Genomic DNA, 71,345 nt, shown 5'->3' on the forward strand with positions numbered 1-71,345 from the left:
CCATCAATTGAGAGATTGCATCTCCGATTTCTGTCTTAGGAAGCAAAAATAATGGAATTAAAATCGAAGAGATAAGAAAAATTTATGTTTTTCATCATTAAGACCTATATAAATTGCAATCGATTCGAATTCAGAAGTTGTGAAAACGTTGTTAAGAGCCATTTGGGAGAAAAAGTTTGTTTGATGGAAGTAAAGTAGATTGGTAATGATTTGTTTTTATACGGATGGTTTGATCATATATTTATACTGCTAACGCATATATTAACAAAAGTAGGGTTTATGCAAAGAATATTCGTCAAAGTAATTGCAATTTGCAACGACGAGATTTGAGAATTTTTTTATTAGAGAACACTTAAAAAAGGAAGTAATATCTCAACAAAATATATGATAAAGGTTTGATATATAATCCGATTTTATATTATAGAGAGTTTTTACGATTCTAATTCAAAATAAAGTAACTAAGATTGTTTGTGCGATAAATAAGGTATTTGTGCACAGAAGGGGTTATTAAGATCTCATCGCTGTTTTTTGCATAATCTTATTTCTAAATACGTTGGTATTTTGTTGATGGGAATTAAACTAAGATTTATACTTGGCCTAGAAGAATATACCAAGGGCGTCATTTAAGATTAAGAAGTTTGCCACATAAACCGATTAATAATATATACGCAATTATCATTTTTGTTAGGTAATTAATGCTCTTTTCGTAATTAATGCTTAATGGTCGTTATTTTCAGAGTTTAATGTTTTGTAATTATGTCTCAAAGATCCGAATAGTATCTTTCCGGGTCATTTTTTCAATTTTTTCAGTTATAACCCGACCCAAGTACATTTGTACTTCTCTTTTAATAGTATAGAGATGATTAAATATGTTTATTTGTGGTTTAATTGAAAAGAATTTTTTTTTTTTAAGTTATATTGCCAAGTGGACCAATAAGAAGAGAGTGAAACCTTACTTTTATATATACGATGTGTGGTTGACAAAAAAAAAATATTATTTCGTAAACCCAAAAAAGTCAAAAACTAAATTAGACACCGGCTAACCAAACAGAATTTATTGCACTGGTTTGGACCGGTTTACTAAGAATCTTCTCGGTGATCGATTCGATGGACATATCAAGCCTTTGGTGGTGGATCTGTGCGCGTGCCGGAGAATAACGCCGCATGACTCTGTGAAGCTTTGATTCGTCAATTATTTGATTTTACTGGTAATTGAATTCCTCTTAGTCCACAATTCGCGAGCAATTAAGTTATTGGAGAAACCTCTGTTTTTAGATTGTTGGTTCTTGCTCTCGTCTCGCATCGAAAGATCAAATCTTTTGCACAAGTTTGTGGTAGAAAGCTTTAGGGTTCTTAAATTGGTTATGCCCAGATTAAGATTAAACGTGAAACGGTGTATTCTCGTGATTACAGAGATTTGTGGGTTTTGGAGTAGCTTGTGTGGAGTTTAGGAGATGGATCTAGAAACTGAGAATCGAATAGCTTCAATTCTATTAAGAGAAGCAGCAGAATTGAGAAGAAAAGCTGAGAAAGAAGGTGTTAGAGCCTATCTTGACAAGTCTGATATTAGGCATAGACCTAATTCAAGATTTCTCAAAGCCACTGTTCTTGGTGTTCAGCAATGTATGCCCTTCTCTATTCTTTCTATTACATATGTGTTCGTTTTAGCGATTTCCATCGGTAAACTAGTTTCAAGTTATGTTCTTTTTTTCTTCAAATTCTACTCTATGTGATCACATTGGAAATTATAGATTGTTTGATATGTCTTTCCAATCTGCATCACTGTAGCTTTTGGAATTTTTCTTCTTTGAAGCAGTTTTGGAAGGGATTAGTTTCTTTGTTGGTTAATCTGATCCATCAATAAAAAAGGTTGGTAACATACTAACATGTTACAGTTTTGGTGGGGGTTTACGGTTTTTTTATACCTTCTTAACTTGTTCACTAGCATTTAGTTTGTTCGAAAAGAAAGATCTATCTGATAGCGCCATTTCTCGTTTGTATCTTATGACTATCTACTATTGAATGTTGATATGAGGTTAATTGTTTACTTTGACTCTAACATGTTCTGTTTCTTGACTACTGGTACAGCAAACAAAGCGGTAGAAACCAATGAGATGTGGAGGGTTCGGAAGAAAGAGATTGAGCTAGAAGATAAAAGACACAAAGGAAAAACACAAGAGGAAAGCAGTAGTAGCCAAATGAAGCAGAATGGTAGTTTCATGAAATGGAGTTTGGATAAGCGATGCAGCTCGGGTGATGAAAAAATGATTACGTGTGCATCATCATCAAACAAGAGATGGTATTCAGAAGATGACGAAGGCTTAGGAGATGATGACATTGAGACTTTTCTCCAATCACGGTATGTCCTTTCACACTCTACCTAGCAGCTTCCATTACCTTTATATTTGCTAGCTATCATCATTCTCCTTCATGTATTGCTTGGTTCTATATTTTATAGTAAAGTGTTTTTGCCAATGAAACCACTATATTCTCTGGTTAGGAAGTGTAAACGCAAACGAAAAAACTGTCGGTTAATACTACTAAATATGCAGCCTAATACTTATTGTAAATCTCTTGTAAATAATAGGAAGAAACGTGGCAGAGGCTCTATTGGTCCTATGATGGATGAAACTGGGCCTTATCTTCCTGCCGAGAATAGACCGTTTCAAAGTTGTGATACAAGAGAGCGGAAAGTAATCCTGGGCCCCGAGAGACCACCTTCATTGACACAAGGCTCAGATAACCAGGATGGTCCGAGGATAAGAAAGGACTATATGAAGAAACATCGTAAAAACGACAAGAAAACAGAAAAGAAGAGAAAACGGGACAGACACTAAAGATTCTCTCATGACAGTAACGTTGTCAAAGATGCAGAGTGATATCAACAGTTATGGTAGGGGAAACAATTTGTAGATTAAGGCGATAACTATATTTGAGAAGCACCGTTGTATATAAGACCTGATCTTTGTTCGTGAACTTTTCGCAGCAACCTTGAGCACCCTTCTATCTAGTAACTGTTATATACGATTGCTTATTTTCTTTAAACTATTTTACGGCTTTAATTGATCTGTATCTTGGGACTAAGTTTCTGGATTATATCACCATAGAAAAAGATCATCAATACGCTACATCCTGACCATGTTCACGTGTTTCTTGTTGATAGAGATAGAGAAACTCTGCTCTGGTCTGTGTTAGAGCTTAGGATTCTGAATAACTATACATACAAGTCTCTTTATTGATGATCTTTTTAGAACTAGACCGAGAATAACTATCCAACTCCATCATTTGACTCAAAAAGAATTCTCTATATTTTGGAACAAACAAAGCTCTTCCATGTGTTTACTGTTTAGTCTCCACTCCTATACGGACACGCTTTTCACCAAGAATCCTATCACAGGTGAACACAGAAGCTTTGTGTATGGTTAACACTTACACAACACGAGTCGTCTCTTTTAAGAACTGCTAATTCGACGCTTCCATATGTGACTAACCGCAGATTTGTGATGACATTCTTAATCATCAGGTTGAACTATTCCTGAGAGTTTGTCACGAGAACCTAACTGTCCTTGTCGGATACTGCAGCAAAGAAAAGCATATACTGATATACATAGCTAATGGGACCTTGGTTGGGAGGATAACATGTCTTGTTAGTCTTCTGAACTATATATAATTCTTATTAACTATTAACACAATGTAACTTAAAAGGAATTTGGATAAGCCATGTGTTCCGCTGATGAGAAAAAGATGGCTCATGCATCGTAAAACAAAAGATGGTATTCAAAAGTTTGATGAAGGCTTAAGAGATGATTATGTTGTTTTCTCCTTCATGTAATGGTTGTTTTCTACAACGGCTTTTCCCAAATAAAATCACTATTTTTAGTACTATAAGAAAAAAGGAAAAATAGTTTTTGTAAATTCTTCTTCTCCTGATTGGACAACCGATAAGTTATTTTTTAATAAATGTGTGGTTGACAAAAAAAAAAAAATAGAGAGAAAAAACCGTTGACTACTAAAACATTTAAGTGAAATCTGGTCTCCAAGATATTCAAAAGTGAAATCTCCAGAGAAATAAAGCGAATATTCTGCAAATTTCAAGAATAATAGAATGCATGAATGAAGTCGCGCTCTCAAGTAGCAGGAGGGACAGGGAGAAACCAACGAGCAACCTTGAGCTTCATATTGGAGAGACTAGGGAAGCGTTTAAGGGTCTTGGTTGCAATATTGAACACACATATGTCCATGATTAAAGTCTTCCGGAGACGGTAACAGGGAGAGTCATGAATGATGAAATAAATGGAGTTTGGTTCGATACCAGGCACGGTGATACGCAAGCCATGAAGTAGGGCCACACCAGCTAGAAAATTTACCTCAATGTAATATTGATTTGGGTATGGATTAGGATCCTTCTTGAAGACACGAAAGGTTTTAGATTGTTTTCCAATCGCTATCTTGTTAAGGATATTCTGGACTAAAGCTCTCCTGATGAGTTAACCGAAATAATGTTACAATTGGCTTGATGTTCACATGGAGTAGATGGCGCTAATGGTTTACTCCATGTGACATCCCGTGATCCAAACAAATCTATGAATCGAATGTAATCACGATTGCTTCAGATGTAAAGACTATGACCTCGGAGTACCACATCATATATGTTTTGTAACCACCAGGAGACTCCAGAAAGTAGCAGAATGTAAGTGTAGTGATCATCACCTTTCTTGCAAAAGCATACACAATTGGCAGGTGCGTCAAAGAACCAAACAACAATCTAGTCTTGTGTTTTCTCGTCTACCCACAAAAGACCCATGAGAACATCAGTGACCAGAGTGGTATACGTAGTCCCTTGATAAGTTATTGTCCTTATGAATTTCTTTTCTCCTAGTCGTTCTAGAGTAGTACAATTATCACTACATTGGAGCGATTCTAGAGGCAGTAGATCGATCAAATTCTTGCCGAACACATCTATGATATAGAGATTGGAACAAGAATCTATCACAAGGAACCAATTACCCGAGTTTGCAAGAAATCGAAACCCTTCAAAGTCTCTCTCCGGTTTGTTCATCATGTCTTCGTCTAGATTGTACCGCACGCAACCATCTTCTCCTTCAACTAAGAAACTATTTTCTTTGCTTTCATATAGTTCAAAATTAAAAACTTGAAGTATCTTGATCTTGGAGGAGAGGTATAGAGTTCTCCTACACGAAAACTTGAAGTCCAATATAGAGTTCTCCTAAATGGACAACCTAGAGGATTATAGTACCAGAGAGGGGACTACGACAAGGAGATCCGCTTTCCCCTTATTTATTTATCCTATGCACATAGGTGCTAATTGCGAATATTCGGAAAGCATAATGGAAAAATTAATTACGGGCATCAAAGTAGCAACAACAATCCCCTCGGTTTCACATATGTTATTTGCGGATGATAGTTTATTTTTTTGCAAGGCTAACAATGATCAATGTGGGGTAATTTTGGGAATTTTAAAGAAATATGAAGCGGTTTCGGGACAATAGATAATTTTTTTACAATCATCGATTCAGTTTGGTCATAAGGTAGATGATTCTATCAAGAAAGAAATTAAATCAACCTTGGGTATCACTAACATTGGTGGCATGGGTTCTTATCTCGTATTGCCGGAAAGTCTAGGTCGCTCTAAGACAAAAATCTTCTCTTTTGTTAGAGATAGATTACAAACTACAATAAATGGATGGTCGGCCGAATTTTTATCGAAATGTAGGAAAGAAGTGATGATTAAATCGGTAGCTGCGGTATTACCAACATATGTTATGTCTTGCTTCAGACTACCAAAAACAATCACTTCTAAACTTACTAGTGCGGTTGCTAATTTCTGGTGGAATTCAAATGTTGATTCCAGAGGTATGCACTAAATGGTTTGGAATAAATTGTGCAATAGTAAATCAGCAGGTGGATTAGGATTTCAGATTGTAGATGATTTTAATTTGGCCTTATTAGCAAAACAATTATGGCGGTTGATTACAGTTCCTGATTTTCTTTTCGCGAAGGTTTTTAAAGGGTGGTATTTTCGGAAATCCAATCCTTTGGAAAATATAAAATCATACTCTCCATCTTATGGATGACGGAGTATATGTTCAGCTAGATCTCTAGTTAATAAATGACTTATTAAAAGAGTCGGATTAGGGGCATCCTTCTCAGTTTGGGAGAATCCCTGGATTCCAGCTCAATTCCCGAGCCGAGACCAGCAAAAAGTAATAGTTTAGTTATTGACCCATCTTTAGAAGTAAACAATCTTATAGATAACCGTACGAATTTTTGGAATATCGATCTCTTACAAGAGATCTTTGATCCGAAAGATGTTCCGCAGATAAGTGCCCTGCCTATGGGTGCGCCAGCCATGAAGGATACTCTGGGTAGGCACTTTACAAAGTCTGGAAAAATATACAGTCAAATCTGGATATCATACCACACAGATAGAAAAATTGGAGACCAATTTGCCTTTTATTTGCCCAGAAATCAAAACACTAAAAGCACATTGTTGGCAAGTGTAGTGTCCACTTAAGGTACGTCACTTCTTGTGGAAAATTTTAGCGGGTTGTGTGCCGGTTACGGAAATTTTAAGGAAAAGAGGAATAAATTGTGACATAGGATGCGCCAGCTGTGGCGCATCGAAGGAAACAATCAATCATACACTCTCTCAATACCAACCAGCAAGATAAATTCGGGCGCTTTCGCTGATTCCTACGGCTATGGGGGTTTTCCCAACAGAATCTATTTATGCGAATTTGGATCACTTATTTTGGAGAATACCTTCAGAATTCGATACATCAGCTTTCTCATGGATTATTTGGTATATTTGGAAAGTAAGGAATGAAAAAATATTTGATAATGTAGAAAATGATCCTTTAGAGGTTTTACGTTTAGCAGAAAAAGAGGCATAATTGTGGCAGTCAGCCCAAGTCGACCTTCATAATGAAAATCTGGGGTGTGTGGAATTGATAGCTCGATCTCGAGTGAGGGATGTTTCACTTGATTCGAATTATTCTGGTTACCGTTTCTTGGTGGATGGATAATGGAAATAAAGTGATAGTTCTCCGGCACACGGTGGTTCTGTACATCATCAACTGGAGAGCCGCCAACCATGGGAGCTGCCAACCTCCGTAGAAGTCTATCTCCCCCTACATACAGAAGTCGAGCCCCTTCTATGGACGATGAAGTGTTTGATCGGCGTAGACAATCAAGATTTAGCTTTCTTTATAGACTGTTATAGCAGGGTGAAGATGGTGTCTTTGCCAACCGAATGGCCGGTATTTTCAGTGTATTTGGAGGAATTTCAGAGCGACAAGGATGAGTTTACAAACTTTTCTTTATCTTTAATTTCTCGTTGTGCAAATGTAAAAGCTGATAATCTAACACAAAAAGTTCGTACCGAACCGCTTCCGCTTCATATCACATATGTAAACAACATTCCGAGGAATGACTATTCTGAGCTCTAAGTACTTTCGGATGACAAAAAAAAAAATTGGTTCTTTTTTAACCGGATCAAACAGGAATCAAAACTGGTTATCACCACCACCAAAATTTGTTGTTGGCGTGTTAAAAAAATCCGATGAGCTTTCTCAATCCAACAAACCAGTTCGCAATCCCAGCTACAGAGCTTCCCTAACACCATGTTCACCCACTCCACCGACTCTTTCCTTTGCAAATCGTTCTCTAAGAACAAGGAGAAGCTGGTGGGAACATGTGGCTTAAACATGTGGGAATACCGGTTTTGATTCTGGTTTGATCCGGTTAAAAGACAACCAAAAACTCTTTGGATTAAAAATTAATAAAAAATTAAGATGATAAGGGTAAAATTAGAATTATGTATTTGTTTTGAAATCGTAAGTATGAAAATAACAATATTTAATTTTTTGAGTATTAATTTGCTCGCTTTAATTAGTTTGTGTATTTTTTTCCAACAATAAAAATGTGGGTATTATAAATGTCCAAATAAAAAATAGATAAAATTTTTTTTGGGTTTTTTCCTTTTTGAAAACACCAAAGATCAAATATCATTTTTCTTTTAGAAAACGACGTCGTTACTGTGGTTTAATGGGCAAGGGAACATCATGTGATTCCAAGAAATTTTCTTTCATCATCATCATTGTATGCGAATATAGATTTTTTGTTTTGGAGGCTACCAAAGAACCTTCCTTCCTTTTTATTTTCACTAGAAATAAGATTTAATTGATAGAATTCTCAGGTGGATTACAAGGGGTGGTTTACAAAGGCCGACAAGGGTAAACAACCCTTCCAGAAACTAAGCCGGCATGTAAACGAAAACTTCCGGAGACAAAGATGAAGAAACAAAGGGGAAAGACCCAGAACAAACAAATACATAAAATCTGATCCAACACTTCCCGAACTCATAACCCAAATATTCAAAAATAAACGGTGAGACCAAGACTCTCCTTACCACGAATGGCGGTGAGACAAATCCAACACCCCGAGACCCAAAGGAATCAAAGCCTCATGAAGAAAGGAAGGATATCGAGATCTTCGAAGGTGAGAAATCTGTATCTGAGGCAGCGAAAGATGGATTAGAGCCAGCTTCTGCCATGGTTGGAAGTTGGAATGGCCAGAACTGAAGCTGCAAATGAAAGAGGCATAACAAGCAGCGGAACCTAAAGATTTAGACTTTAAAGAGGCATAACAAGCAGCTGAAAATCTAGATCCAAAACTGTTGGAAAAAATAGAATGCAGATCTGCCGGAAAAGAAGAGCAAACGAAACTAAAACATGGAGAAAACAAAGACCCCGACTCTGATGCTTAAAAAGCCATCAGAACCGGTAACCCTAGGCGACGGCTTCAGCTTTTTTTTTTGTTTAGAGAGAAGGGAGAGCTTTTATTTTAACAGAGAGAGAGGGATGACTGAAAGAACCTTCCTTCCACCTTCATGTTTTCTATGGATAATATGGTAAGCACATCACAGTTGGTGGAGCACCCGATCAATTTAGTTAATAACATTAGTTTTATAAATCTTTTACTCGGTTGGCAGCTAAGCACCCGATCTCACATCTTTGGTCGGAAGTTAGATTCGTTGTTAATACTTGTTATTTTGCTTTTTTGTTGTCAATTTTATATTTGTTTGATACTCTTTTTTTTTGTAACTTTAGCGGATGCATTTTCCGTATTTTTCTTTTTTACCGGATGCATTTTCCTTAATTCCATTTTTTTCTTTTCTTTAACAAACCTATACGCTTTTAATTCTATTTTATTTTTCTATTTCTGGTTTATTTTTTAATAAATTTAATTCATATATTTATTGCAAAAAAAACATATATCTTAATTGAAAAAAATGTTAGTAAACTAGTATATTAGTAACATTAAAAAATGTTATCTCTTTTTGTAGTTAATTTATTATATTTAGAGATTAAATTTGTGTGATATGGTTAGATAAGTAAATTTAAATATATTATAAATATTTATATTTTACAGTGATTTGTAAGTTTAATTTGTAACTTTGTATTTTTCTAATTAATGAATTATATATATATATATATATATATATATATATATATATATATATATATATATATAACATATGTAGTTACGTGTAATTATAAACTAATAGAAAAAATACTTTCAAAAGTTTTGGCTCATTTTTTAATTTCAAATCTTAAAATATATTAAAAGTGCAATAATACTTTAACGTTATCAAAAATATATATCTATCTAATATTTTTATGATGTAAGTGTAATATTATTAAATACATATGATTTGTGCCGTAGACAAAATATTTTTCTGCATTCACCACTGCATGTGAGGTCCTAAATTTAGCAAATGATGAAGCTCATGCATGGGCTTTATAGCCCAAGTTAAGGTTTCAAGTGAGTGTAATACCACTGAGGTACTTAGTATGTCATGCACAAATAAAGTATTAAGTTCTCTAGAGTGGGCTGATTTTGCTCTATTTATAATGCTGAGGCGCCAACTATTGGGGTATGTAATCTTCGACGTATTCTATCCTCATTGCATACAGAAGTAGAAGCACTAGTATTGGCTATGAGATACTTAATTGTCGAACATAAGAAGAAAGTTACTTTCGTCACAAACTACTTAAAATTGGTGAAGATGGTATCTTTTCCAACAGAGTAACCAGCTTTTACAGCATAAGTTTAGCTTACACGTTGTGTTCATGTACAACCGCATATGTAACGTATGTAAATATTGTTCCTTCGCATATTGGCTCATTTGATCCAATTTTAACATATAGTTGTTGACCCAAAATTATTGTAAATTAGAAATTATTACCATTTAAAATCAACCACCTGCGTTATTGTAGACGGCATCAAAGTTTTATAAATATATTTACTTTTGTTATACTTCTTTGTAATCCAAAATTGAACCAAACTAAAATATTTTAAATCAAAGATCAGTTCATTCCCCCAGGTTGGCTTATATAAGCTATCCAATAAATAAAAAGCTGTTGAAAAAAGAAAAAAAATCAGTTTTATTTGAGACTTATTTTGAAAAGTTCGAAAACCCCAAAAAATCTGAACCAAACTAAACGTAAAAGTAAACTAGACGTTCATATTAAATTAAAACCAGTTAAAATAAATCCGTTTTATTTCTAAATAATTTGGATTTATATCTCTTGTTAATTAAAAATCATTATGATAAAATGTATATTAAAACAGAAAACACTTTTTATATAAAATTTCTCGGCCAAAACTGTCAAAATCGTTTATATGATATGCAAGTAAAACTAAGATTTTAGCATTCCTACTTTTCATATTTTTGTTTTACGATATCATACAATAACATAGGCATGACCACAGTTATGGTTATTACGGTTACATTGATTAACCACCGGCTACGGTTAGAAATTTTCTTTAACAGTAACCTTAACCACTAAATATACGGTTAAAATGGTTACGGTTAAATACGGTTATGGTTACAGCGGTTACGGTTAAATACGGTTACGATTATTTGATGATTACGATACGGTTAATATCAGAAGCAAAATCATACGAGTTACCTTATTTTTATAATACTTTTAATAAGATGAAAAATATGTTATCAACCAAATTTGTTCATTTCGAGCAATATAACATTACAATATATTTGTTTGAGAAAAAGATCATTTTTTCTAACGTAGATTTTTTAATATGCGGTATCATTTACTTTTTTGAAAACGTAGACTTTTTGATATGCGGTATCATTTACTTTTTTGAAAATCTTCATCTGAACATTCTATATTTTTTTTACACTATATACAGTTACAATTATATTTTTAAAATTTAACTATGCGGTTAATAGTACGGTTAACCGCACGGTTTTGATACGTTTACAGTTAATTAACGGTTACAGTTAGAATATTTTTTAACCGTAACTAATATATTTTTACGGTTAACGGTTACGGTTTTTAACCGTTTTATACGGTTACGGTCCGGTTACTGTCCGAAATCTGGTTACGGTTAGCTTTTGGTCATGCCTACAATAACAAAACATTTTATTAATCTATAAATTAATTTATCTCGTGTATTTGAATAGGTTATGATCTACTTTTAAATAAAATAGAACAATAGTAGTTGTTAGAAGTGTTTTAAAAAAAAAATCCCTCTATCATTCACTTACCTTTGGAAAAAATATCTTTAAAAGCCTCTAACTGTGGATTTTTAAAGCCTCAACTTACAAAATTTCGTTTAAATGTCAAAAGTTTTTGTTGATTAATGGTTACCTTATATTGATTATGCTATTTGAGCCACAATGTTACATCGAGAGGCGGAGTACGTTTAAGGGTTAATAAAGTTTATAAACCAACAAAAAAAGTCAATTTACCCAAAAAGGCTCCTTAATTTCGCAAACCCTCTTCGAGCAAATCTGAGAATCAAAAGCCCACATAAATGGTTCAATCAAAGAGCGAACCAATATACAAAAACAAGGAGAATCTGGTTGTTAGAGAGCGAGTTAGAGAAAAATTTTATTTGGGAATTTAGTGTTTTTAGGAGTGAAAGTCGAGAACGGCGTCATTTTGTTACAATGATTTACAAAAGACATGTGGGATACCCATAACCTTATAAGATAAATCTGAATAAGACTCCAATTGTTCGGGTACCCTGATTGTTTTAAACCCGTGTTTTTAACAATAAAAACATATCTCTAGGTTTATTATTTGACATGGGTTTCAAGTACCCATCGGGCTAAGGCCCCCCATTAACATCCATACCATTACCATTACAGAAAGAATTTTTCCTGTTATTTAAAGATGCCTAGTTAGCCGCTTATTTTGCTTATGCCAAGGACTAGCCTGACTTAGTTGCACTAGGTGTTGCCGCCAGGGGCGGATCTAGACATATATTTAGTATGGGGCACTCTTGTAACTAATAATTAATTTATAGGCACTTAAATAAATTTTGCTCTAATTACTTAAGAAAATTAAAAAATTAGAGTGGGGCACATACCACACCTTGTGCCTTCCTGCGTCCGCCCCTGGTTGCCGCGAGTCTACTTCGACCCCAAACTATAAACTTACTTTATACCAAAATACACTATAAACTTACCTTGAAGATCATATGCTAACTAAGCAACTCCGATTGGATATTTTGTATTTACCCAAGAAGCATACAAAATAACATAGATACTGTATTTTTTATAGGAGATTGGTTTCGATGGGAAGAGAGATCAGTTTTAGTTAATGCTGTTGATGCAACATATATGAAGTTTGTTTGGGATATGATGGTGACTATTTTGCTCTCATGATTATTTTCCTCCTCTCATGGAATGCATAAATCACTTTTGAAGGGAAAAATAAGAGATGGAGAGGTAAATAGGATATAGATGTGACGTGGGTTAGGCCTGGGCGTTCGGATATTCGGGTCGGGTTCGGGTCGGGTTTTTCGGGTTTGGGTTTAGAAAACTAAGACCCGTTCGGGTATTTTAAAACTTCGGGTTCGGGTCGAGTTCGGATCGGGTATTTCGGGTTCGGATTCGGGTTTACCCGAAGTATCCAAATATTAGAAATTTTGTATCCGATTCTATGCAAAGTATTAAAAAATACTCAAAAAATCTATAAAACTCAAGTATTTTATACCCGAATGTAACCCAAAGTAGTTAAAACATCCGGAAATATCTTAACATCCGAATAATTTAGGCACTTAGGTTATTACAAGTATAAATATTACTAATATATTATAACTATGTACTTATATTTGGGTATGTTCGGGTACTTGTTCGGGTTCGAGTTCGGGTCGGGTTCGGGTTCGGGTTTTTGGGTTGTGAAGTTTAGAACCCGTTCGGGTATTTTAAAACTTCGGGTTCGGATTCGGATCGGGTTTTTCGGGTCGGGTTCGGTTCGGTTCTTCGGGTTCGGATATTATGCCCAGGCATATGGGTTAGTGCCTTAGTGGTGATAATTTGACAATCATTTAAAAATTTATATAATAAATTTTGAATGATTTTTGGGTTCACACCTAGGGATGAATTTTTTTGTTCACCTCCTATTTTTAGAAGCTATATTCCCATATTTCAATTCTCCAGGATACTGGTGTATTTTTATAAGTTTTAAGGCAAATATAGGATGGTAATAGTAAAGCAAATCTTCATAATTGATTGCTAGAGTAATTATTCGATACACTTAACCGCAAAATAGTATATTCGAGGTTGATCCACAAGAACCAATGGTATACTAAAGATTTCCGAGACTCGTTCTTAGCTAAATCGGAAATGTTGTTTGGTTGGGTTTCAGCTAGTAAATCAAAATGCAATGAAAAATAAACGATTAAACTTATATGATAAAATGCATTGGACCATAGGGTATTTCAGAGATCAATGATAACATCCATTTCCATGTCTTCAGATACAACCCATATAGGTTTTCCCGTTCTTTGTACATAAACCCTTGTGATGGTTTTACGAAGTTTTAGTAATTCTTCCGCTTCCAAGATAGATTCTCCTGTTTGTGCCTCATAAAACGAACTAGCGGGTTGATGGATCATTACCCTGATGATATAATAGAAAAGGTATCGCAGAATGAGACGGGATAACCAAAAACAAAACAGATAAAATTGAATAACTGTACATGCTTTTTTGTGCATTGCATATGGCTCCACAATAAAATTGATTCAATGATAAAGGACCGTTTTCGAACATAGACATAAGATTAAACTAATTCTCTCTCAAGACGTTAGTAACTAAATTTTGACAACTCGATTACTAAACTCTTGTTTGTAATTTCCTAGTCAAATTTGCATTAGAATTAGGGTCCTTCGGTTCACAATGCATTCTAACATCAACTCTCGTTGACTAGAAATACATTGCTCAATTCACATTGATTCAAACATTCTATCGAACACTTTTGAAGCATAGAAAAACCTATTATCTAAAACAGGATGATCAATCATATTCTATCATTAAGAACAAGTGAATCAAAGAACCTAAGAGTTAAGAATCCCTAACAACAATCAAACCATCAAAATATTGAATCTCCAACTTAATTAGAACCCTAAAACACGATTAAAGGATTAGTCACACTCACACATAGCAACAGAAACAAGACAAATAGATGAAGAAGACGTAATTGAATTGCAATGAAAATAATAAATAAGTTTTAGAAATCTTCTCCAAATTGTCAAAGAGAATGAATCTCTAATCTCAAACTTGCTTACAGAGAAAAATCTCAAAAAGTTGCAGATTAAGGAGTGTAAGTTCACAATAGAAGAAAATAGGGTTTTATGAACATAGGAAGCAGATCCGGGTCAACCGGATCAACCGGGTTAAAGACGGATATTTGGCCTAGCAGAAGTTGACTCGCCCCCTCTTTGGTCGGGTGGATTGGACGAATCGGCAAATGTTTTGACTCGTCCTACCTCTGGTCAGATGAATAGGTCGGGTGGATTGGATGGCTCAGCAGATGTTTTGACTCGACATACCTTTGGTCGGGTGAATAGGCCGGGTAGATTGATCTAAACGTATTTTCATACTCTTAAAGTGCTTTTCAATGCTTTTTTTGCTCTAAACTTCATATATCTTCACTGCAACACCTAAAATGACTAAAAACGACTCTACAAACATCTAAAAGATGCTTAGACTCGACAAAAAACTTCAAATATGAAGACTCAAAAGTGCCAAAAACACAACCCATCAATAATGCTCAATCAAATTTTATATGTCAATATATATATATATATATATATATATATATATGGCTTGGCCTTCTTAATTTCCTAATAACCATATACGTAAATATACTCAAGCGATATACAAAATGTAACCAGGACGGACATAGCATTCCCAAAGCATTTATCATATATTTATGAATGTAATTCAAATAGGAGTAAATAGCGTTGCATGAGAAGTTTTTAAACATTCCACACTTTTTTTTTTTTTGAACAACCTATACGTTATGAATGTAATTCAAATAGGAGTAAATAGTACTTTTTTTTTTAAACATTCCACACTTTAATACAACCTATACGTACGTATCTTTCAAACACAAATATATAGATGAAAAGATTAACGAGCTGAAGGAATATCACTGATGAAAGTTACGCTATGTCCCGTGGACTTACTTGAATTTTCATCCTGGCTCCTTCCTTTACTAAGGTTATATATTTCCAAACACTCATTTAGCTCATGAGCGACCCGAGTCATGTTTGGTCTCTGCGTGGAAGAAGGGTTGATGCATAACATCGCTAATTCAAGAGCTTTCCAAGACGAACTTGTGTCGTAATCTTGATGGAGATTTGGATCCATAATACTTTGAATATCACCATTTGCAAGCATAGACTTGGCCCATTCTACTATGTAAGACTTATCACGCGATTGTTCAATCACAGGTTGGCCAGTGATAATTTCAAGTAACACAATCCCAAAGCTATAAAGATCACTCTTCTCTGTTAACCAATTCTTTTGATAATATCTGCAAGAAAAGTAATTGATGATATTTGCTTTTTGTTTACTAAACATACAAGAAAGCATATCCTGAATACTATAATGTGATATGAACTAGAACTTACTCGGGATCAAGATATCCAAGAGTTCCAGCAACATTTGTTGATACATGAGTTTGACTTCCCACTAGAAAAGATCTTGAAAGTCCGAAATCGGCGAGTTTGGCTTCAAAACGTAGACCTAACAGTATATTGGTACTTTTCACATCTCTATGAACCATTGGGGGATTACATCCAATATGCAAGTACTCAATTCCTAGTACATAGAAAAACCTTCATATGTCAACTATTTATCATAAATATGAAGTGTAAAAGGAAGAAGGATATATCGACTTGAGAAAAAGTAACATAATGATAGGAATTAAAAAAAAATCTACAAACCTAGTGCAGACTCAATAGCTATTTTAAGTCTACTCGACCAATTCAAGACAGAGCCACCGCGTTTTCCTGCCAAATTCACAATATGGATAGAAATCATTAGAAAATTTTAAAGCCTTTGGCATGTAACTCAAAAATCTTTGTATCATGCTCTAATGATTTACCCGAGAGATGTTCCTTTAAGTTTCCATTTTCCATGAACTCGTAGATGAGAGCCAAGTCATTTCCTTCATCACAGTATCCGACGAGGCTTACTAAATTCACATGGTGAACTCTTAGAAGTAGTTCGACCTAACAATATGGTTTAATTAATTCATGAGATCATTATTGTCCAAAAAAAAAAAAAAGTGGAGGATTGTAGTGTAGTTAAGTACTTCTGTTTTGAATTCCTTGTAGCCTTGAGTTGATGATTGAGAGAGAACTTTGACGGCTACTTGTTCATTATTGAGAAAACCATGATAAACAACACCAAAGCCTCCTTTACCGAGAACAACTTGAAAGTTATTCGTCATTTCTTTGACCTCTGAATACTTAAATCTTCTATTTTTCATTTCCAATGATGGACGTATAACTACAGAAAATAAATTTTGTAGATCCATGAGATTTCATACATTTAATATGGATCATATATTTACTTTAACTTACCTTTGCGTGTTGATGACTTTCTCCTTTTGAAAATGAAGATGAGAACCAACACGATTATAGTAACGGCCACACAAGATATAGATGCAACAATCGCCACCAGCCGAGATTTTGGTTGGTGTTGCCCATGCCGCTTTATATTTGGATCAACACTAAAAAAAATGAAAACGTTATTGATGACATTAATTATAAAACAAGAGTGGATGATAATCAAAATAATAAGATCATCGCAAAACAGACTCTTACAATAGCTTTAAACCATCATTTCTTTCTCTATCCTGAAATGCTTGAGGAACAGAACCTCTAAGATTGTTTCCTCTTAAGTGTCTGTAGATGTGGAGAAGTTATTAGAAACTAATGAAGACCACACAATAATATTTAGATAACTTACATGACCAACAACGATTTGATCTTGGCTAGAAATTCAGGCACTTCTCCAGTCAAGTTGTTATTTGATAAATCCCTATAAGTTTTCGAGAGATAAATGTTATTTCAATCAAAAGAAATTCATGCACTTCTCCAGTTGTTATACGTACAATTCTCGTAGCAGAGTTAGATTTTGTATGCTAGGCGGTATAACTCCAGTTAATCCACTTGAAGACAAATCTCTGTTTGCATGACCGGAGACAAATAAGGATACATTTGTCATTTAATTTGATAACAATGTAAAATATGAAATTTCTTACAATGCGATGATTCTTGGTGGTGTGGAGAAATCTATCACGTTGCAGCTCACACCAATCCATGAAAACTGTTTAGGGACACATGGATCGCCCTGCCAGCTGATTCTACTCAATTGATAAGTAGATTGAATGTTCTTGATAGCGATGACTGCCAAGAGATACAAAAGAATCAAGGATAAAATATGCCTTATTTTGAATAACTAAGATGGTTCTAGGCCTAAGCCGTACATCCTCTCAAGCCGGGGAACAAAGCATTTAATATGGTTGTCTCCCAAGTGCCAACTTAATACGTTTTAAATATGCATAAAAGTACGGCTACATACCATCATCTATATTTGTCTCTGATTGTGGAAATTGTATGACGCTAAAAATCTCTATAGCATTCATTAGGGGTGGTAGATTCGACTTCGGTGTTTTTAACAGCTGCACACGACATACCCCTCCCTCGCATTTTAGTGGTGCAGGGTTGGGTAAGGTTTTTGCTTCAAACTTGAATGGAATATAAGAAATGTATTCAACACCATTCGCCAAAATTTCGAATTCCCTAGTTTCATTGACCTTTAATTGTTGGATCTCAGCAAAGTAAAGGTAAGCATACGATTCGTCATCAGAGGATTCCAAAATCCAGGAAAAGGTCAATGGCTCGCTGACATTAGTGGGTACAGAGGCGGTCTTAATTACACCTTGTGGCGGGTTGTAGCCATCAGAAAAGCCACTTACATTCCGCGTTGTATTTATTTGAGTCCATTCTGGTTGTGAATATGGAATCCAAACACGATCATATACATCTTCGGGATAACTGCAACACTCAAGTATCAATTTTGATGTCAATGAGGCAAGAAAAAAACACATGGTTCTAAAAGAAAACTAGTCTTAATTCTGTTATGTTGTTGACATACCGTATTGCCTCGTCTGAATTGGTGAAGTAAAGGTGCGCAATAAGCTTTAATGAACCGGTTCGAGCAGTATAAGTATCATATCGCAAAGGTCTTAATTCTATGGCTGATATCATTGGTGTACTCGTCCCTGTTTTTACGAGACATATGTCCATGATGTTAGACCTTGCGACATGAATGATCTCCTCGACAACTCCATCACCTACACCCGCTTTTAGCACATCTACGCTTGTCCAAATATTTGGACCGAGAAAGAGGTCAAATCTTGGAGAAATATTAAGACCGTCATAGTTTCCATAGGAAAAAACTGTTCTGATTAGATACTTTGTGCCTTGCTTCACACTCAAACTGTAGCAGTTTCTAATTCCATCCGGGAAGTATCTCAAAACCTTTAATGGCTTAAAGATAAAGTTTGTCCGTGAGTTATTTTGGATATTACCAGTTTTTCCTCCTCGGATGAAATTGACATCTGATATGAATGTTAAATTGGTCGATGGTTCGATATAAGATTGGTTAGATGGTAATCCGCAATGCAAACTGATGAATCCTGGTCAAACAATAGGTAAGAATCGGAACAAGATTTCTTTTGTTTGAGATAATTCATATATCAAAAATATTAGAGAAAAGGAAAAAGTGTAAGACAGTAAAAATACCTTGTTGATTTTGAGACTTAACAAGAGACATAATGGAGAAAGTGGCACAAGCGAGTAAAAGAAGCTTGTTACGAGTCTTCATTCTTGATTCTGGACTACTTCTCAGTTCTCAACCAAACAAAAACTTAAGGACACCAAAAAGTCTTAATCCCTCTTATACGGTTTAGAAAATAAGATATTTTATATTAAATAATGATTTATCAAATTTCATTTTATATTTTATAATAAGACTTTATACGTTTTCAGTTTATTTTTTAAAATGTAAAAATATATATTCTACTAAGTATAAGAATTTATAGGTTTTCAGTTTACTTTCTTCAAATGTAAAAATCTATTCTCTACCAAAGTAGAAGACCGCGCGTTATCCAACCCTGCTTATGTATATTTGCTGCTTAAAAAAGCAACTTGAATTTGTCATGTACAAGATATTTTGTTGAGAGTATTATAAAATTTCACACTAAATCGAATCTTTTTAAAATATCTACGAATAAACATTTACAACCATCGTTTTTATAAAATTATTACGTGACACTTACAGGATTTTATATTTCCACTTGAAAAAAGTCTTACCATATATAAGACCATCAAATTTATTTCGACTTTGCTCAGACGATTTGTACAACACTGGACGTGCCTTATGGTTATTGGTTATGCATGTTAGACATTTCTGATTAGGATCCATCTCCACCAATAGAACTATATAAGTTAAATTTAGTCTTCTATTATTCATCTGTTTTCTATATATCTATAAGTTTGATTTGGTAAGCTTTATATTATAATGTACTTTGATAGTTTGTGCTGTTTTTCTTGGACAGATAGAAAAATGAAAATCCTCCCGTCGACATGTCATTATCATTTTCCCTTTTATTGTCTTACTAGGTTGATACCCGTGCTGACGCCCGGAGGCGAAATTGGAATATAATTTTTATTTGTTATTTAATTAATTATATTGTAAAATTGTGTTGGTGTTACTTTTAGTATATGTTAACCGAGTGTATAGATTATTTTAGCGTTGTTGTCATTTTCCTTCTTGTGGTAGGCATTACGGATTAGAACTTAGACAAATTCGAAGATTGTTATTAACTAATGTGGAGAGGCTTAAATATTACGGGGGATTTACTTCAAACTAGGTAAAGACCAGTACTATACAGCACGGGATTTTATATTTTATATGAATTAAATTGTTCATTTATTTGAATTATGTAAGAAATAATATAGTGTAATAGTATAGTATAAAATGGAATATATCATATTATTTTATGTCTATTACTATTTGGATATTATGTTGTGTATTATTTATTTGACGATAATTGTATATTTTGTTTGTAGAAGTAAATAATACTATATAATTAATTTTAGATCTATTTCCTTATCATATTTGGTTTATTTTATTATAAGAATTAAAAGTTGTTGAATCTTAATTTGGTTGAAAACATGACTTGGTAATAAATAAGGGGAGAATAATGTATTTTAGAATTTAATATATTTAGCTGCATTAGATTTGTATTTTTTTTTTATGAGATTCACAATTTATCCCCTTATTATTAAAAGGGAAGTACAAATTGAAAAATAAGTCTAATTTGGCCTCAATTTCAATTTCAATTTTGGAGTTTGTACATTGTTAATCAAAATCGTCAGGGGTAATTTGGTCAAAAAATCTCATTAAACATTAGAGGATCCGCGAGTTTCCTAAACGGGTGATTAGTGGTTCAAATACTAAAACGGATAAGTAATCGGGTTTGATCATCTACAAAAATATAACATGCAATCCTAACCATTCATCGTTTATGGTATCTTATAAAAGCATATTCGCACTAATTATAAGAAGACTAGATAAGGACCCGTGCATTGCACGGGTTGCCGGTCGAAATTATCATTCTTAACTTTTAATTTTATTTTTATAAGGATAACTAAAATTATATAAACATATATATTTTAAATAATGCACCATTTTAATTATATTTTCAATATAGATTTATAATGCATATTGCACAATATAAAACACTATTTGTAGTTATGTTATACTAATTATTAAATCATCTAATATAAATATTGGCCTATTTATAAAATTATATAATTTTCTGCTTAATATTAGTTATAAAGTCATAAATATTTATACGTTATATTACTAAATTTTAATAATTTATTTACATCTATCGGAAAAGTGTATTACACTTTATAATTTCAATATGGGCAAGATTGAAAAAAACGGTAACAATAAAAAAAGTTGAATTTATATAGTTACATACTTACGTGGCATAGTCAATTTTTGGCTCATATTACCCATTTCTTCGTTTTCTTTTTTATTCCTTCCGCTCGCCGGCGAGAAATTCTCAAATCTCTCTATTTCTCTCATTAGATTTTCTTTATTTTTGCTTGAACTCCTCTTTCTTTCTCCTTCTCGCCCTCCTTTTCCCCTATCTCTATTTCTTTCCTTCTTTAGATATCACCACCAAGGCTCACTACTCTAACTCACCACCACAAATGAATCTCACTACTATCACAATCACCACCACCATCAATACTGAATCTCACTACTATCACAATCACCACCACCATCAATACTGAATCTCGCTAATTCCGATAAAATAAATGATTCGATTAACCTGAATTTTTGTTTTGACTCAACAGTCTTTTGTTTTGGTGTACCAGTTTTTTAACTTTAACCTCCACCTTCATCAACATTTATCGCCACCACCACCACCAAACTTGAACCACCGTCATCAACACCAACACCACTGTTATCGCTTCTTCTCCTCTTTCTCCAAATTCTCTTATTACTCCACTTTCATCATCTTCTCCAACATCAGGGCAAGCCTTTCTGACAACAACTCTAGTTTATGCTCATCGCCGTTCATAATTCTTAATTTGCATCCATTGTCATATATTCTTTGGGTCTGAATATCACATACAATTTTTAGAAAATCATTGCTATTCACAGTGTTTGTTTTTATAATTGACATAATATATTTACACAAATGATAAATGCATGTAATTTTTACATGATCATATTATTTTTTTAAATCACTCAATCATCACCTCCATAAAAATCACATGCTACTCCTATTTCTTTCAGTATGACAAGCTATTTTACTAAATGACATTGTTGGATACCTCTATTTCGTCGTCAGAATTCTAATATTGATTTTTTTTTCTCAGTTTTTTTTCTTATTATTAGTATTTATTTCATGTTTTTTCACCAAATTAGAATACGAAGTTGTATGTTTGTCTTTTGCTTGATAGCCATTTTGATTTTTCACATATCTGAAAACGTTAGTTTCCGAAACTTTTTTAACTCATGGCTATTTTCTTAATTATTTTTGAGTCAAATGTTAGTTATTTTATAATTTATAATTTACATTTATAATTTTCTTATAATTATCTATTTATTTTTTTATTAAAAAGAAAATTTATTTGACACATGGTAAAATCTGTGATCGAAATATTTGACACATGTCACGATTTCGTGAGTTACTAACTTTGAAAACCATACTTTTTTTAACTCATGGCTATTTTCTTAATTATTTTTGAGTGTTTTTTACTTTATAATTTATAATTTACATTTATAATTTTCTTATAATTATCTTTTTACTTTTTTATTAAAAAGAAAAATTTATTTGACACATGGCAAAATTTGAGATCGAAATATTTGACACGTGTCACGATCTCGTGAGTTACTAACTTTGAAAACCATACTTTTTTAACTCATGGCTATTTTTTAATTATTTTTGAGTCAAATGTTAGTTACTTTATAATTTATTATAATTTTCTTATAATTATCTTTTTACTTTTTTATTAAAAAGGAAAATTTATTTGACACATGGCAAAATCTGAGATCAAAATATTTGACACGTGTCACGATCTCGTGAGTTACTAACTTTGAAAACCATACTTTTTTAACTCATAGCTATTTCCTTAATTATTTTTGAGTCAAGTGTTAGGGCTTGATTGGTTCTCCCGCTAGCACCCTCCTAGCGGTTGTTAGCGGTTGGTTGCGGTTGTTAGCGGTTGGTACCAATCATAGAAACCGTTCTGTACCGCTTCAAACCGCTCGAAATCGCTGAATTTCAGAAGCTCCTTCCCGCAAGCGTTTGCGGTTGCGGGCGGTAGCGGTTGAATTTAAAAAAAAAAAATCAAACGTTTACTTATAATTATTATAAAATATATTAATCATATATATATATATATATATATATATCTTTCATCTTTGTATCACGTTTTCATCAGAAACCCTAATCAATATTCTAAAACCTTATTTTCTTAAGGTCTTCCACCCAAACTGATGAAAATCAAGAATCAAACGTAAGTATCATATATCCTTTTATTCATTCATCACCTCATGTGTAACTCTTTGAATATTTTTCATGGCATCTTTTTTTCTTTTCATTATGTATTGTTTTGCTTTTTGATTGAATATATGTTTCGATTTGGTTTTTCAAATAGAAAATCACTTGTTTTTTGATTGAATTCAACGTTATTTACAGTTTGTCCCAATACTTGATGCAATTTTTGTTGTTAACCCAGCATAAAGTACTATCTTATTACAAAATTTCTTTATTTTTAAATAATTATATAGTACTTTATTTATGGTTTTAATTATTAAGCATGTTCAATTTTTCTAATATTATCATAATTATATTGGTGTTTTTTTTTTTGTAATATTTTTTACTTTTTTGTCATTTTTTAATTTAACTGCTACCGCACCTGCTGGTTTACCAGTCATAAAACTTCCGCAAACGCATCCATTTTCAAATGCTAAACCAGTCGTTCAAAACACTTGGTAACGCTTGAAACAGCAACCGCCCGCTTCCGCAAACTCCCGCAACCGTAACCGCAACCTCTGCGTTTAAACCAGTCAGGCCCTTAGTTACTTTATAATTTATAACTTACATTTATAATTTTCTTATAATTATTTTTTTACTTTTTTTATTAAAAAAGAAAATTTATTTGACACATGACGAAATCTGAGATCGAAATATTTGACACGTGTCACGATCTCGTGAGTTATTAACTTTGAAAACCATACTTTATATAATAAGATATCTATAAATCTCGCCTAATTGATAATCAAATATTTCCAAAATCTTCTCTCCTCTTAAATCCTAACTATAACCTACTACTCAATATCCTTATTTCCCTTAAATCCGTGTATCATTTATTTGGATACCTTCTCAAAAATATATTTTCGCTAATAATTAAGATATTTGAACTTTCTCTCCAAGATTTTCGAAGATACTCGAGCCAAAAACCCTACCCTCCTTCTATACTATATATTAACGTCATTCTCATATACCATTTTCATCCAGCAATTACCTCTATTCACAGCAAACGTCTCTTTCTTCTCCTTTTGACAATGTCTCATCTTTTGCTTTCCTTGATAATGTGAAGCCGTACAAAACGGGTTGGTAAGTGCAAGTCAGTGTCTTGCATACATGGAAAAAATTTACGACCAATCCAAGTGATAGTCTTTCGTACCTAGAAGACATACACCACAAAATTTGGTGAAACCTTCGACATGTAAGCTTTTTAAATAAATCCTTCAAAAGCAATTGTTTGTATAACATTGATTTGTATCATTTTTAAAATGAAAATATTTATTTTTGTAATTTGGCGGGGAACAAAAGAAACCATCAAAGGGATCTTTGAGATGATTGAGGTAAAGTTATTCCGATCCTAAACCAATGATAATATTGAATCAAACGTCATCAAAAAAATTAAATCTATTTTCTGTTTATTGGACTATTTCAAGTTATTTAACTAATTCAAGAATATGTATTAATTGAATTTCATATTAAAGCTACTATAACTTATTACTAACCTTTATATCTAAAAGAAAACAGATTTTACATGGAATCAAAGAGGAAAAAGGTTCTCAAAGAAGGCAAAGAACAATCAAGAGATTCACATTTGAAACTTCTCTTTCCTTTTCTAAAAGGTCCAACATGCGATGAAGATTTAAGGACTTACAAAGGTGTTGTCTACGAGACATACAAGGATGCATGTTTGCCGAGATGTTTATTAGACGAATGATAACATGAGAAAAGTTGTATTAAAATATAGCTTCGTCGACAACTAACCTTATTGTTCTTGGTCCAAAAGGCATTTGATGTATGAATATAAAGAGCGTACTATCTGCTTCATATCGAACCATACAGTTTTGTGAAGAACTCACCTTCAAGAAACAGAACATTAATCTGTTGTTTCTTTGGTTAAATATCTGCAAATTCTGATAAAAAAAATTTGTGAAAAGAACAAAAAAAGACCGTGACTTTGGTCTATATGTAAAAAACCACAAATCGAAGAACTGAGATAGGAAGATGCTATAACTAACCACAATAGTTAACATTTCGAAATTGTGACTAATTGATATCTAGCAACCAAATGAAGAAATAGAACATTACCAGGAATTTCTTGGCAGATACATGTTCCTTAGCATTTCGAGTACCAATCGAAAATTTCTATGCTTGCCTGAAAGAATAATCTTATTCACTAATAAGATACATGTGACTTTGGTCTTTGCCTGAAACTTGATGAAAAATAAGAAGAAAACGACATGAATTGATCGAAGGTAAAGATTTATCTCCCTAAGTAAAACGTGAAAATAGGATTCACCAACAATCTCGCCTACTTCACTAATTGCTCGATTATATTGACACACTGAATTTGAAGAAACTCTTGATTAGGGATTTGCTAGGTTGACGACAATATAACCTTGGCTTGAGTGAATTCATCATCATGGATTAGGGTTCTATCACCGGAAGCTACTGATGAGGAAGAACTCGTGGACTCATCAGCTCTTGCAATCCTCTGTTGTTACCCAAATTGATTAAAACTGATAAGCTAATGAAATTGATCTAATTCTGAAAGCGGAGGTGTGACAGGATTTCCGAAAGAGAGATAAAACCCAACCTAGAAACTCACCGAGAGTTCGAAAATTGGAAATCACAGTCTAGAAGGTAGCTACGAACGAGAAGAACCACCTTGAAGATCCTGAGATTTGATAATGATGAATGATGATGATGATGATGATGATGCTGATGATGATGAATGATAATCATGATGAATGACGATGAAGAGAGAAAGAGATAGAGAAGACGATGAAATCGATTTTGATAGATTTTTTTTTTTTTTTTTTTTTGCCAATCATCGATTTGGATTGATTAGGTTTCCTGAATTGGGCAAATGTACATGTACGATTGTGTCGTACCAACAGAGATAAAGACATATGTAATTTAACCAAGTGACTAAACCGAATAAACCGATTTAAGACTTATGTCACTAACTAAACGCAAATTATTTCTTATTTTGTTTACTTTGTCTTTATAATGTAATCTTATTATTTTATAATTTACAAAAAAAATCTTAAACAAGCAAAGCTACTTACAATATATTTTCTTAATTAAATTGTTATGATCTTATAGTAAATAACACTGTTGGTTATGATAATTGTTTTTTGAATTTAACACACTTTTACAATAATTACAATACCAAAAAAATACAACTTTCACTTTAATACAATATTTTGGTACAAAAAACACAAATAATACACATGTTTAACCACATAAATTTTTTATCTCATACTAAAACTTTAACAACCACCAAAAACATATAAACAATATTTTAAATAATAAATTACACATTATTCAATATATAATATGAAAACTTAATCAAAACCGATACCCGCGGGGTACAGCGGGTTGAATCCTAGTTTGGTTTAAGTAGGTATTTATAATTAGAGGATAAACAAAAAATTGTTGTATTGGGTTTAAGTTTTTTAATGGGCTGTATTTGGGTTTGGTTGGCCAAGTTTCATGGTTTAAAAAAAGAAAACAGCTCAGAAACAGGAAAAAATTCCGACAGTTCTTCAACGAAAACTGATGTCTGATTCTTCCAAAATTTCCTTCAATTTCGACATCAGACATGACAAAGATTGAAGATCTTGCCTTCAATCCGTTCATATCTTCCGAGTAATTGAACTTGCAGTGTGGTGATCACAGGTAAATTTCAAACCGATAGTTTTTGTTTATAAGTTAGACAAATTGATTAATTAAGTTAATGAATTGATTGATGATTGAATCGATTTAAGAAACAATGAGCAATGTAAGAGATGATTGCAGAACTGAATGAAATTCTCGAAAATGAGGTTGTCGATGAAAATGGGTTGTGGAAGAAGAAGATCACTGAGCAATCCCTGAAGGTGTTTGATCGTCTACCTGAAGCAATTCAGGAACAGCTGATTGCAACATTAGACCAAAACAGAAATGTCCAGGTAATTGATCATGGCCAACTTTGTTTATTAGTTAGACAAATTGATTAAGTATGTTCATGAACTGATTGATGATTGAATCGTTTTAAAATTTTGTTAACAAATGAAACATTTGATTTTGAAACATGTAGATTAGAATATTGAATTCATAATAGAAATATAGAATTGATTTACTGAGTTAAACAGAGTGATGGCATCCATTTGTTTAGTATTAAAAAAGTTCTATAATCTAAAATTCGAGTCTGATAAATAAATGATAAAAAAACCAAAATAATGAAAAACTTTAAATCTAATGTTGTTGGTTCTTCAAGTGCAGATGAGTAGTTTTCAAACTCTTATTCCTTTAAACACGTCTTGACTATCCTTTATCCTTTCAATTCCTAATTTTGATGATCAAAACCTGTAGAAAACTAAAATAGAAAAATCACATAATGTCATCAGTTATAAAAATAACTTCTACTCTAGTCTATAAGAATGGAGAAAACCTTGATGATTAGTTAACATATCTACCTAGTCGAATTGGAACTCTTTTAGATTCTTTCCATGACTGTCTTAGTGAAGGTTTTGAAAGACTTCTTTAAAAACTACATTCATTGTTTTGCGCTGTGGTTTACCTTTCTTGTCTGTTATAAGAATCTTCAAACCTGATATAAGGGTAAGATTAATAATCCTATACATACGTACGGGATTTCATATATTTAAAAATATGTTTTAATAAAATTTAATTCAATATAGATTCTTTTGTTAGTTTGGTTAAATATGTAGATTCGGATCCGCACGTACGTGCGGATTAATGGTTGTAGATATTTATTTGGTATACTATTCATAATTTGAATTCATATTAGTTTGGTATTTTGTTTGGTTTCATTTCGGTGTAAATGATTTGATTTGTTTTTGTTATCAGACAATTACGTAGAAAAGACAATGAGGAAAAGTAGTCTCGTCCCGTCCCGTTGCCTATCTTGAAATTTTCCGTCACATAATTATTCTCTATCTGAGAATGTTTAATCTAGTTCAACAGATAAGAGAACGGGTAAGAGATTCAGATATAATTCCCATATTTCCCGTACTTTCTCTTTCGAGATTTGATTTTTACAAAATGAATAGAACCTATTAAAATATTTTATTTTTAAACATTCTCTAATTGTTTGAAACGTTGGTTCGGGATTATATTTGAACACATATTTATTTGGTATAATATTCATAATTTGAATTTATACCAAGTGCAGTTTGATTCGGTTTCAGACTAAAGTATAAAATAGTGTAAAGTGAATTTTTTTTATGACTTGAGAGTTGAAAAAAAAAAAAAAAAACAGAATATCTATTTTCATACATTAAGTGTCGAATTTTAAAATACTCTGCAAAAATAAATTTCAATTTGGTGATTTAGAAAAAGGGGAAAAAAGGTTAAATAAATACAAACTAAAAAAATAGTTGTGGGCATTCAGAAAATATCAGAAAATAAACCATTCACTCGTTAGTCTGTTGGTCAAATTCTGATGAGTCAATCCAAAGTTCTCCATAACTTTCCAATATCCTTGAGTTACAAATTTCTCTAAACGGTTGGCATGTTCTTTTCACTAAATATGGACCTTTTCACCCTATAAAACAATCCAACGAAAAATACAAAAAAATTAGATTATATCATAAAATCAAATATAGAATAAAAATTTTGCTAGCTATAAACTCGATCTCATTTTTGGTAGAAGCTAAGATCTGAGTATTTGTTTAAAAGTTCGATAAAAAAAACTCACTGTTCATCTTCTCAAATCGTTTGCACTCTCTCCAATATATGACTTCTACAAATGAAGAATCTTGAATCGAATGCACAAGCCGGTTTTGAAAATCTTCAGTCTTTAAGGAAAGTTGTAAGACAAAATTGTCAACAAAGAGAAATAGTAAATCCTTTAAAATAGTAAGGAGATTTGACATAATTTTTAAAGGATTTTTAGAAAACTGAATTACAGATTATATCCATTCGTGATTAAGCTAAACAAAATTTTAAATTCTAAGAAACAGAATATAACAAACGAAATCAATAATTGATGATAAAATATTTTAAGGAAGCTGAAAATATTATCTAAAAGATTACGAACTGAAGCAATACACCAATTCGAATAATATATTTTGTTTAGATATAATAATTCGAATAATACCTTTTGCTTAACTTTATACGTGAATAATAATATTTTCTTTATAAATTCGAATTATATAATAGTTTTTCAATTATATATCATTTTCAATTTTCAATAACATTTTCGATAACATTTTCGAATAATGGATTAGTATATAACATTTTCAATAACATTTTTGAACTATATGATTACTATAATTCAAAATAACATTTTCTTTATAAATTCGAATTATATAAAAAAATTTCAATGATATATCATTTTCAATAACATTTTTCGAATAATGGATTAGTATATAAGTTCTTCAAATAATTTATTAATAACTTAGAACGTTAATATATGATTACTATAATTCAAAATAACATTTTCTTTATAAATTCGAATTATATAACAGTTTTTAATAAATTCGAATTATATATAAACAAAATCTCTTTAATATCTTTAAACCCATTTGACCCGTTGACCCGTTTATATATATTAGTGACATGGAATAAAATTTTATGATTAGAATTCTCTAATGGCATATATTGTAATTTCTTACAAAATCAACGTTATGATCTTTAGTATGTACTTCCCAAATATTAGTATAGGATGTGGAAAGGCTTAAATATAATGGGTAAATTTAGTTCGGGGCAAATTTTGACCCGACTAGAGTTTGTTTAAGGATCCACGCGTTTTTTATACGGGTCGGATATCGGATCAGCTTGGGTCGAATTCAAAGATTGCTTGGCGATTTTAACTTTTTTTTTATAAACGTAAAAACAAAAAGATAAGCCGTATGTTAGAAAAATAGCTCAAATGGCTTGTCAAAATGATGCCCCTCATTCTCTCTTAATATTATAGATGTAATAGGAATGGTCTTTTTTATTTTATAATATAATTCTATGTATTTTATATGATATGACTCCAAGCCATATCATTATATTTTTCCTTTTTATTGTCTTTTTCAGTTTTTTTTTTCTACTATTTTATTTTATGATGCAAACTAAGTTCATTATTTCCGGAAGGGTGCAATATTTGTGGTCTGGTCTTCTTAATCTTAAGATAAGCATCCACAACGTAACATTTATCATAAATTAATGAAAGTAATTCAAAAACAAACAGGAATAAATTCTGTTGGATATTATTCTTATGAAGTAGTTGAATATTCTAAAATTGTTATAATTTTAGGCATAAAAAACAAGATTACCTTTTTAAACAGCCCCTGAAATCTTATTATATAAAGTATGGTTTTCAAAGTTAATAACTCATAGGATCGTGCCAAGTGTCAATATTATCGATCTTAGATTTTGACACGTGTTAAAAAATTTTTTTTTAAAAAATTATAAGGAATTATACGCATATGTCAAATTATCAATCTTAGATTTTAACACGAATAACACAAAAAAAGAAAAATACTTACGGATTTAGATTTTACAATTGAAGGAGGTTAAATATCGGTTTGGGTTTAGAAGTACGATTAGGGTTTAGATTTTATGATTAAACGAGGTTAAATATCTGTTTGGGTTTATTAACGGATTTAGATTTTACAATTAAACGAAGTTAAACGTCGGTTTGGGTTTATAAAAAAGTGGTTAGGGATTAGATTTAATAATTAAATGAGTTTAATATTTTTTTTATTATATGGCGAATTCTGATTGGTTAAACTAAAAGGGGGTGAATAAAAGGATTCACCCCTAGGGTGAACCCAAGTATTGCTCCACAAAAAAACATCCATTTATTTATTAAAAAAAAAAATTATAAGAAAATTATACGTATATATCTTATCTAAAACAATTCTAAAATTTATAAGGAAATTATAAGTATATATCTCATCTAAAACAATTCTAAAAATCTTAAAAAAAAGAAATAATTATAAGGAAACTAGATGTATCTTATTAAATAAAAATACAAATTTAAGAATAAAAATTATAAGGTAACTATACATATATATCGTATATAAAACAATTTTAAAAAAGTAAAGAGATAACTGAAACTATATGTATCTTATTAAATAAAAATAAAAAAATCATTTACTAATTCTAATTTAAAGCTACTAATTCTAAAAGAAAAGGATGACTTATACCTTGAAAATTAAAGAAGGATTTAAGAAATTATACAATCTTATTATCTTATTAAATAAAGATTGATTTTCAAAGTTGGTAACTCATATGATTGTAACACGTGTCAAGTTTATCGATCAGATTTTGACACGTGTAAAAAATTATATAAATAAAATGAAATGTGTGATGATCTAATTTAACATTTATATTATTTATTTCAGTTTCCTTTCCAATTGGAAATATTTGAGTTTCTTTTTTTTTTGATTAGGAATATGTGAGATCAATATATGTTTTTTCTTTTTCGTAATATTTTTTACTTAATTTTGTATTTTATTTTTTGTGAATTATAAGAAATGAAAGAAATATGTAATGATTTAATTTAACATTTTTCTTATTTATTTCATGTTCGTTTCCACTTAAAAATATGTAAGGATTTAAATTAATTTAATTGAGTTTCTTTTTTCAGTTATAAACATGTGAGATCAACATATGTTTTTATATGAGACATATAGTTAGATTAATGCGTTCATATAGACATGTTGTAGGTGGACGTGGTAAAGAAAATACTTTCACGATAAAATATGATTGGATGTAAAAAACACATTTTCAATAATAAAATAGATAGTAGATTTTTAAATATATGTAAATAAGATGACGGTTTGACCGGTGGATTGCGTCTAAAACATTTTGTGAAAATCTTATTTTTGAGATTTGGCAATAATAAAATGATGAATATTTAGAAAATGTTTTGGTAATTGATTATAATTTAAACTATTGTAAAAAATGTTACAATAATTATAGTATATATATATATATATATATATATATATATATATTAGTTGTATTAAAGAATAAAAAACGAATATATAAATAACTTTTTTCTCTAAATAAAAACTTCTCTATTTATTTCTAAGATAGTTTCAGCTTACAACAAAATTTCAATATATCTTTTTTTTAAGTTTAATTTTATTTTTAAAAAATTGAAACCCGGACATCGGACGGGCCCTAATCTAGTATTAATAAAAGAACCCTAAAATATGATAAATATTTTTGCAAAACTCAGGTGGACTGCTTGTAATGTAGCAACAGGTCCATAACCTCTTTTGGAACCCATGAACAACTTAAATATTGTTATTTAAACAAGATGCAAAACTTAATCTCATGCATATAAATGATTGAGTATAAGAACTAGACTGTTGCAGTGAGTTTATCTTGATTACAACTTATAAACTTAATTACTATGAACATCAAACGATAACCAAGCAGGTCATGGTGAGTTGGATTTAAAGAGAATCAGTTCAGATAGTTTGTCTGTTAATGCAAACATATTAAGTTGTTTGGGCGGTGGTGGTAACTATTTTGCTCTCATGATACTTGCTTCTTATTTGCCTCCCTCCCAATGGATTTACTTATCATATTTGGGATACGACTTATTGGCTTCCTTCCAAAACATTACCATTTCCAAATTTCCAAATTGTTAACAAAAAGAAAAAATAACGTATATATTCGACTTTTGAAATAATTTGTAGTTTTACATATTTAATTTACACTCAATGCTATTGCTCCTTATCAAGCCTAATCTAAACTCTGTAACAAACTCGAGAGAGAGCTAAAAGAGAGAGAAAGTAAGATTAGGAAATTGATTATTATTCTCATTAATGTTTCGGTATACAAAGTTTTCCTTATATACAACATTCTACTAAATGCTAAGATTAACTTATCATAATATTTATAATACACCCCCGCAAACCTTTTAATCCGGACATAATAAAGGATTATTAAGGTTTGACAAAGACATCCTGCCAAGCAAAGAGTGAAATCGGCCATGATGAAGAGCTTTAGTTAAGATATCTGCCAGTTGATTTTCACTGTCTACATGAAGAGCTTTGAGATTTCAAACTTGATCTGATCTCGTGTAGTGTGACAATCAATGTCGATATGCTTAGCGCGCTCGTGGAAGACCGGATTAGTAGCTATGTATATCGCTGATTTGTTGTCACAGAAGAGCTTTGCTGTAGTAGTGACGTTGATTCGAAAATCTCTCAATAACTTCTGTACCCAAAGGATCTCCCGTGTACCATCAGCCATGCTCCTATACTCAGCCTCTGTGCTACTATTGCTTGCTACTGGTTGTTTCTTCGATTTCCAGGAGATAAGAGAGCTTCCCAGATAAAGACATACACCACAAACAGATCTTCTAGTGTCCAAACAGGTTCCCCAATCTGCATATGCAAATGTATTGATGCACAATTCTGTATCAACAGAGTAGAAGATACCATGGCTTGGACTTCCTTTCAAGTATTTCAAAATCCTGTTGGCAGCTTGTAAGTGAACATCGGTTGGAAACTGCAAGAACTGACTGAGCTTATGTACTGCAATTGTGATATCCGGGCGAGTTATTGTCAAATACAACAAGCGACCAATCAGTTCTCTGTATGGTGTTGCAGATTCCAGAGGCACACCAGTATCATTAGTAAGCTGAACATAAGGATCAATCGGGACTGAGCTTGGTTTGCAGGCTAGAAGTCCTGCATTTTCTAACATTGAGAGCACCCTTCCATTTCTCTGAATTCATGGCTTGTTTAATAGTTTTAGCCTCTGTTTCTAAGGAATATGAAAGGAGATAGGAACAGTATGTAGGGTTGAAGTATTTATAGGAAAGGACAAAAGAAAGAGGATATGGAGTGGTATGATTTGGTGGCAGTGGTGGAGAAATTTGAGTAAGGGCACAGTGGTAATCATAAAGGTAGGTAGGTGCTTTAGCTTGCCGTTTAGGTCTTTCAATGGGTAGAGAAATCTGAGTATTATCAGTAACCACAGCAGCATTTTTCCTATTATGGTTCTGTGATGATGATGCAACAATCCTAGATGATGCATTAGTAACAGGAACAATGCTTGTTTGTGGTTGTGATGCAGATTCTTCAGCGGATGCAGGTGATGATGCATTTATTTCAGGTGGTGATACAGGAATATGTGAATATGATGCAGATGAGGTAGAAGATGATGCAACATTAGGTAATGCATCATGTGGAATAAAAACAGGCAGTGGTAAAATCGTATGAGCAAAGAAATCAGGAATCAATTGTGAATCATCTTTAAAAGGAAAATCATTTTCATGGAAAATAACATTTCTAGTAATAGAAATCTGATTAGTAGCTAGTCAAGAACTTTGTAACCTTTAAAACCTGAAGGATAGCCCAAAAAAGCACAGGGTTTTGCACGAGGAGTGAATTTAGTTCTATCTTTCAACAAAGTACTTGCATAACAAAGACAACCAAATGATCTAAGCATTGAGTAATTTGGTAGTTTATTATACTACAAGAAAACAGCTCATTAACGACTACTTGATTAGTCGGCAATTAGTCTTTAAATGTAATTATACGACTAAATAACGACTATTAATAGTAGTCGGTAATCGAGTGTCGCTAAATACTGTAGTCGTAAAAATAGTCGCCAATTAGCGACTACTTTACGACTAATATTCATAGTCGTAAGCGTAGTCGTAGCGTAGTCGCCAAATCTAGTGACTAATTGACGACTATATTGCGACTATGATCGTATTTATACAGTATTTATGTTTTATACAATATTGTATTTCAATAATAATTATTTTAAATATATTTAAATTATGAATAATGTTTTATGGAATGAAATGATATTAAAAATAAAAATATTATATTTAATTATTATGAAACTATATTTATATATATATATATATATATATATATATATATATATAAACTGTATTACAAAATAAAACTAAAAACATAGTTAAAAATAAGAATACAACATCCTCCTAAAAACATAATTAAAACTAAGTAGATGACAATCATCAAGAAAGAACTTGGCTTAGTTAACTCTTTTGATTTAAACTCTTCTTCCTTGTCTTACTTTTTTTATGCTTTTCTTCTCCAAAAACTGCCTCCTTGTTATTGGTCTTGTCGAGATCCTCTACCTGAAAAAAGAAACACAACATGAGAAGGCAACGACATAACATCTTAAGAGAACACGCCAACTAGGTCTAACTATCCAACTCTAGAATACAAACACACATAAGACGAAAGCATCAAAGACTATATCAATATGAGCTGAAATTTAAAATGCAAAGAATTTGGTGAGATATGTCAAACAGCTCTTAACACACAAGCGTCATTTTGGCAACTTATTGACCCGTTGAAAGCATTAAAACTCCCACATTTATACCCAGTTTTATATGTGTATTTGTTTATGAAGCTCAAATAGCTCTCGCTCTCTCGCTCTCTCGCTCTCTCGCACTCTCGCTCTCTCGCTCTCTCGCTCTCTCGCACTCTCGCTCTCTCGCTCTCTCGCTCTCTCGCTCTCTCGCTCTCTCGCACTCTCGCTCTCTCGCTCTCTCGCTCTCTCGCTCTCTCGCTCTCTCGCTCGCTCTCTCTCTCGCGCTCTCTCGCTCGCTCTCTCTCTCGCGCTCTCCCGCGCTCTCCCGCTCTCTCCCGCGCTCTCCCGCGCTCTCCCGCTCTCTCCCGCTCTCCCGCTCTCCCGCTCTCTCCCGCTCTCCTGCTCTCTCCCGCTCTCCCGCTCTCGCCCGCTCGCCCGCTCTCCCGCTCGCCCGCTCTCCCGCTCGCCCGCTCTCCCGCTCGCCCGCTCTCCCGCTCCTGCTCTCCCGCTCCTGCTCTCCCGCTCGCTCTCGCTCTCCCTCTCCCTCTCGCTCTCCCTCTCGCTCTCCCTCTCCCTCTCCCTCTCGCTCTCGCTCGCGCTCTCTCTCGCTCGCGCGAGCGAGAGAGCGCGTCTCGCTCGCGCGTTCTCCCGCTCTCTCACGCTCTCTCGCGCTCTCTCCCGCTCTCTCCCGCTCTCTCCCGCTCTCTCCCGCTCTCTCCCGCTCTCTCCCGCTCTCGCGCTCTCTCGCTCTCCCGCTCTTGCTCTCGCTCTCTCCCGCTCTCTCGCTCTCTCGCTCTCTCGCTCTCGCTCTATATTATTGAAGGTATGCATGTCTCATTTGGTGTTTGAATTGATGTATTTTGCGGATTAACAAATTAGGGTTTCGGGATTTGGGGATAATCGGTTTCGTTGTTAAGTCTATTGTTTGCCTTATTAGAAGCATGTTTGAGTGTGTGTTTGATGTATTAAAATAGTTTTCAAATTAGGGTTCTTCAGATTTTTGAAATTAGGGTTTCGGGATTTGGGGAAAATAGGCTAATTGGAAGCATGATTGAGTTAGTGTTATTGTTGTTTAAGTAATTTCTAAGTAGTGTTCTTTGGATTTGTTTAATAAGGGTTTCTGGATTTTGAGAAATAGTGTTCTTTGTTGTTAAGTGTATGATGCTGTCTAATTAGAAGCATGATTAATCTATATTCTGTAATGTTTAAGTCATTGTCAATTGGAAGCATGTTCTCAAACTATAAAAGTTGATTGTATATGCTTAATATTGTAGGTTCTTCAACATGAATGTCGGTTTAAATAAGCAGTGGAGTTCATGGAAGCACTCGGTTTAAAGAAGCAGTGCAGTTGTGTCATGTTCTTCAACATGAATGTCAGGTAATACTCTGTTTTTGATGTGTGGATGATTGTTTGGATTAAGACTTTGTTGGATCATTTGTGATGATGATTAATATTCCGGAAACTATTGAGATAATTGAGCTTTTGTTAGCTGCTGCATATTGATTAGTCTTCATTAAGATTAGGTGAGACTTGAGTGTTGTTGGTTGTGTCAGTTTGTGATAAATGCTTTTAGAGTGTCTTTAATTGTTTGCTATTTGTCTACCTAAAATTGAATTAGAATGTCTACATCAGATAAATGCTTTGTGTAGTGATTATACTTCATAAATGCTTCGTGTAGTGATTAGTCTTCATTATATTTGTGATTTTTAATTCAAATGTTAATCTGTTTTGTTTCTTAATCTTGAATTTGATTTATTGTTTTCTTTTTATTGTGAGATATGGTGTTTATTGGACACAAAGATGAGAGAACGGAGAGGAGACTGTGAGGATCAGAAGCTGCGTTAAATGGCCAGACATTAAGGAAACAGAAGCTATCTTGAATTTGATTTAGAACATTGATTATTTTTGTAGTTAATATTAGGTGAGACTTGAGTGTTTTGGTTGTGTTAATTTAGTGATAAATGCCTCTTAAAAGAGTTTTTAATTGTTTGCTTTCTGTTAGTTTTGATGTTGAATTAGATTGTCTACATCAGTTTTTAATTGATCAATGCTTGTTTGGTTTCCATTAGGGTTTAGAAGTAAGTGTATCATTGATTGTTACCCACAACTGTAAACAAACACTAACATATAAAGTCTCTCTTTCTCTTTCATTCTCTGTCAATCTATTTAACACTCTCAGAAACTCCCATTCTCTTTCATTCTCTTTCATTCTCTCAGAATCATCTTTTATTCTCTCATTCTCTTTCATTCTCCCAGATTCTTCTTTTATTCTCCCATTCTCTTTCATTCTCTCATCTTTCATTTTCTTTAATTCCCTTTGTAAACTCCCTGAAACTCTTGGAGATGAATCCATATACTAACTCTGCTGGCTTCATGGAGATGTTAACAAGTCAACAAGAAAGAGGAAGCCTAAACCCCAATGCTTATGAGTCAGCATCACCAAGTATTAGACTTGGTGAATCTGATCTCCCTGCCTACAGCACCCAATGGACAGAAGTGACAGAAGCTACAACTCAAGGTGGAAGCGCCAAAGCTAAATCTACACCAAGAAAGAGGAAAAAGTGGACAAGTCAAGAAGATTTAGTCTTAATATCTGCGTGGCTTAATACAAGTAAAGATGCCATTGTTGGCAATGAGCAAAGAGGAGTAGCATTCTGGAAGAGGATTGCAGCATATTATGCTGCAAGTCCCAATATATCTGGTGAGAAAAAGAGAGAGCCAACCCACTTTAAACAAAGGTGGGCCAAGATAAATGAGCTTGTTTGTAAGTTTGTGGGTTTTTTCCAAGCTGCAGCAGGACATGTGTCAAGTGGTATGAATGATGACGATCTGATTAAGCTTGCGCATCAGATATTTGAGGCTGACTACGACAATAAGTTCAACTTGGAGCATGCATGGAGAGCGTTGAGGAATGAGCAGAAGTGGTGTCAAGAGCAGTCCACTAAATCCACTGACAAGAATAAAAGAAGAAAGGTAGATTCTGAAGCTTCCCAAGCCCACATTGAGTCTCAAGCATCTCAATCTCGTCATGCTGGTGTTAAGCAGCCATGGCAAAACTCAAAAAGAATGCCACAACTGTGCCACTTGTAGAAGAAGAAGGGCAGGCTGTAGAAAGGATTCAGGCTTTATGGGAGATAAGGCAAAAAGAGTTTGCTTTGAAGCAACAAGAACATGCCTTCAGAAAGGAACTTACCAACCCGAAGTTGCTTGAATCTCTTTTACCTTACACGTGCCTCTGGAAAACCAACGATTGTTTAAGAGGCTGTAGCTTCCCTAGATCTTTGGATATGGCATGAGTTTTTTGGACCGCCAGGTACTTTAAACGAAATCAATATTCTAGATCGCTCTCTGGTTTTTTGATGACATCTTAAAAGGGCGAGCACCAGCAGTGAATTATACAGTCAACGGGAACGAGTATAATTTGGGTTACTATCTCACGGATGGCATTTATCCTAAATGGGCTACCTTTATCCAATCTATTTCACTTCCACAAACTGATAAAGCATCTTTATTTGCAACCCATCAAGAAGCTTTCCGTAAAGATGTCGAGCGTGTTTTTGGAGTTTTGCAAGCTCGATTTGCCATTGTCAAAAATCCGGCTCTTCTTTGGGATAAGGTAAAAATAGGAAATATTATGCGAGCATGTATAATACTTCACAATATGATAGTAGAAGACGAACGAGATGGTTATACTCTGTTTGATACGACCGAATTCGAACAAGCGGAATCTGCAGGAAGTTCACGGGTGGATTTCACATATTCTACAGATATGCCTTCAAATTTCTTCGGAATGATGACTAATAGAGCCCGAGTTCGTGATCGAGGTATGCATCAACAATTGAAGAATGATTTGGTCGAGCATATATGGACAAAATATTCCAGAAATTAAGTTTAAAACATTTATGCTTTATGTTATTTATGTTATAAATTGTATCTCATGTATGTTTTAATTTTTTTAATTTGTAACAATTATTAAATTTTCTATAATTATAAAAAAAATTTTATATTAATTTTTTTTTTCTAAGAACCACATGTTAAGAGCCTACCATTAATCACACAAAAATCTTAACTCAAAAATACTATCTCTTAACAATCACTTTTACAAATAAATTACTTAAATATTGCTAAGAGCAAATTCTAAAAACCCACCTATAATCATGCTCTAAGTACGTTCAAAATATGAGAGCAAGTGAACTCGTACCTTAAACTCAAAGTGTTGGGACTTTTCTAAAACATCTCTTAGGCTGCGCTGGACAAAGACGACATGACTCCTCTGATATAAACAGTGGCGCAACGATGGTATAAATTCACTTCATTTGTGAACACGAAATAAAACCCATACACATAGAGAAATATGAATCGAAGTTAGCCCCTAAAACTGAGATGCTAGGATTTTTACAAACAAGTACTAATGTTTTATCTAGTTCAATTAGCTTAGATATTCACTAAGCGAAAAAACACAAGGAGTTCAAAAGGACAGACCTTTGCTTCGATAGAAACTCCAACGTACGTAGAACCAAATTGTACATGTACTCCACTTTCTTGGGAGTAAACCTGAACCGAACCATGAAGCAGAAAACAACCACAAATCCAGAGAAACACAAAATTCGAAACCCAATTCTCAATTACTCTAAAAAATGGAATAAGTTGAATCAAAAGAGAAACAAATTTCTGAAAATTGAAGCAAAATACCACAAACCTTCAGCGAATTCACAGGAATCTGCCCATCTTCTTCATTTCCAGTGATTTCTCCGGTAATAATTTTGAAGGTAGTCTTCTAGATTCTTCGACAAATCAACTTCCCAATTAGCCATAAATCCCTCTTCAGCTGTACCGTGTGGATCCTCTCGCCGCGGACTCCAAAAACTGGAGGCCATCATTCTTAAACACGAGCCAAGGAGATGTCTCGAGCCGCCACAAATTGAGATCTCAAATCACGAACTCTATACCTCCGACGACAACCGCTGACAACCACATATGAGGGATTAGATAACACCAATGACAAAAAAGGATCCCTCTCACGGCACCGACGAGAGGCACTGGACGCCGGAGAGGCAAAACGGCGTTAATATGTGGTGGAGGCGAGTTGTGGATGCGAGGGTATTAGGTTAGAGGAGATAAGGGAAAAACCGAGAAAGAAGACTTCAGCACAAAAATAAAAGAGTAAACGCTTTGAAGAATTTTAGACCCAAATTTCATTTCTCCCCGACCCAAATTTCATTTCCCCCCAATTAGTCTCAAATTTCATTTTCCCCTAATTTTAAATCCAGATTTTAAGTCTTCCAAAATTAATTTAATAAACTATGGGTTGAAATGCAACCAAATTGGAATTTAATTTTAATACAACAGTTCATAAATTTAATTTTAATACTAAATGATTAGATTTGTTGTAGATTTCAACGAATTTAGAATTATAAATCTGAAATTTTTTATTTTTTTAAGTGTATGATTTCAGTTTTGAAAATAAAATAATATATATATATATAATATAATTAAAGAATCAAATCAAACCCTTTTAAAAAAATGTTTTTATACATATATAATGGTTATATTTTGGTTGAATGCTTTATGATTTAATATATATATGCATAATGCATTACAAGACACTACAACAAATACGGTAGGATACGTCATTTTTTTAACGTCGTTTTCGGAACCGACTTAAAACGTAAAAATAAGCGGTCATTAGCGTCGTTTAATAAAACGACGTTAAAGTTTAGTAATTTATTATTTCGTTTATTAATTATCTCTAGATAATTTCGCAGATTAGTTTTAACGCATATTCATGTGAGATTACCCCCTTTTCTGAATTTCCCAGGTCAAAATTCTTCGTCTTCGTTCTCCATCTCCAATTCTTCGCCGTCGCTCTCCATCTCCGATTCTCCACGCTCTGCATCTCTGATTCTCTTCGCTCTGCATCTCTGATTCTCGTCGCTCTCCTTCTCCAATTCTCGTCGCTCTGCATCTCTGATTTCGACGAAATTGATCGTCGAGATTCATATCGAAACGTATAATCGTATTTCAACTTGATTTTGTGGTTTTCTTCAGCTCTCAATCTCTCTTTTTGTCTAATCGCTCAGAAAGGTTAGTATGATAGAAATTTCTTAGAAATGTGTTGTGTTTCGGATGAAATTGCTTGATTTTAACAAGGATTATGAATTTAGTTGAATTGGATTCTTACAAATGTTTCTCGGTAGGTTTTGGAGACGAATCTGAAATTGAGTTTATGGTATTTCTTATTTTCATATTTCAGTTTGTTTCGATCTCTCTCTATCTAAGTTTGACTCATCGCATTGATAGTTAGGTGAAAAATAATTTGGATCATTTACATACATTTCAGGAAGAGATGCATTTCCTGAGTTTTGATCAATGATAACACAAATGTGTGGAATTCAAATGTGTTGTGATGCTTTCCATGAAAGGTGAGTAGAGGACTTCTGTCTTCCGGAATTATGGCTTACTACATTGTTTTCATATGTTGGTCTGGGATTAGAAGGTATGAAGAAACAAAATTTGATTTTGTTTTAGTTGGTTTTATAAAACATTACTCTGTTTTACTTGAATTGCAATCGTCATACTCAAAACGACCCTTCCGGTTGGATTACCATACTTTTGACTCAACCAACTTTCTTGTCTTTTTTATTTGTTCAGACTTTCCTTTTAGCTATCAGCTTCATTGTGATGGCAACATTCTCAGCGTGAATGGATTAAAAATGTAACACAGAGGAGCATTGATATTGGGTGGACAAGCTCAAGGGTGAAGATAGTAATTGACTAGTTTACCACATCAATCTACTGTAAGTTAAAATAGAAAGTAAATGGTTACAGTTCTTGATCTTACTCTCTAAGTGAGAGATAAAGTTGCAACTTTGTAATCAAATCCTTTCTTATTTTGATTAACTAATGAAACTTTTGTGGAGAATGTGTGATATGTTCTATGGATAAAGAGAGTATCTTAGTGATTTCTCAGCCGTTTAACATGCTTTATATGTAAAATCTAATATATGTTGGTGAAATTATAGATATATAGAGACATGATATAGACACACATTGTATAGTAAGAAGAAGGGCAAAGACTTTGTTATTTGTTACTTTCTACTCTTTTTGTTTTGCTCTAGTGTTGTTAGTATTGACCTTCTTGATTAGTCAAGATATCGCCAAAATCATATACAGTGCTTGTCTCCAATCCGAATGCAGATGTAAGTTGGTCATTTCCCGATACTTTTGATAACTTTGGTTTTCTTACATTTTTTACAAGCTTACGAGAAGCAAATATTTCAGAGTATTGATGATGATAAACTATTTTGTTCCTTTTTTTTTTTGGTAGGCATAAACTATTTTGTTCTTGTAATATTTTTTTTTGGTAGGCATAAACTATATAAACATTTATGGAGACTAAGTAGTTACTAAAAGGCCACCAAAAAGCGACTACGTTTTGTAGTTACATATTAGTCACAAAATTAGCAACTATTTTGTTTTAATAACATTTTTTTACTTAAAAATTCTATAATCTGATTTTGTAATTTACATTTGATTTCAGGTAAATAACCTAAGACTTTCAGAGACGACAGTTTGAAACTTTGAAGAACAGATAATGGGCATATTGTGAATTGTTTTCAAGGATTTTCATATTTTTTAGGACAAAGTTCATGTAAAAAAAATAAATATTTATAAAAGAAATTCTCTATATGGGCCATTTGTCTTTCTTAATTTTAAGTATCTTCCGATTTTAATTTATATACTAATAAATAAATTTAATAAACTGGCAATAAAACCAAAGGCACATAGCGTCGGTTTATTTAGTGACATTAACTATTCCAATGGTGTCGGTTTATAACTGACGTTAATTATTAGAAAACTGACGTTAATTTTGTGTCGTTAAAGTTCATGTCGTTTCTGTAACCGAAGTTAATTATTTTAACGTCGGAGGATAACACGTCGCTTAAAAAACTGACGCCATAATAATTAAGTCAGTTAAATACCGACGTTAACCTTCAAAATGAATGACGTTAAAGAGCGCCTTTTTTGTAGTGAGAGTTTAAAATTTAAAGTTTAGGGTTTGAAGTATAGGGTTTGGAGATTAAGTTTAAGATAAAAATTTGGAGTTTAGAGATTTAAAGTTTTGTATTTAGGGTTTAGAAAAAATGGTGAAGTTTGATTATATAAACATTTATGGAGACTAAGTAGTTACTAAAAGGCCACCAAAAAGCGACTACGTTTTGTAGTTACATATTAGTCACAAAATTAGCGACTATTTTGTGACTACTGGTTGTTGTATGCAATGTAAGGCCTGATTGGTTACAGCTGTAGCTTTATGTTTTTAGCTGTAGAATTTATGCTGTATATTTTTCGGCTGTAGATTTAGGTTTTTGGCTGTAGATATTTTAGCTTTAGCTGTAACATTTTAAAATAAAAGTTTGATTGGTTCAGCTGTATGCTGTAGTTTATAGATTTATGTATTTTTGTGTTAACTATAAACTTATTATTTCATATAAATAAAAAGTGAATTAAAATAAATAAGAAGTTACATATATATTTAGATGGTATAATTTTTTAAAAATTAATATTTATTTTCGTTTTTTTAAAATAAAAAATAAAAAAAAATCTAAATGGTAGTTGTATACTTATATGCATATAACTAATATATAAAGTATATATGTATGTATATGTAGTTAAGATAAATCTAAGTCTGAACCTATATAATAAAAATAAAAAAAATCTCTTACGTAAAAGAAATATGTCAAAAGATAAAAATATTGAAGAGTGAAGAGAGAAAGCGTTAATTTTCCTTAAAGTTTTTCAAAGACAAAATTTTAGTGCTGTAGGTTTTGAGCTTTGTACAGCACAAAAAAAGGAAAACAAAAAAATGGCTAGATTTGAAATATATATATAAAGCATGATTGCTGTAGATTTAGTGCTTTAGGAAAAAATACGGCTGTGGACAGACTTCACAGCACCCAATTCCAATCACGCCCGTAATCATAATATAGTCGCCAAAATAGCGACTAACAGAAGTTGTCAGACAATAGTCGCTAAAATAGCGATTAATATACGACTAAGATATATATTCAACTTATTAGTCGGTAAATAGTCGTCATATAGCGACTACATTACTGACAACTGGTTTTTGTCGCTCTTTGGTGACTACGTTACGACTACTTTTCTATAGTCGTTTAATAGTCGTAAAAAAGAAGCAAGATAGTCGCTAAAATTGGCGACTACATGAATAGTTGGCTGCTGTAGTCGGTAATCGGCTGTTTTCTTGTAGTATATATATTTATCAACTTTTCATATGGTGTGACATTTTTAAGCAAAGGAGGAGGAATCCTATTGATTAGAAAAGTAGCAGTGAAAACACAATCACTCCAATATTTCAAAGGAATATTGGATTGGAAAAGAAGTGATCTAGCCACATTTAACAAGTGTTGATGCTTGCGCTCCACAACAGAATTTTGTTGTGGAGTATAAGCACATGAGAAAAAGTGAAACATGCCATGTTCTTTAATCAATTCAGTGAATGCAAGTTCTGGTGCATTATCACTCCTAATTGCTTCCACAACTTATATCATATGGATTTTGTTTCATTCTATTGATTGTAATCACATATAAACACTCATTTTAGTAGCATAAAGTACATATATAAGTCTTAGATAGGTAAAAAATTGCTTCCACAACTTATATCATAATTTGTTATAAATTCTCTATCATTCTCTTAAAAGAACATGTAACACTTCATATGGATTAGGTATTTTTGCATGTTTGGTTTTTAATCATTGAAATTCAAGAGGTTGGTTAAGTATTTATAACTAAATTCGATCATATCACACTAGTAACGTATGATGGAACATATAAACAAACCCCAAATTAGAAATTTGGATTGTTCAATATCGAGAGTTGGTAATATGTAGCAAAGTAGTCGCTAGGTTTCAGGTGTTAGACGCAAAATGGTGGCAGAAATGTGACCGTCTTGCGACTGTTTTGAAAAATGGTGATATATTCTCATTTTTAGTCGCTAAGTCTCAGGTGTTAGATGCAAAAGGGTGGAAAACGTGTGACTGTTTTGTGACCGTTTGGTAGATGTGATCGATTATCTTGTTTAGTCGCAGAATGGTGGCAACAGTGCGACTGTTTTGTGACTGTTAGTAAAATGATGGAAAACAAGAGCTCTACTTGACTCGAACCGAGAACCTGCTTTCAAGTATGGCAAGTATGTTACCAAATTGGCTGTTTAATTAATCGTTAAATGCTTACAAAAACTAGTAAATAAACATATCAAATTGGGTGTTTAATTCTATTTTCCAAAACACACATCATCAAGCCATTTAATTAAAATATATTACAAAACACACATTAAAATTTAGTCAATTATTTTACAAATGACTTATATTTATAATTATTCTTCATCTTCACCTTCTTCTTCATCTTCATCTTCGGATGTTGATGAATTACAATGAAATTCGTCTTCTCCTTCAGCATCTTCAATATCAAAATCGATAGGTTCATCTTGATGATTTCCGTCAACTAAGCTCTCAACTATAACTTCTTCAATCATGCTCGGAGGTGCCTCATCAACAGATTGTTGCAGTATAACCATATCATTTTCAGTAAACTTCCCTTGAACAACATTCCTTGGATTAACTTTGCAAATTGAAAGCCACGTTTTTCGAGGTTGTTTTGTGTTCAGGTATGAAAGATAACACACTTGATCAGCTTGAGACCCTGTACAAAGCCAAAAATTTGAAATAAAATAAGATCGTCTCTATAGCAAATACTTGAAAATAGGATGAAAAATTACCTAAAATAAATGGTTCGTAATTTTGGTATCTCTTTGATTGTAGCACGTCTACAACGCCTCCATCTGAAATACGAATTCCTTTGCCAACCTTTGGGTCAAACCATTCACAGTAGAAAAATGTGAGCTTTAAGTTAACCAGTCCTGGATACTCGAGCTCGATTATCTTTTCCACGGTCCCAAAAAAATCTTCTTCGTTAGATGCTTCAGAATAATTTTGTCCTCGAACACATACCCCATAATTCATTGTCTTTCTAGTGCGCCCATGATTCCGCGTGTGAAACATATATCCTCTAGTAAAATACATGGGCCATGACTTGACTTTGTTTTCAGGACCTTCCACTAGTTCATGAACCTATGGAGGAAAATTTTGATGACTTCTCGTTGCTTCCACCTAAAATGAAAATTATATAGATTAGTAAAGATATATATTCCAATCCATGAGTCGATTTAAAGTGAGATCGTTAGTATATACGACGTACGTATTGGCGAATCCATAAATGAAAATCTTCGTCTCTTTTAGAAGTGACCTCATCATCAGAGAGTTCTGGATATTCATCCCGAATTTGCGCGTCCAACATACTGTTTTTCGACATGTAAAAAGATATTCTCATTAGTCGATTAATAGAGAGAACGCTCTTAAAATTAATATTATTACTTGGTAAAAATGTATGTATACCTTTCAAACGGTCGAAAATAGTCACAATTACGCAAAACATATGCATGTGCGCATGTACAATCTTGCTCAGTTAACCAGAACTCACTACTTTTGCCACTTGGACGACCGACTTGTGTGAATATGTCTGGTACCGGGACAGGATATACAGGAACTTCACCTTCATCATACCGACTTGTCCTGCGAACATAAGTATATATATTAATTCATAAAAATATTTGCTTTTATTAAAATAATGGTATTCTCATTATAATATAGTATGAAATACCTTCTTCTAATAGTTGTACAAATGTGCGATGCAAAATAGTGTTCCGAGAAGTATGATATCTCATCATTCATGTACGATTGAACCCGCTGGATATCTTTTGTTCTTCGCCTTGCCTTTCAAACGTTTAAAAAACCTTTCGAAAGGATACATCCATCTATATTGAACTGGACCGCCAAGCTCTGCTTCGTATGATAGGTGTACAGGTAGGTGCTCCATCACATCAAAGAAAGAAGGTGGGAATATTTTTTCCAAGTTGCACAAAATCATGACAATATTCTCCTTCAAAAGTTGGACGCGACTTAGCTCCAATGATCGAGTACTTTAATCACGGAAAAATGCTCCAATGCCTACAATACAAATAAAATAAAATTAATAGTCATATTATTTTATATATAGAGCAAACATATATTTATAAATTAAATATATTTACCTGATAATGCAAGATGTACGTTTCGCGGCAAGAGTTCTGCAAACACAAACGGAAGCAATCGTTCCATAAATACATGGCAGTCGTGACTTTTCATTCCCGAAAACTTGCCGGCATTGATATCTGCAAAACTAGCTAAATCTGCTACATAGCCATCTAGAAATCTGACCTCTGATTTGACCCATTCAAGGAGACTTTTTTTGCTTTCGCACTCAATCTCCAAATAGGAAATGGAGCTCTCCCTCGATCATCAACATGCAATTCAGGCCGATCACAAAATCTGGAAACATCTATTCTTGACTTCACAATGTCTTTTGATTTGTCTTTCACATTCATCACAGTGTACATGACGTTATCGAGAATATTTTTCTCAATATGCATCACATCAAGATTGTGTCGTAGATTTAGATCGGTCCAGTAAGGTAGCTCCCACATTATGCTTTCTTTGTGCCAATTATGCCAATCTCCATACCCATCCACTTTATTTTCATGCCCATTTCCTCCGCAGTCAGATGTCTTTGGCGGCTTGGCAGTCTTTATACGCTCATATAAGACTTGTTCACCAGTCAACGATGCAGGTGGATACTCGTGCACTGCATTTTTACCTTTCACAAAGTGCTTTTTGTCCTTCCGTAACGGATGGTTTAGAGGAAGAAATCTTCTGTGGCAATCAAACCAACATGTCTTCCGACCACCTGGCAACCAAAATGATTTTGTATCCTCCATACAAATTGGGCACGATATTCTTCTATGTGTAGTCCATCCCGATAACATGCCATATGCTGGGAAATCGCTATTAGTCCACAAAAGGACGGCTTTAAATATGAAATTTTGATCACAAGACACATCGTATGCCTCAACTCCGTTATGCCATAACTCTTTCAACTCCTCGATCAGTGGTTGGAGGAAAACATCATGACTGGCTCGTGGATGATTTGGTCCCGAATTCAAAATTGTAAGAAACAAATACTCACTGTTCATGCACATATCAGGAGGCAAGTTGTATGGAGTCAAGATCACGGGCCACAACGAATAATTTTTGGAGTCAAGTTGTATGGAGTCAAGATCACGGGCCAAAAGGATTGAAACCGTCAGTACATAATCCAAGATAAACATTTCGCGGTTCTTCTGCAAATGAGGGATGGAATTGCTAGAAATTCTTCCACTCAGCCGCATCTGATGGATGACACATTAATCCCGCTTCCGATTCATGCTCAGCATGCCATCTTATCGAAGCTGCAGTCTTTTGAGATTGATACATTCTCTTCAATCTGTCCCCAATCGGTAAATACCACATCTTACTATATGGTATTCTTGTTCTTCCTTTACTCTCCTTTTATCTTGGTTTTCCGCAGAACTTGCAATTCCCCAACTTCTCATCATCTTTCCAAAACAACATACAATTATCTATAAATACATCATATGTATAGTACGTCAATCCTAGCTTTCGCATCAAAGTCTCTGTCTCGTAGTAGGAACCGGTCGCCTGATTACCTTTTGGTAAATATTCTGTAAACAATTATGCCCATCCGTCCATGCAAGTTTCTGACAAATTGTAGTCCACCTTATTGTTCATGAACCGAGCTGCCAACGATAATTGCGATTGACCTTCCCGACATCCATCGTAAAGTGGAATGTTTGCGGTAGCTAGCATGTCATAAAATCGTTTTGCTTCTTGGGTGGGTTCTTCATGAACATGATCGTTTCCACTTTGATCATGTTCATTATATTCGTTATATGGTACAGAACCATGAAATGCATCATTAACCATCCAGGCATATACATTCTCCCCATCATTAGCCATCCCAGCATATACATTCTCCCCATCAAATCCTATTGGTTCATGCGTACCACTAGTATAATCGGTATTATCAGCATATTCATGATGACTACTAGTTCCCTCCCCAACAACATTATAATCTTCACCATGTTCATACCATACATACTAATTCGCCATAAACCCCCTACTAAGCAAATGACTCGAAATTGTGGCAGCTTTCATGCGTTTAGAATTTTGACAGACTACACAAGGACAATATTAAAACCGACCTTTTCTGTCTTCAACGTGAGAGCTCGCAAAATCGATGAACTGTTCCACACCCGCCAAATACTCCCCCGAAACATAACTAGTGTATGGATCGTTTCGGTTGTACATCCATTCGCGTGATGGATTATTCCACATCGTTTTTTTTCTCTCTTTTATTTCTCTCTTTTTTTTTCTTTTTTTTTCTCTCCTTCGTTTTTTCTTTCTTTCTCCTTACGTTTTTTCTCTTAATTTGAAGTTGGATGGAATGAGAAATAAAATGACGAAGGCCTTGTATATATAGTGATGATTTTGTGACTCTTTTGTGACTGAATGTTGAGGAGTCACAAAGTTTGGTACACCTAACTCTATCGCAGTTTTCACATTGTGCCAACTTTTGTAACTCTTTTGCGACCGATTTCAAATAATTCACAAAATTCAGTACACCTAACTTTTTCGTATTTTTCACGTTTTTGTACCTACTTTTTGTGACTAATTTACTACTAAACCGTGATCGAAAGATGTAGTTGCAAAAACGTCGCTAAATTGGGACTGCTGTGCGACTGAGTTTTATGACTACATATTAGGTCGCTAAGTGGTCTCATAGTGCGACGTTTTTGCGACCAAATAAATAGAATGGCAAAACAGTCGGATATGAGTCGCTAAATTGAGACTGTTTTCCGACTAGGTGTTTCCGTCGCTAATTAGCGACTATTTTCCATCTGCTTGGATTGTAGTCGTTTAAAAGTCGCATATCAATTACAAAATAGTCGCTCTTTTTGCGACCACATAAATAGTCACAACAAGGAGTCCCAAATTGCAGGTTTTCTTGTATAGAGTCACAAAACATAGTTGCAAAAGACATGTTTTCCTGTAGTTTATATAATTGGGGTGAATAATACTTTTTCTTTTAATTTGGTGAAAGGTGAAACTACACACGATTGGTTAAAACTAAAGAGAAGGGTGATAGAGTTTTGTTACATAATTAGGTGATAGTTGGGGGTTATTACTCTTTGACAAAACAAAAGTGACTTATGTTCAGAAAGTGTGCTATCGAGTAATTGAATTATTGGGTTCACCGTAAGGGTGAACTCTTTATTCCCATATTTCAAATCCACGCGATAGTGGTATATTTTTATAAGTTTTTAAATCGTTTTAAGAAAAATATAGGATGGTAGTAGCAAAGCAAATCTTGATAATGCTCAATCAAATTTTATATGTCAATAAAATAAGATATTATATATTTCAGAGTATTAATTAAGAATTGAGGATTGAAATTTATAGTTTAAACCAAACAAAATTATGAGAATTTAGGCACAAAAGTATGGTACAGCTTATCCATAAGGACCATAACTATTGCAACGGTTCAAAATGTGGCCTGGTCTTCTTAATTTCCTAATAACTATATACGTAAATATACTCAAGCGATATACAAAATGTAACCTGGACGGATATAGCATCCCCAAAACATCTCTACAATAATTAATTGAGAAGTAGAAACGCACCATATTGAAAGTTAGGGCATTGGAGGCCTGTGGTTAAAAGTTAGAATGATTTGTCCTAAACACCCTTAATGAATTGTTCTTCTCGAAATTTCTCCTTCTTCGTAATTAGGGGTATATAAGTCTTATCGTGTGTTGATCTCTATAATAATGTCCTAAACACCCTCAATTTCGAAATTTTTTGTTCTTAATTGCTAGGGGTATATAAGGCTAATCGTGTTTTGAGATGATTAGTCTTAATCACCCTTAATTTTTTTTTTATATAGTGTAATCGTTGGGGATACGAATGTCATAATGTCTCGACTTTAAGGATTATGGAATCTTAGCTTTAATTTATTTGTTTATTTTTTGGATAAATTCTATATCTTAGTAGTTAATATTCGTTTTTGTTAGTTTTCTGATTTAGTTTCTAATTAAAAAGTTAAATTTCTTAAGATAATGATTGATGTTTGCCCTAATCTTAAAGCTATATATATTGTTGATCGGTGAGAATTAGGTATTATTTTTTCTGTGCCCATTAGATAGTTTTCACCGTTATGATTTTTTTATACAGCTACGATTCTGATGAATCAAATTGTTTGTCATGCAAATACTGTTTTCATTTACCTTTAGACGTCGTGTGCATATTGTTTGTTGTTTGTTTTATTTTTTGCATTAATTCGTTGATTTATTGTTTTGCTGATTTGATTCTTTTGATATGTGTTTCAGTTTTGTAGAACGTGGGAGGTTCCATCGACAAAGCTTTCGGACGAAGATGGTTTTGACGAGAACAGAACGAGGTTTGGAAAGGTATTTCTATAGATTTGGTTTGTATATTTTACATATATTTACCTATTGTAATGTTTGTGTTTCTTTTTGTTATATTATATATTTTTATATGCGATTTTATTGCGTATTAGTTGTCCCTGCATTCATAATTTTTTTCAGCATATATTTTGGATTTTTTAACCTCTCAGGTTACAATGAGATGTGGGCATACGATCATCAAAGCGTGTTTGTTTCATCGTACAAAAAGTCAGTCTCTAATCTAAACTATATTTTGTATTTATCATGAATTTACATGCTTTTCTTTTTGATTGCTAGAAACCCTAACGTATATTTACTTTCTAAAACACATAAATCTGTTTTGAAGCTCACGAAAAAACAGAGGTTGCTCGCTCTAATGTCATTATCGTGCAAGTTATCGTCTCCGGTGGCTCTCTAAATCGAGATCGATGTCGAGATTGCAAAGGTATGTCTATTGTGATAAAATTGTAAAATAGAGAGTTTCTTGTGACTGTTCGTGCTAATTCTCTTAGTATTGAGTTTTCGAAAGCTTGCCATGGATGGAAGATGAGCTTTCGGGAGTGTGTTGAAGTATAGGTACAATTCGTTTTTGATTGCATGGACTGCTTTTGAATTTGAGTAAAATTTCGTGAGTTTTAGAGGTCATATATCAATATTTCAGTCTTCTCCTTACTTGAATTGTAGTTTATATGTGAAAATTACACATCGAATAGTTTTATGATACAAATTTTCTTTTTCTCATTGGTCTATAAGTAGTGTGTCTTTTGTAAGATTTGAAAATAAGAGTATTTTTGTGATGCTTTAAGTGGCACAATCTCAGTGGAGACGTTTTATAATATTTAAGTGTTGTGGTGTTTGCAGAAGAAAAGCTTCAAACTTGCAAGTGATGGCTTCAGGAAAGACACCTGGACTGACTCAGGAAGCTAATGGGGTTGCAATTAATAGACAAAATGACAATGATGTATTTGACGACATGAAACAGCGGTTCCTCGCCTTCAAGTAGCATAAGTACTTTTGCTTTTGCTTTTTCAATGGTTTATAAATTACTTCAAGAAGCGTAAGTAGCAGAACCAATTTCTTCAGTCTTTTGCTTTTTCAATGGTTTATAAATTACTTTTTGCCTTTCTGTTTCTCCCCACCTTATGATATACTCTTGAGCAGGGATAACTTAGAACACTACAAAAATTTGGCAGATGCTCAAGCTCCGAAGGTACCTTTACAATTTACAAATGCTTATTATTGTTCACGGAAGGCTTGAGTTATCTTCTGTGGTTTAAATTTTGTCTGGAGAAAGGAATTGTTGCTAACAGTGTAAGCAACAGTTTCTGGTGATCGCTTGTGCAGACTCTAGGGTTTGTCCTTCTACTGTCCTGGGATTCCAACCGGGTGATGCATTCACTGTTCGCAACATTGCAAATTTAGTACCTTCATATGAGGTATAACATTTAGTGCATACTACCATTTTGGTTTTATGGCATGGTTCACATTTTGACATTTTTGAATTTGCCTGTTGCGTGAAGTCGGGACCTACTGAAACCAAAGCTGCTCTAGAGTTCTCTGTGAATACTCTTATTGTAAGTATTTGTTTTTTTTTTTAATTTTGTTGTTACTTGCAGCGTGAAAGAAAGAATCCTCATGACCTAAATGGTGTCTATATATTTAATGTTCAAGAAAGAAAGTGTATTGACCGTCCAATAGCAAGAAATTCAATATCATAGAAGGTATGCATATATATAAAATATGTTTAGCTCGATATTTGAGGCTTATACATTGGCATGATCAAAATAGAAATTTGGTTTCAATAGTTTATTTTTGTTTTTAATTTAAAATTTATTGTATATATCTCTCATGAATGTGGCCAAACAAATATTGGTTTCAATAGTTAACTGTGCTTTTTCTTTCTAGCCAGATTAAGATAAATGCTTCGACTCTTGGTAAGAGTTATATCGTGTTTGTGTTTTACAATATGCTTAAAAATAAATTCCATATACAATGTTAGGCCATATTGATTCAGTTTCGGTTCATTATGCAGGAAGTATGCAAACACTTGATGTTGGATGCAGGACTACGTTTTATGTTTTCTACACATATATGGCAGAATATATTGGGTTCAAGTTTTCAAACATAGAACCGAGAAATCAGAAAAGCAAAACTTTTATATTTTAAAGCCGAATTTCATATTCATCGTCCTCTACTACATGAGCAGTGTTGGTAATGTTTAGATTTCATGTTGTACTTATGAATTGGTGCAGGATTTGGATGAACTGAATAGTGGTAGAGAGATGGTTTACGAGAGAATCCAAACTCACTTAACTTGATCGAAGTCATATCAAGATACTGAATGTGGTGCTGTTAATGCTTCTAATGGCCCCATTAATACACATGTCTATGGTACGTACCAAACAATAAGCCATTTAATTCAAATAATATATATCCTTCATATATGAATATAAATTTAATGTTTTACATATAATGACAAGACTGTTCTATAAATTACAACAACGTAGGTGGAGGATGGGCAAACTTGGATTATAATCATCACTACTCATTTGCGCCTTGCAACTTCTTGCATAGACCAAAGCCTATGTTTGGTCTGGAAGGTCGTCAAGAAGAAGAAGAATGTGGTGTCAATGCTTATCTGGAACATCGACGTAGGCTTCCTCTCTTCCCTATGCACGGTGAAGACCACCTCAACGGTGATAGCGGTGCTATCTGGAAGTATGGCCAATCGAACGATCGTGATTGTTTTAGTAGAGACTCTTGTGCTTCTCTTGAGCTACGTATGAACTAGACACCGTTATACACATACAAAGACTTATTTGGAGAAGACATCTTCGCTAATACGTGTACGAATATGAACTTTGGTTGGTATTCAAGTAAGGCATCTCTTTTTTTGGTATGGAGTAAAGCAACTCTTTTAGTTGTGTGCATTGTTTTACTTTTTTTTTAAGAGTTGTGCGATATTTTAATAAATAGTTTATTGTCCATTATAAAACGGAGTCCGTATAACTTTTTGTGATATTTAGTTTGTAAATAAATATGTTTATATATAATATATATAATGTTATTATTGATCATATTAATTATTAATGATAATGGAATCAATAGTTTATTGAGGAATTAAACCAACTTTTTGTTAATATATATATTTTAATCATGATGACTTAACCTTCCTTTATTATAAGTTTCACTTTTTTTGTGTTCTATAATTTTCTTTTGTGGAGATGATAAGAAACTCAGTGGCATATTATTTCTCGGATTATTGAACAGAGTTTTTAATGTTTAAATTATTTAATTATCAAATGTATGTTTCTATTGTTAATAAAAATTAAAAATATAAATTGTGTGTAATAGAAATTCAGATGGGTTAAATAATATTTTTCTCAACTTAGTTCTATAATATAGGAAATAAAAATAGCAAAATCATAAAATCATGTTTAAGTAGTAAAAATTAAAACATTTTAAGCTATATTAATTTTTATAAGGATTGTGATAGTGCCAAATATAAAGGTTAATATTTATTAAAAATTAGAACCATTTAAGGTTATTCTGAATTATTTACATTATAAAAATATCATTTAGAATTTAAAAGGAAAAAAAATTGGAAATTATTATTATTTTTGGGTTATTGTTTCGGGAAAAGAAATGTTTTAGTGTTACATATATACATATTTAAGATTATTTATTTTTGAAAACGATAATAGTTTGTCATTTGTCTCTATCATAAAATTTGGAAATATCTAAAACTTTTTCAGATTTCTTTTAGAAAAAAAAAATATATGATAGGTTTATTATTTTTTAAAAAGAATAAAATATCTAGATAGTTACTGTATTATTATAAATTTATAATATCAAAACACAAAAAATCTATCACTTTGATTGGCATGTAAAAACTTTATAATATCTTTAATTAAAGATAAATATTCTTGACTATGAATTTTATTTTCAACATGATAAGATTGTTTAGTTTTAGTTTATATATGAATTTTTTCTTTTTAAATTTGTAAAAGTTGTAGATAAAGTCTAAAATATTCATTGAATATCTTTATTTGGAGAATTGCCAATTTTTGAGAAAAAAACATAATTGTTACAGTTCAATCTATGTAATAAGTTATAAATATTTAGGTTCAACCAAACCATTCATATTTATTTCCTAAAGATCTGCTTCTTGATTCTTTGTACTTGACTTAAGCAATATCACACACCCATCTAATTGGTTAACGATTTGTACTATGTATCCTTTTACAATATAAGAATTTATATATAGAAGTCTGGTTGATATATCATGTTTTCATTGTAACTAAATAAATAGGAGCTTAAATTTGTAAGAAAATCCATAGCTTATTCCCCTTTTGAGCCATATCAATTAAATATTACTTTTCCTTCATTTTTACATTCTTTAAATTACTAGGAATTGACCCGCGGGGTGATTTTTTTCTAAAATTTATAATTTTTAAAAATTCTAAATTATGTATTATATATAAAAATTTGCAAATTGTATTATTTGTAAGACATTTATAATTTGTAGTTTATAATTATCATTAAGTAACAATATACTATGGAACATTTTTTGTTTTATACAATCTTAACTAAATTAGACTGATTCGATATGTCTAATATTACAGGTCTTTCAAAATAATAAAGTGAGGATTTAACCCATATTGAAGGAACGGGTTAATGATATTTTAAAATTTTATTAACTTTGATTCAAACCCGTCCCGCCAAATAACTCTGCCCCACCATATAATTTCGTCCCGTAATATAACCCATCATGTGTTAGTTTAAAATGTTGATATGTCCAAATGTTCATAATATCATAAAAAAAATTTATAGATATTGAATATATAAATTTATAGATATTGAATATATAAATTATAATATATGGTAAGTGATTTTGAATTGAAAATCTTAATTTAAATAGAGTATAAATGATCATTATCGAGATATTAGGAAAGATTGTCTCCAGATTTTTGGCAAACAAATTTGATTTACATATATCTAATTAAAGAAATAAATCTTAAGAATTAATATCAGTGGCATTACATTGTAAATAAGTGTCAACTCCATGATTTATTTCAAAAATGTCTCCAAAAATGTATATATAGATGATGTATATATATTTCGTTAATAGGAACTCTAAATTCTCTTATACGGATACACTTAGCATATCATTGAGTATATTTAATGTTATTGCCTAATTAAATTATCATAAGATATTCCAATATATTAGATAGATTAAAAGTGGCATTTTTGAGTTTTTATTTGGAAAACTTTCTTTCCTCATTTTAAATTAAAAAGGTATATAAGTTTAAAATATGGATCTACACATAAATACAAAGTACTGTATTTAAAGCAGCAAGTATATTTAGCGTTATCGTCTACTTAAATTACCATAAGCATAAATTATAATAAAGCATACCTTAATTTGGATCTATATCTTTGACAAAAATTAAGTATATTTTCTCTAAATTTCCGTAGATAAAGGTAAACAATATGGTTAAGTGAGCTATATTTTATACTTTGATACGTACATTGTGAATATATGATCCCGCATAAGGGGAGATTTTTTTTGTACTCTATATTTATACTCCGATGCGTACTTTGTAAGACAAAGTTGAAGCGTCTTATGTTCTTGCAAAAAAAAATTAAGAGACTTTTCTTGTGCCACAATTGTTACCGTATTATTATAAATTTATAACACCAAAACTCAAAGTTCAATCACTTTTGGTTTTGACTGATCCTTACGTAAACTAACATTATTTTTAAAATAAAATAAAATAGAATCATGGATGTATTCAGTTATTGTCAAGGTTTGAATATTTAAATAAATAAATCATGGATGGTTATATCAATCTCTCTATAAATTTTTAAAATTAAAAATATATTTGTGTTATATGAACTAAAACTAGAAAAATAAATCTTGAAGGAGTAGTCAAAAAAGTGAAAATCGAGATATTAATTAGAATATTAGATGGTAAGTTAGTGTGTAAATACTTTAAAATATCCTAAATATAAAATAAATATTCTTGATTTTGAAATTTATGGAAAAAGATAAAATTGTTGGGTGAATGAAATATATATACCTAGAAGATGAAGAAATTAAGAATCTATACATAAAGATATGTTATTTAGGTAAATATGAAAGAGAAATAAAATATAAACCAAAAATATCCTTTCGTTTTGAATTAATTACAAAAATGCCATTGATTAAAAATAATTGTAATATGCGGACGATAAATATATAACTATTTGTTTAACGTGCTAAAAAATATGATATCCTGATAAGTGTAAAAATTAATTGTTAGAAAAATGTTTATCGATTTAAAATTGTGAATCAGTATTTTTTATTTATGTATATATCAGCACAATAAAAAAGAATTAGACTTTTTCTTACATAATTAACATGATAACAATTATAACAACATGTTATATAGAATAATAACATGCTAACATATTAAATATCGGAATAATATTAGTATAAACACGGTAAGATACACGATATATGGATAATATTTATTTTAACGTGTAATTTATATATAATATTCACCAAAAATAATCAATAACGAGGTTAACGTGATAACGATGAAAATAACTAGCAACGAAAAATAACAAGTTTTGTTTTAGATCTGCTCACCGACGAGATATACGGAGAAAACGGCGGTGCTTATAAAACTCTTAAACCATCTCACCTTCACCGACGACATCACCATAAAATCATTTAGCTTGTCGCACCTCTCCGACGCCATCTCAATCCATGATTTCATTCACATCACCTTCTTTTTTCCAAACTCACCATCATCACTATCGTCGTAAATACTAAATACCATTTCTACTATCGTTAAGAACCCAAAAATTTAAATAAGAATGAGCACCACTTACAATTATGAGAGAAAATTGATCCACTTTTCTTCTCCTTCTTTTCGAATACTTTTCTCCAAATCATGAAACAAAACAATTGAAGAATCATAGCGTCAGAGTAGTGTTCTAGCGGTGGCACCACTGTAAAACTCTTCGCCGATATCATAGCCACCATCACTACAATTACATTCACTGACGAGAACTAAAAAAATTGCTTGTCACGACTCGACGAACCGGAATGAACACGGCGGCATTACGATGATGTTGCCGATGAGTGGATGTGCTATCTCGTGTAGATCGTCGTGATTAGAGAGCATCGACGAATCGTCACCGCCGCATCTCTATTTGCTCGATTTAATTTTTTGCAGGATTTCAATTCTTAGTTTAATATAAGTTAGGGGCATAATTGTCATAAAATTAAAACAGTAGAAGACAACAATGTTTTTTTTTGTCAGTTAATTATCAATTCTTCTGAGTATAGATTGTGCAATTTTAGGTTTAGATCTAGATAAAATCACTAACTCCTCGGTGAATATTTTTATTAGTTAATTTCCAAATATTTATTAAAAAGATAATTGTGACGTTTCACAAAGAAGTAAGCTTAAAATATTGTTCTCAACAACATAATTTTGATTCACTTCTAAAAAGCCAGATGAAAGAGTTTGATAAAAGTAGAAATCATTTGCTGATTGATGAGTTTGGCTATAACCATGATAACAAAAAATGAGCAAAATCGATGACTTTTTTGCAGTATGATGAAAGAGCTCTTGATAAACGTAGAAATCATTTATTCATTGATAAGTTTGACTAAAACAATAATAACAAAAAAAATGAGAAAAATTGACGGTTTTCTGAAGCCTGATAAAAAAGCTCTTGATAAACGTATAAATCATTTGTTGATTAATGAGTTTAGCTATAATCATGATAACAAAACAAAAGGTGTAGAATTGACGATTTTCTGTAGTCTGATTAAGGAGATCTTGATAAATATATCAACACATGCTGATTGATGAGTTTGGTAATAACCATGATAACAGAAAAAATGAGCAAAATAAAAAGTTTTTACCAGCCTCATAAAAAAACTCTTGATAAAAGTATAAATCATTTGCTCATTACGGGGTTTGGCTATAACCATGATAACAAAGAGGTAGCAGAATTGAAGGTTTTCTGCAATATGACGTAAGAGCTCTTGATAAACGTATAAATCATTAGCTTATTGATTAGTTTGGCTAAAACAATGATAACAAACAAAAAAGGAGAAAAATCTCTGGTTTTATGGACCCTGATGAAAGAGATTTTGATAAGCGTAGAAGTCATTTGCTGATTGATGAGTTTGACTATAACCATTAAAACAAAAAAAAAAGAGCAAACTTGACGGTTTTCTACAATACGATGAAGAGCTCTTGATAAACGTAGAAATCATTGAATGATTGATGAGTTTGGCTATAACTATGATAACATAAAAAAAGAAAAATTAAATTTTTTGCATCCTCATAAAAAAGCTCTTAATAAACGTAAAAATTATTTTTTTATAGAGGAGTTTGGCTATAACAATGAAAAAAAAATGAGCAAAATTGAAGATTTTTTGCAGAGTGATGAAAGAGCTCTTGATAAACGTAGAAATCATTTGTTAATGGATGAGTTTGGCTAAAACTATGAAGACGCAAAAAAGAGACAAAATTGACAGTTTTCTACAGACTCATAAAAGAGTTGTTGGTTGATGAGTTTGGCTATAACCATGATAACAAAACAAGATGAGCAAATTTGAAGGTTTTCTGTATTCTGATGAAAGTGCTCTTGATAAATGCAGAAATCATTTGCTGATTGAAGAGCTTGGCTATAACAATGATAAAGAAAAAAAAAATTTGACAGTTTTCTACAGCATGATCAAAGAGTTCTTGATAAACATAGAAATAATTTGTTGACTAATGAGTGTGTCTATATCCATGATAACAAAATAAGAGGTGCAAAATTGACGGTTTTTAACAGCCTCATAAAAAAAGCTCTTCACAAACGTAGTAATCATTTGCTAATTAGGTTTAACCACGATAAAAAGGAGAGTAAAACAGACGGTTTTCTTCAGTATGTAGAAGGGCTCTTCATAAACGTCAAATCATTTGTTGATTGATGAGTTTAGCTAAAACAATGATAACAAAAAAAAGGTGCAAAATTGACAGTTTTATGCAGCCTAATGAAAGAGTTTTTGACACACGTAGAAATTATTTGATGATTGATGAGTTTGGTTATAACAATGATAACGTAAAATGGAAAAAATGATGGTTTTCTGTTGCCTGATTAAAGAGCTCTTGATAAACATAGAAATTATTTTCTCATTGATATGTTTGGCTATAACCATGATAACAAAACAAGAGAACCAAAATTAACGGCTTTCTACAGTCTAATGAAAGAGATTTTGATAAACCTAGAAATCGTTTGCTGATTGATGAGTTTGGCTATAATAATGATAACAAAAAAGGAGCAAAATTGACGGTTTTCTGCAGGCTTACGAAAAAACTATTGACAAACGTAGAAATCATTTGCTGATGATGAGTTTGGCTATAACCATGATAACAAAAAAAGAGGAGAAGATTTGACTATTTTCTGTAGTCTCATGAAAGAGCTCTTGATAAACGTAGAAATCGTTTGCTGATTGAAAAGTTTTGCTATAACCATTATAACGGAAAATGAGTAAAACTGATAAGTTTATATAGCATGATGAAAGAGCTATTGATAAACATAGAAATCATTTGCTGCTTGATGAGATAGGTTATAACCATGATAACAAAAAAATGAGCGAAACTAACGATTTTTTTATAGCCTAATGAAACACCTGTTGATAAACGTAGAAATTATTTTCTAATTTATGATTTTATAACCATGATAAAAAAAACAAGAAGAGCAAAAATGATGGTTTTATGCAGCCTCATAAAAAAACTCTTAATAAACGTAGAAATCATTTGTTGATGGTGAGTTTGGCTATAACCAGGATAACAAAAAAAAGAGAGCAAAATTAACGATTTTCTCCTGTTTGATGAAAGAGCTCTTGATAAATGTATAAATCATTTGCTAATTGAAGAGTTTTGCAATAACCATTATAACAAAAAATGGGTAAAATTGACAGTTTTTTGCAACTTTGTAAAAATGTCCTTGATAACCGTAAATATCATTTGCTGATTGATGAGTTTGGTTATAACCATGATAAAAAAAAAAAGAAGTTGATGAGTTTCTGCAATGTAATGAAAGAGCCTTTGATAAACGTAAAAATTATTTGCTGATTGATGAGTGTGGCTATAACCATGATAACAAAACAAGAGAACCAGAATTGACGGCTCCGATGAGAGAGAACTTGATAAATAGAAATCGTTTGCAGGTTGACGAGTTTGGCTGTAACAATAAAAACAAAAAAAACAATGAACAAAATTGACGGTTTTCTGCAAGTTCATGAAAAAGAACTTGATAAATGTAAAAATTATTTGCTCATGCCGAGTTTGTGTAGTAAAAGTATGATTTAAATTAAATGAATACATATGATATAAAAGTACCCGGATTGGTATCTATCTCGATCGAAAGTATTCGGATTGATATGTGTCTCAATCGGATATTTTGAGATAAGTAAGTTTTTTTTGTTATGATTATTTACTCGTGTTTAATTGTATCTAAAATAATAAGATTAATATAAAAAAATTTATTGTTGAAAAGGAGATCGAATAATTTCAAAATTTCTAATTGTTTTTTATATGTATCCATCCATATTTGACCTCTTAAATCTTTTTGGTATGTGAGATTTATCTTTATTTGTAACAAAAAGAGTTTTGAGTTTTATATTTTATCGCAACTAAAGCCAATTCATATTTTTATAATGATTTTGGCAAAACAAAATTTAAGTAAGGAATCAAACAAAATGTTAAACTTTACCACTATGATCTTCATCAGCTCTTGAAGCTTATTACAGAGGATGGATCAACCTAAAAACTCATATAAAAGATGATAAAATATTTTTATCTAATAGTCTCATTTTAAATATGAACAGAAAAATGATGTTTTTATTTGTTATAGAAAATACAAAATTTGTTGGTTATCTTATTATAACATCGTCTAACATGAAGCATAACTTTTACATATCATATACTAGATTTTTTAAAACCATATCCTAAGTGTATATCTAAGTAAAAATTATATGTTAAATTGTTTTTAATGACTTCATCAACCATCTCACCAAAAAAAAAATGGCTTCACTAACCTAAACAAATTTTGGTATAAAAGAATAACATAGACGCATATAGTTCATACTTTTTTTTCTCGGTCATCGTTATCCATAATTTTTCAAGATTTTTAGTATAATTTAGTAGATATATATTTTACAAGTAAAAATGCATAATATTCAAAGTTGGGGCAAAGGAGGCAATAATTTGTCTTAATCACCCATAATAAATTACTCTTAAAATTCTAATTCGATTTTTGTATAGTGTAATCGTTAGGGATATATAAGTCAATATTGTGTCGATCTCTATATATTGTACAAGTAGAAACGCACCATATTCAAAGTTGGGGCAAAGGATATTGTGATTAAAAGTTGAGATAATTTGTCTTAATCACCCTTAATGCGATTTTGGAGATAGACTTTGAGTGGTAAACAAGGGCAAATGAAAAAAAAAACTTGGGGAATTTTATTTTGTGTTAGTGGTAGGGGCATCATTTCATATCATTATCTACCCTTTAGTAGTTTTAAGGGTTCCCTTTCATGCAAAGTATTGCATTTATATGTACGTAACTAAACATAATGTATGTATACGACTAAGTCAAGATTTATAATAAAACAAAAAACAAATTCTATGCGTAAGTAAGAATTATATGCAAATAGAAATGGTATTTTATATCTCTTACTCTTTATTTTCTTGGCTTTAGTTTCATCTCATCTTTGTTATTCGGTATCTCTATAACTAGCAAACTCTAACAAAACATTGGCATTGGTTCTCCTTCTCAAAGAACAGTATGGTTTCATCATGATTTGGTTTATACATATGTATACCTTAGTCATGTGTGTTTCATATCTCCATTTTTGCTTTGATCTATTTCATAGACTTAACAACTTTGCTCTATCGCTTTAGAGCTCTAGAGTTTCTCTTTCTCCTTCTCAAAATCATAAACCTTAACATCTAAATAAAATTGAAGTAAACTTTCTTTTATTTCTTATTTGATATTAATTAAATTTTTTAACTAATTTGATATTAAAATTAGGTTTTCATTTTTTCTCTTTTTGACATATGATAAAAAATGTGAGTATCCTAAATCTGGATCATGTTACGCTTTTTGTTTTTGTATTTGTCTCTTTATGTTCGTAAGGAGAGAACTAAGATTTCAAGTTTGATTAAACGAAAACATATTAAGAAATGGCAGATGGAAATCACATATATGGTAAAGCTAACTTATTATTTAATTCATCAGTTACCTTCTCATTAGTGACTAAAATCTCTCTTCTGGGTTCTACTCTTTGCATGGTATTGTGGAAAACAAGTACGTAACAAAACTAAGAGTCGCCAGAACTAAGAGTTATTTCGTATGGTTGTTGCTAGAACCAGTTCTTGGTTCATATAACTTTCTCCTTGCATTTAAATTGTTTCCGTTTTCTTAAATTTAGTGATCGCGTTTCCAGAACTAATAGTTGATTCATATTATTAACACTGCTCATGCCGCATATATGTAAATTAGATCACTTTTTAGCTTTGTTTTGAATTATTTTGGAATATGATTTCTATATAGATAAACGTGTGATTATTTTGCTAATGATGAGTTTGGCTATAACCAGGATAGAAAAAAGAGAGCAAAATTGACGGTTTTCTAAAGTCTGATGAAAGAGCTCTTGATAAAAAAAATAAATCGTTTGCCGATTGAACAGTTTTCCTATAACCATTATAACAAAAAATGGGCAAAATTGACAGTTTTCTACAGTTCGATGAAAGAGATCTTGATAAACGTAGAAATCATTTTCTGATTGATGAGTTTGGCTATAACCATGGTAACAAAACAAAAGGAGCAAAAGTGACTGTTTTCTACAGTGTAATGAAAGAGCTCTTGATAAACGTATAAATTATTTGCTCATTAATGAGTTTGGCTATAACAATAATAACTGAACAACATAGACAAAATTGTCGGTTTTTTGTAGTCCGATGAAAGAGATCTTGATTAACATAGAAATTATTTGCTGATTGATGAGTTGGGCTATAACAATGATAACGAAAAGAATGAGCAAGATTGATGGTTTTCTGTAGGCTCACGAAAAAGCTCTTGATAAACATAGAAATCTTTTGCTGATGATGAGTTTGGCTATAACCATGAGAAATACAAAGAAGGAGCAAAATTGACGGCTTTCTACAGTCTTATGAAAGAGATCTTGACAAACGTAAAAATCAGTAATTAGCTGATTGAAGAATTTTGCAATAACCATTATAACGGAAAATGAGCAAAATTGAAGGTTTTCTGAAGCCTGATGAAAGAGCTCTTAACTTAGAAATTATTTGCTGATTGATGAGTTTGGTTTTAGCCATGATAACAAAAAAATAGGAGCAAAATTGACAGTTTTCTACTGTCTAATGAAAGAGCTCTTGATAAACGTAGAAATCATTTGCTGATTGATGAGTTTGGCTATAATAGATAGCAAATAGACACTTTTCTACAGCCTGATGAAAGAGCTCTTGATAATTGTAGAAATCATTTGCCGATTGATGAGTTGGCTATAACCTTGATTACAAAAAAAGGAGCAAAATTGACTGTTTCTTTTAGCCTCAAGAAAGAAATATTGATAAACGTATAAATTATTTTCTGATTTATGTGTTTGGCTATAACCATGATTAAAAAAAACAAGAGGAGAAAAGTTGACTGTTTTCTGCAACTTCCTGAAAAAACTCTTGATAAATGTAGAAATCATTCGCTGATTGATGAGTTTGGCTATAACCATGATAAGACAACAAGAGAGACAAAATTGATGGCTTTCTGTAATTCGATGAAAGAGAGCTTGATAAACGTAGATATCATTTGCTGATTGATGAGTTTAGCTATAACAATGATAAAAAAAAGAGCAAAATCGGAAGTTTTCTAGAGGTTCATGAAAAATCTTCTGATAAACGTAGAAATTTTTTGCAGATGATCTAATACCATGATGATAAAAAAACGAACAAAATTGACGGTTTTTTACAGTCTGATGAAAAAGCTCTCGATAAACGTAAAAATCATTTGTTGATTGAAGAGTTTTGTTATAACCTTTATAACGGAAAAGTGCAAAATTGAAGATTTTCTGCAGCCTAATGAAAGAACTCTTTATTAATATAAAAATCATTTGATGATTGATGAGTTTGCCAATAGCCATGATAACAAAAAAAGAAGAGTAAAACTGACAGTTTTCTGCTGTGTAATGAAATAGCTCTTGATAAACGAATAAATCATTTGCTGATTGATGAGTTTGGTAAAAACATTGATAAAAAAAAAAGAGACCAAAATAGACAATTTTCTGCAGCCTGATGAAAGAGGTTTTGAGAAATGTAGAAGTCATTTGCTAATTGATGAGTTTGGTTATAAACAATGATAATAATAAAAGAGAGCAAAATCGACGGTTTTCTGCAGCCTGATGAAAGAGCTATTGATAAATGTAGAAATCATTTGCTTATTGATGAGTTTATCTATAACTATGATAACAAAAAAAGAGGAGAAGATTTGACGGTTTTCTATAGTCTCATGAAAGAGCTCTTGATAAACGTAGAAATCGTTTGCTGATTGAAAAGTTTTGCTATAACCATTATAACGGAAAATGAGCAAAATTGATAAGTTTTACAGAATGATGAAAGAGCTCTTGATAAACGTAGAAATCATTTGCTGCTTGATGAGATAGGCTATAACCATGATAATAAAAAAATGAGCGAAACTAACGGTTTTTTACAGCCTAATGAAACATCTATTGATAAACGTAGAAATTATTTGCTCATTGATGTGTTTGGCTATAACCATGATAACAAAACAAGAGAACCAGAATTGACGGCTTTCTATAGTCTAATGAAAGTGATCTTTATAAACCTAGAAATCGTTTGATGATTGATGAGTTTGGCAATAACAATGATAACGAAAAAGGAGCGAAATTGACGGTTTTCTACAGCCTCACGAAAAAACTATTGACAAACGTAGAAATCATTTACTGATGATGAGTTTGGCTATAACAATGATAACAAAAATAGAGGAGAAGATTTGACGGTTTTCTGTAGTCCCATGAAAGAGCTCTTGATAAACGTAGAAATCGTTTGCTGATTGAAAAGTTTTGCTATAACCATTATAAAGGAAAATTAGCAAAACTGATAAGTTTTTACAGAATGATGAAATAGCTCTTGATAAACGTAGAAATCATTTGCTGCTTGATGAGATAGGCTATAACCATGATAACAAAAAAATGAGCGAAACTAACGGTTTTTTCACAGCCTAATGAAGCACCTATGGATAAACGTAGAAATTATTTTCTAATTTATGAGTTTATAACCATGATAAAAAAAAACAAGAAGAGCAAAAATGAAGGTTTTATGCAGCATCATGAAAAAGCTTTTGATAAACGTAGAAATCATTTGTTGATGGTGAGTTTGGCTATAACCTGGATAACAAAAAACAAGAGAGCAAAATTGACGGTTTTCTCAAATTTGATGAAAGAACTCTTGATAAATGTATAAATTATTTGCTAAATAAAGAGTTTTGCTATAACCATTATAACGGAAAATGGGTAAAATTGACAGTTTTCTACAACTTTATAAAAATACCCTTGATAACCGTAAATATCATTTGCTGATTGATGAGTTTGGTTATAACCATGATAAAAAAAAATATGTTGATGGGTTTCTTTAACGTAATGAAGGAGCCCCTGATAAACGTAAATATTATTTGCTCACAGATGAGTGTGGCTATAACCATGATAACAAAACAAAAGAGACAAAATTGACGGCTTTCTGCAATCCGATGAAAGAGAACTTGATAAACATAGAAATCATTTGCAGATTGATGAGTTTGACTATAATTATAATAACGAAAACAATGAATAAAATTGACGGTTTTCTGCAAGTTCATAAAAAATAACTTGATAAAGGTATAAATTATTTGCTCATTGATGTGTTTGACTATAACCATGATAACAAAACAAGAGAACCAGAATTGACTGCTTTCTATTGTCTAATGAAAGAGATCTTGATAAACCTAGAAATCGTTTGCTGATTGATGAGTTTGGCTATAACAATGATAACGAAAAAGGAGCAAAATTGACAGTTTTCTGCTGGCTCACGAAAAAACTATTGACAAAAGTATAAATCATTTACTGATGATGAGTTTAGCTATAACCATGATAACAAAAAAAGAGGAGAAGATTTGACGGTTTTCTGTAGTCTCATGCAAGAGCTCTTGATAAACGTAGAAATCGTTTGCTGATTGAAAAGTTTTGCTATAACCATTATAACGGGAAATGAGCAAAATTGATAAGTTTTTACATAATGATGTAAGAGCTCTTGATAAACGTAGAAATCATTTGCTGTTTGATGAGATAGGCTATAACCATGATAACAAAAAAATGAGCAAAACTAATGGTTTTTTTACAACCTAATGAAACACCTATTGATAAACGTATAAATTATTTTATGATTTATGAGTTTGTAACCATGATAAAAAAACAAGAAGAGCAAAAATAAAGGTTTTATGCAGCCTCATGAAAAAGCTGTTGATAAACGTAGAAAACATTTTTTGATGGTGAGTTTGGCTATAACTAGCATAACAAAAAACAAGAAAGAAAAATTGACGGTTTTCTCCTATTTGATGAAAGAGCTCTTGATAAATGTATAAATCATTTGCTAATTGAAGAGTTTTGCTATAACAATTATAACGGAAAATGGGTAAAATTGACAGTTTTCTTCAACTTCATAAAAATGCCCTTGATAACCATAAATATCATTTGCTGATTGATGAGTTTGGCTATAACCATGATTAAAAAAAAAAGTTAATGGGTTTCTGCAACGTAATGAAAGAGCCCTTGATAAACGTAAAAATTATTTGCTCATTGATGAGTGTGGCTATAACCATAATAACAAAACAAGAGAGACAAAATTGACGGCTTTCTGTAATCCGATGAAAGAGAACTTGATAAATATAGAAATCATTTGCAGATTGATGAGTTTGACTATAGCTATAATAACGAAAAATATTGAATAAAATTGACTGTTTTCTGCAAGCTCATGAAAAGAACTTGATAAACGTAGAAATTATTTGCTCATTGATGTGTTTGGATATAACCATGATAACAAAACAAGAGAATCAGAATTGACGGCTTTCTATAGTCTAATGAAAGTGATCTTTATAAAAGTAGAAATCGTTTGATGATTGATGAGTTTGGCTATAACAATGACAACGAAAAAGGAGCAAAATTGACGGTTTTCTACAGGCTCACGAAAAAACTATTGACAAACGTAGAAATCATTTACTGATGATGAGTTTGGCTATAACCATGATAACAAAAAAAGAGGAGAAGATTTGACGGTTTGATGTAGTCTCATGAAAGAGCTCTTTATAAACGTAGAAATCGTTTGTTGATTGAAAAGTTTTGCTATAACCATTATAACGGAAAATGAGCAAAATTGATAAGTTTTTACAAGATAATGTAAGAGCTCTTGATAAACGTTGAAATCATTTGCTGCTTGATGAGATAAGCTATAACCATGATAAAAAAAAAATGAGCGAAACTAACGGTTTTTTTACAGCCTAATGAAGCACCTGTTGATAAACGCAGAAATTATTTTCTGATATATGAGTTTATAACCATGATAAAAAAATAAGAAGAGCAAAAATGAAGGTTTTATGCAGTCTCATGAAAAAGCTCTTGATAAACGTAGAAATCATTTGTTGATGGTGAGTTTGGCTATAACCTGGATAACAAAAAACAAAAGAGCAAAATTGACGGTTTTCTCCTATTTGATGAAAGAGCTCTTGATAAATGTATAAATTATTTGCTAATTGAAGAGTTTTGCTATAACCATTATAACGGAAATGGGTAAAATTGGCAGTTTTCTGCAACTTTATAAAAATGCCCTTGATAACCGAAAATATCATTTGCTGATTGATGAGTTTGGCTATAACCATCATATAAAAAAAAAATGTTGATGGGTTTCTTTAACGTAATGAAAGAGCCCTTGATAAACATAAATATTATTTGCTCACTGATGAGTGTGGCTATAACTATGATAACAAAACAAGAGAGGCAAAATTGACGGCTTTCTGTAATCCGATGAAGATTGACGGCTTTCTGTAATCCGATGAAAGAGAACTTGATAAACATAGAAATCATTTGCAGATTGATGAGTTTTACTATAACTATAATAACGAAAAACAATGACCAAAATTGACTGTTTTCTGCAAGCTCATGAAAAAGAACTTGATAAACGTAGAAATTATTTGCTCATTGATGTGTTTGGCTATAACCATGATAACAAAACAAGAGAACCAAGAATTGACGGCTTTCTATAGTCTAATGAAAGAGATCTTGATTAACCTAGAAATCGTTTGCTGATTGATGAGTTTGGCTATAACAACTATAACGAAAAAGGAGCAAAATTGACGGTTTTCTGCAGGATCACGAAAAAACTATTGACAAACGTATAAATCATTTACTGATCATGAGTTTCGCTATAACCATAGTAACAAAAAACTGAGCGAAACTAACGATTTTTTTACAGCATAATGAAACACCTATTGTTAAACGTATAAATTATTTTCTGATTTAGGAGTTTATAACCATGATAAAAAAACAAGAAGAGCAAAAATGATGGTTTTATGCAGCCTCATGAAAAAGCTCTTGATAAACGTAGAAATTGTTTGTTGATGATGAGTTTGACTATAACCAGGATACCAAAAAAAAAGAGAGCAAAATTGACGGTTTTCTCCTATTTGATGAAAGAACTCTTGATAAATGTATAAATCATTTGCTAATTGAAGAGTTTTGCTATAACAATTATAACGGAAAATGGGTAAAATTGACAGTTTTCTGCAATTTTATAAAAATGCCCTTGATAACCATAAATATCATTTGCTGATTGATGAGTTTGGCTATAACCATGATTAAAAAAAAAGTTGATGGGTTTCTGCACTGTAATGAAAGAGCCCTTGATAAACGTAAATATTATTTGCTCATTGATAAGTGTGGCTATAACCATGATAACAAAACAAGAGAGACAAAATTGACGGCTTTCTACAATCCGATGAAAGAGAAGTTGAT

General features: G+C 32.2%; 6 protein-coding genes and 3 long non-coding RNA genes across 20 annotated transcripts; 4 read left to right on the forward strand and 5 right to left on the reverse strand.

The window, feature by feature from the left end:
• The first annotated feature begins 1,039 nt into the window (after positions 1-1,039).
• Positions 1,040-3,128, forward strand: LOC9321979. The gene is made up of 4 exons (XM_002883786.2): positions 1,040-1,208; positions 1,414-1,623; positions 2,089-2,359; positions 2,588-3,128. Exons 2-4 carry the CDS (start codon positions 1,455-1,457, stop codon positions 2,835-2,837), a joined length of 690 nt encoding a protein of 229 aa, XP_002883832.1. The 5' UTR covers positions 1,040-1,208; positions 1,414-1,454; the 3' UTR covers positions 2,838-3,128.
• A 12,243-nt stretch (positions 3,129-15,371) lies between these two features.
• On the reverse strand, positions 15,372-19,261 carry LOC110229750 (leucine-rich repeat receptor-like serine/threonine-protein kinase At2g14510). The gene is made up of 13 exons (XM_021030557.1): positions 19,162-19,261; positions 18,512-19,055; positions 17,936-18,411; positions 17,616-17,760; positions 17,466-17,537; positions 17,321-17,392; positions 17,176-17,256; positions 16,933-17,081; positions 16,662-16,858; positions 16,452-16,578; positions 16,291-16,356; positions 15,976-16,165; positions 15,372-15,878 (listed from the first exon to the last, which is right to left on the reverse strand). The coding sequence occupies exons 1-13, from the start codon at positions 19,241-19,243 to the stop codon at positions 15,473-15,475; spliced, it is 2,607 nt and encodes an 868-aa protein (XP_020886216.1). The 5' UTR covers positions 19,244-19,261; the 3' UTR covers positions 15,372-15,472.
• A 6,233-nt stretch (positions 19,262-25,494) lies between these two features.
• On the reverse strand, positions 25,495-26,224 carry LOC110229691. Its single transcript, XR_002333078.1, has 3 exons — positions 26,083-26,224; positions 25,873-25,968; positions 25,495-25,629 (listed from the first exon to the last, which is right to left on the reverse strand). It is a non-coding gene; the product is annotated as an uncharacterized LOC110229691 (long non-coding RNA).
• Positions 26,225-27,019: 795 nt separating this feature from the next.
• Positions 27,020-27,521, forward strand: LOC9321981 (pyrophosphate--fructose 6-phosphate 1-phosphotransferase subunit beta 1). The gene has a single exon (XM_021030929.1). It carries the CDS (start codon positions 27,269-27,271, stop codon positions 27,476-27,478), a length of 210 nt encoding a protein of 69 aa, XP_020886588.1. The 5' UTR covers positions 27,020-27,268; the 3' UTR covers positions 27,479-27,521.
• Positions 27,522-35,347: 7,826 nt separating this feature from the next.
• LOC110230399 lies at positions 35,348-40,981 on the reverse strand. Of its 4 annotated transcripts, XM_021033195.1 has the most exons (5): positions 40,502-40,981; positions 40,436-40,467; positions 40,219-40,290; positions 39,938-40,009; positions 35,348-35,556 (listed from the first exon to the last, which is right to left on the reverse strand). In XM_021033195.1, exons 1-5 carry the CDS (start codon positions 40,614-40,616, stop codon positions 35,455-35,457), a joined length of 393 nt encoding a protein of 130 aa, XP_020888854.1. In that variant the 5' UTR covers positions 40,617-40,981; the 3' UTR covers positions 35,348-35,454. The 4 variants fall into 4 exon arrangements, 1 of the variants encoding a protein (XP_020888854.1); XR_002333501.1 differs by having other exon boundaries at positions 39,938-40,046; positions 40,436-40,977; XR_002333500.1 differs by having other exon boundaries at positions 39,938-40,046; positions 40,219-40,979.
• A 492-nt stretch (positions 40,982-41,473) lies between these two features.
• On the forward strand, positions 41,474-43,450 carry LOC110230538. 3 transcript variants are annotated; one of them, XR_002333679.1, is made up of 4 exons: positions 41,476-41,820; positions 41,934-41,965; positions 42,077-42,533; positions 43,277-43,450. It is a non-coding gene; the product is annotated as an uncharacterized LOC110230538 (long non-coding RNA). The 3 variants fall into 3 exon arrangements; XR_002333677.1 differs by having other exon boundaries at positions 41,474-41,965; XR_002333678.1 differs by lacking the exon at positions 41,934-41,965 and having other exon boundaries at positions 41,478-41,820.
• A 2,334-nt stretch (positions 43,451-45,784) lies between these two features.
• On the reverse strand, positions 45,785-47,655 carry LOC110229804. Of its 2 annotated transcripts, XM_021030739.1 has the most exons (5): positions 47,473-47,655; positions 47,208-47,384; positions 46,764-47,110; positions 46,532-46,619; positions 45,787-46,455 (listed from the first exon to the last, which is right to left on the reverse strand). In XM_021030739.1, exons 3-5 carry the CDS (start codon positions 46,833-46,835, stop codon positions 46,130-46,132), a joined length of 486 nt encoding a protein of 161 aa, XP_020886398.1. In that variant the 5' UTR covers positions 46,836-47,110; positions 47,208-47,384; positions 47,473-47,655; the 3' UTR covers positions 45,787-46,129. The 2 variants fall into 2 exon arrangements, with proteins under 2 accessions (XP_020886397.1, XP_020886398.1); XM_021030738.1 differs by having other exon boundaries at positions 45,785-46,455; positions 46,532-47,110.
• A 17-nt stretch (positions 47,656-47,672) lies between these two features.
• LOC110229805 lies at positions 47,673-49,076 on the reverse strand. The gene is made up of 2 exons (XM_021030740.1): positions 47,903-49,076; positions 47,673-47,819 (listed from the first exon to the last, which is right to left on the reverse strand). The coding sequence occupies exon 1, from the start codon at positions 49,073-49,075 to the stop codon at positions 48,056-48,058; it is 1,020 nt and encodes a 339-aa protein (XP_020886399.1). The 5' UTR covers position 49,076; the 3' UTR covers positions 47,673-47,819; positions 47,903-48,055.
• Positions 49,077-51,762: 2,686 nt separating this feature from the next.
• LOC9321983 lies at positions 51,763-55,229 on the forward strand. Of its 6 annotated transcripts, XR_002333097.1 has the most exons (11): positions 51,766-52,213; positions 52,381-52,438; positions 52,557-52,655; positions 52,740-52,786; positions 53,072-53,267; positions 53,372-53,420; positions 53,533-53,646; positions 53,827-53,931; positions 54,116-54,144; positions 54,243-54,601; positions 54,718-55,229. It is a non-coding gene; the product is annotated as an uncharacterized LOC9321983 (long non-coding RNA). The 6 variants fall into 6 exon arrangements; XR_002333095.1 differs by having other exon boundaries at positions 51,764-52,213; positions 53,072-53,420; XR_002333096.1 differs by having other exon boundaries at positions 51,764-52,213; positions 53,072-53,420; positions 54,120-54,144.
• The last annotated feature ends 16,116 nt before the right edge of the window (positions 55,230-71,345 follow it).

This window comes from Arabidopsis lyrata (assembly GCF_000004255.2).
Source record: "Arabidopsis lyrata subsp. lyrata unplaced genomic scaffold ARALYscaffold_3, whole genome shotgun sequence".
Taxonomy (NCBI): Eukaryota; Viridiplantae; Streptophyta; class Magnoliopsida; order Brassicales; family Brassicaceae; genus Arabidopsis; species Arabidopsis lyrata.

Coding starts and splice junctions, on each gene's coding strand:
- LOC9321979 (XM_002883786.2), top strand. CDS start 1,455: ATGGATCTAGAAACTGAGAATCGAATAGCTTCAATTCTATTAAGAGAA. Junction 1,624..2,088: donor TGTTCTTGGTGTTCAGCAAT/GTATGCCCTTCT, acceptor CTACTGGTACAG/CAAACAAAGCGGTAGAAACC. Junction 2,360..2,587: donor GAGACTTTTCTCCAATCACG/GTATGTCCTTTC, acceptor TGTAAATAATAG/GAAGAAACGTGGCAGAGGCT.
- LOC110229750 (XM_021030557.1), bottom strand. CDS start 19,243: ATGAAGACTCGTAACAAGCTTCTTTTACTCGCTTGTGCCACTTTCTCC. Junction 18,412..18,511: donor AATTCAGACGAGGCAATACG/GTATGTCAACAA, acceptor TGAGTGTTGCAG/TTATCCCGAAGATGTATATG. Junction 16,166..16,290: donor AGCTATTGAGTCTGCACTAG/GTTTGTAGATTT, acceptor TCTATGTACTAG/GAATTGAGTACTTGCATATT.
- LOC9321981 (XM_021030929.1), top strand. CDS start 27,269: ATGATTGCAGAACTGAATGAAATTCTCGAAAATGAGGTTGTCGATGAA.
- LOC110230399 (XM_021033195.1), bottom strand. CDS start 40,616: ATGATGGCCTCCAGTTTTTGGAGTCCGCGGCGAGAGGATCCACACGGT. Junction 40,291..40,435: donor TTCCTGTGAATTCGCTGAAG/GTTTGTGGTATT, acceptor GGTTCGGTTCAG/GTTTACTCCCAAGAAAGTGG. Junction 40,010..40,218: donor GAGTTTCTATCGAAGCAAAG/GTCTGTCCTTTT, acceptor TGTTTATATCAG/AGGAGTCATGTCGTCTTTGT.
- LOC110229804 (XM_021030738.1), bottom strand. CDS start 46,835: ATGTATTTTACTAGAGGATATATGTTTCACACGCGGAATCATGGGCGC. Junction 46,456..46,531: donor TTACGAACCATTTATTTTAG/GTAATTTTTCAT, acceptor GGCTTTGTACAG/GGTCTCAAGCTGATCAAGTG.
- LOC110229805 (XM_021030740.1), bottom strand. CDS start 49,075: ATGCGGCTGAGTGGAAGAATTTCTAGCAATTCCATCCCTCATTTGCAG.